This window comes from Mustela nivalis (genome assembly GCF_964662115.1).
Source record: "Mustela nivalis genome assembly, chromosome: 12".
NCBI lineage: Eukaryota > Metazoa > Chordata > Mammalia > Carnivora > Mustelidae > Mustela > Mustela nivalis.
Genome location: NC_139031.1, coordinates 85536323 through 85607733, shown reverse-complemented (window position 1 = coordinate 85607733; position 71411 = coordinate 85536323). Strand labels below are relative to the sequence as shown.

Sequence of the window (71411 nt, the reverse complement as noted above, 5' to 3'; positions counted from 1 at the left end):
ACAGACCATCCCCAGCCATTGGTAAGAAGCCACGTTGCTGGGGGACGGGGTGCTCCCTGGCAAGGCCTTCCTCTTGTGATAAGTTTCCTTCAAAGTTTGGAGTCGTACTTTCCAGGAGACTGGATTCTCTGCCCTCCCTCCTGTGGCTCCCCACTGCTCTCAGGAACTCAAGTGATTCAATTAAGAATGATTTTGAAAGATGTCTGGCTGGCTCAGTGGGTGGAGCATGTGACTCTTGATCTCAAGGGTGTGAGTTTGAGCCCCACATTTTTTGTGGAGATTACTTAATCAAACTTAAAAAAAAAAAATAGATTTTGAGTATCAACTATGTCCCAGGCATTCATTGTATGATTGTGCTAACACTGGACGTCCTCGGTCCCCAGGGAGCCTTCGGACAAGTATTTCAGCCAAAGCTTACCTGAACGAGAATGAAGATGTTCAAGCACCTTTATCCAGAAAGAGGTGCATGGTTTTCATTTTTACAGACTTATTGACCAGGATCATTTCAGAAGCTGAGGTCTTTGACTTAATAATACAGGAGCACAGGGGCACCTGGGTGGTTCACTCAGTTGAGCATCTGACTCTTGATTTCATTCTGGTCATGATCTCAGGATTGTGAGATCAAGCCCTGTGTCGAGGTCTGCACTGGGCATGGAGTCTGCTTAAGATCTCTCTCTCCCATCTCCCTTTGCCCCTCCCCCCTCCTCTCTCTAAAAATAATAATAATAATACAGGAATATCATCATTATACCTTCCAAACACGGAGTCTAACAAAGAAATTTCTCTGATAGGATCATTCATTTGTGTAAAAGTCTTTCAAAGATCTCACCATTAAATCTAATTACATGTGATAAATGAAAAGTATAAACTTGGAGCGAACAATTGAGCACCTCAGAAAATCCAGCCAGTACCGTCATTTGGATATACATAACTGGCTGCCCACCCTGGGGATGTGTGGACCCTCACCCCTCCCACCCCCGCAGAGTATTGAAATGTTCCACAAAGCAGCAAGCGAAGTATTTGCTCTAGACCCCAAATACTCTCTTCCCACCACAGGCCTGGACGTTCCCACGGCGGCGGCAGGTGCCCGCGAGGACCGCTAGGTGTCGCTGTGAGCCCGCGAGAGCCGGGCCTCACGCGGCGGGCGCACTTGAGCCCGGTCTGTTTTCAATCAACACGTTGTCAGTTTTCCTCCCCGAGGCCCCAGGGGTGTGCTAGGAATTTTTATTTCTTGAGAAATCCTGTGATTCAGCTGCCCTTTGTTGGCCCTGCTTGAGAAAATGGAGCCTGTGCTTGCTCTCCCAGCCCCCCAGACAGGGGCTCCCTGGCAAGGGTCTTTGGACCACCAGCTACAGGGCCACTCCTTCCCGGTTCATAGCCTTGGCCCTTGCTCTCCCCCTCCCTTTCAGCCTCTACCCTTTTTATCTTTCTCTCCTGGTGCCCCGTGACACTAATGAGCCCTCAGGGGTTCTCTGCCATACTAGAAGCCTTGGCCTGGTGAATTTCAAGACACCCCAACCAGCTCCCACACCAACCAGCTTGCAGATTCCGTCCTCACCTTCCACCTTCCCCTTCTGATTCTACCCCTGACCTTGTGCCCTTTCTCCAGCGCAGCCACAAAACTAAGGCCATGTTGGGGTGGGAACAGCACGAGGCTGAGCTATCTTACCCTAGTCCTGGCACAAAGGGGTTAGGAGCAGCGGCGACTTTCAGACCCCCACCTCCCTCTGCCACTCACTAAACTGTGAGACCTCTGGCCTTACTTAGCTGTGAAAGCTTTCTGAGTTTCGATTCTTCAGAGGTAAATTAAATAGTACCTCCAGATGCATCCATTAAGTAAAATTATTAAGCACAAAGGACCCCATGGGATCTTACACACTGCAAGCATTCTATAAGTGCAAAGTGATTTTAATTGTTATTACATGGACATTTAGGCAGGCACGTTAGCACACATTCAGCCAAAGGTACAGACCTTAGGCCCTCATTTCTCCTGAAGCCCATAGTAAGACGGTGTGTTAAGGAAACAGAGTCTGGGGGCACTCGGTCAGACGTGCCAAGCAGCACCGCTGATGCTAACCCTCTCTACTCATGTCAACAGTGATGAAGCCGTCCTGAGCCCAGCTGGGCGCTGTCTTGGTCAATAGCAGTAGCTTGCTTGGCAAATGGACCTGCGAGCTGTCCTGGGGCCTTCTGGGAAAAGGCCACTTGTGGGCGGAGCCGACCCGCACTCCTTCCTCCCGAAGGTTCAGCACACCGCTCCCTGGTTTCCAGCTACCACACAGCTACTGTGGGTTTTTGTGGGTGACCACGCGGCAGAATCCTGACTGTGGGTGCCCTGCGGCTGCCCTGCAGGCCTCGAGGCCTCACACCCTGGAGAGCTTGGGGAAAGGTGGAAAGCAGGCAGAGTCCTCTGTCTTTTACCGAGGCGGTTCTGGACTACTCGGTAGAAGCAGCTAAGTGGTAACTAGAGCCCCTGCTGGTCGGGACTAGTAACTGCAGCCACGTCCATCTGCCTCTAGAAGAGGGGACTGATTCCCAGTGACCCAGATCTTAATTTACCGTCTTTGGAGGCACTTGGATACTCATGGCCAAGACTAGCCTGCTTTTTTTGAGCAGCAGACAGGTAGGGGGTGTGTACAGAACGGGGGAAAGAATAGACTGCTTTTTATGCCGCCCAAAGCCCAGCGCTTTGAGCTTGGCAGGACTCTGGGAGATCATTTCAGATCCCAATCCAAGCCAGACGGGAAAGGACAGACACTCTCGGGGCGTATCTGGTGGTCCAGAAGCTGGTATTGATGCTGTTCCTGTGAAAGCTTGATTTCTGCAGCCGACAGAAGCCTTGGACGTTGAGGGAGGAGAGTGATTCTATCAGAGGCCACTTGAGTGTTCAGTAGTCCGACACCTGTCCCCACCAGAATGCAGATCAAGGGCCATTGCAGAGCCCTTCCTGCTGAGGCTCAGAGTAGGCACCCCTAGGTTCCTGTCCTGGCCCTGTGACCTTTGGGTAGGTCCCCTTATCTCTCCAGCCCTCAGCTTTCTCAACCATGAAATGCAGGTGACGGGACCATCGCACAGGAGTGCTGAGAGGATGAGGTCACACAAGACAGTGTGCCCAGCACATCCCAGACACACAGTCACCATCCTGAGGTTGGTAGAGACCTAGCCATGGAGAAACTCGGGGAGGTCCACCTGCACTCCAGACCAACCCTGGACTCCTCCTGCCACAGTGGCCAGGATCTGGGAAGGGCTGAACTCCCCACACCACAACCTAGACTGGGGGTGCCTCCCTTTCTTTTAAAAATTTGGGAAACCCTCATGCCTTGCTGGTGAGAAGGCAAAATGGTACAGCCACTTTGGAAAAATCTGGCAGTTTCTCAGAATGATCTAGAATTACCACATGACCCAGCAATTCCCCTCTTAGAGACGGTCCAAGAGGAATTAGAACATAGGTCTGCAAAGAATGTGTACGTGAGTGTTCATTGCAACATCATTCCTAATAGCCAAGAGGTGCAAACAACCCAAATATTGAGCAACTGATGAATGGATAAACATAATACGGTGTGCTCGTCCAGGAGACCATCGCTCAGCCAGAGAAGGGAAGGAAGTACTAGTATCTGCTGCACCAGAAATAGATCTTGATAACATTATGCTAAATGAAATAAGCCAAGTCACAAAAGGACACATACTCTATGATTCTATTTCTGTGAAATGTCCAGAATAGGCAAATCCATAGAGACAGATGGTGCCAGGGCCTGGGGATGGGGAATGACCATTTATGGGATCTGGGTTTATTTGGAGGGAGATGAAAATATTTCAGAATTAGGTAATGGTGGTGGCCATACTACTTTGCACATATCCTAAAAACCCACTGAATTTTATGGTATGTGAATTAAATCACATTATGAATAATAAAATTGTTACCAAAAAAAAAAAAAAAGAAAAAAAAAAAGGCGGTTTTGCCTACCAGCTGGAGAATGCTCTTACCGGGGATGGAGAAAGGAGAGGGGCAGTGTGGGGAGGGGCGGGGAGCCTTGCCTATACATCAGATTAACCAGCTTCCCTCCCTCCATGGTTCCTGGCTCGGAAGAGGCTGGGGCTTCCTCCCCATTTTCTCAAAGCCAAAGCTGCAGAAATCAAAGAGCCGCGGGGATGCTGAGGCTCAGCGTGTGGGCAGCAGGATGCGGGCCTCCAGGCACTGCGCCAGCCCCACCCAGCGGGAAACACAGAGGAAGAAAGCAGGGCTCCTGAGTGTGCTTTGCCTTGGTCCTAAGATTTACAAGGACCGTGTTTTCCAAGCCCCAGATCAGGACTGATAATTACGGTTTGTGCTCACGGGGACAGTGGGACATACCATTTTAAGTTGCGACTGTCTCTCCAAATCTGATCATAAGGGTTCCGTTTTCTTGGACACCTCCCTCTAAAAGCTTGGACTTTTGGGAGAGTCCCAGGAAACAATTTTTTTCCTACAACTCAGGCCTCCTGGTGAAAGGTATTTAATCAGAGCTGGACAGTGGTCAACCCTGATCTGTGATTTCGCTTTCAAAGATTTTCATTAAGTGCGGTCGACTGACCATGTTCTAGAAGCAATGATCCTCCTTCTGGCATGGGGTCAGAGGTCGATGGTACCTCCGTGTCACCAAGCTCAAGCTGTTCATCTCCTCATCTCCCATCATCACAAGAAGAGTGAGTACAGGACAATATGAAATTTTAAGAGATAGAGACCACATTCCCATAATTTTTAGTGAGGTGTATATTGATAAAATTGTCCCATTTTATTATGAGTTATTGTTAGTAATCTCTGACAATGCCTACTTTATAAACGAAGATTTATCATAAACTTTAGGTACATATAGGAAAAAATAATAGTACATATAACGTTTGGTACTATCTGCCATTTTCAGGGATTTCAGGTTTCGGGGGTCTTAGAATGTACCCCCCTCCCCATGGATGAGGGGGAACTACTGTACTTTTTAGACTGAGAGCAAATCTAATGCAGTTCTTGGGTCAAATGAAGTGCCTATAACCTTTCCCAGGGCTGGGCACAGACTCCAGACCTAGACAATCGATGCATGTTTCCTCTGTTTCCTCAAAGCCTGTTTGAGACATTGACAGGAAGTTCAATGCAGCAGAAACGCCGAGGGGTTATCTTTACTTCCCCAACACACACGTGACCACCAGCCCCCGAGAGCAACAGATGTCACAGACCAGGCATGGGAGCAGTTGCATTTGGGAGGAACTGTCCCATGTTCTCTGAAACAGCCGGTAGCTTCCACTGACCGAGTGCCCAACACTGCTGGCGCGTCTTTTTTTTTTTTCCATCTCTCTCTCTTTTTTAAAGATTTTATTTATTTATTTATTTGACAGAGAGATCGCACGTAGGTAGAGAGGCAGGCAGAGAGAAAGAGGGGGAAGCAGACTCCCCACTGAGCAGAGAGCCCGATGTGGGGCTTGATCCCAGGACCCTGAGAACATGACCTGAGCAGAAGGCAGAGGTTTAACCCACTGAGCCACCCAGGTGCCCCAGGGGGCACCTTTTTCTAATATGGAATAGGGCTTGAGAGAATTCCAGACTTCCTTCTTCTCTGAAATACTCAAAAAGTCTCCTTATACCCACCATCCCCCACCTCTGCCACCTTGGACCAAGCCACTAACATTCATATCTGGATTCATCTGGGAGCTGCTTTATTGGGCTCTACTTCCAGCCCTGTTCCCTGCCCCCCAGTCTATTCTCGAGTCAGCAGAGAGATGCTTTTTTTTTTTTTTTTTTTTTTTTAAGCAGGGTGGAGGGGAGAGGGACAAGCAGATCCCACCCAGATCCACTGCGGAGTTCAGTCCCATGACCCAGAGATCACCACCTGAGCCAAAACCAAGAGTCGGCTGCTTAACCAACCATGCCCCCCAGGCGCCCCCAGAAAGATGTTTATTAAAATATAAATGATATCACCCATCAAAACACTGCAATGGCTCCCATCATACTTGGAGTAAAAGCCAAAGTCCTTATCAGGATCCCAAAAGCCCTACATGATGATCACATTATCTCCTGACTCCTCATCATACATGCCCCACAGACACACATTCGCAGCCTGTCCCCACAGAGACGTGCTCCCTCCCCCACAAAACCCGTCTGCCATCACCTCCAGTCCTTATGCTCCTCACCCTGCTCTCCCCACTGAGCCTCGCAGCCCCTGCCTTTGTATTCCCAGCCCGGAGGCTCTTCCCACTTCCAGCAATTGCTTCTCAGCTCACCATGGGGCCATTCCCTGAGCACCCTCATTAACGTGGGCGTCCCCACCCTCCACAACCCTGACCCCATTCACTTTTCTCAGTGGCATTTACCACCCTTAACCTGTCACGCATCTGTGGGTGGATTAAATATATATACAGATACAGATGTAATATGTATAATCCATTTGTCTGTCATTCCTGTGGCGATAAGCCAAGACCAACCATATGAGAAAAGCAAAGGATACTACTTAGACGGCGAGAGAGGGAACATAACAATCACGGGCAGGGGGAGAGGGAGACGCAGGGTCCCTATTGATCAGGGAGCCTGATGCAGGACTTGATCCCAGGACCCTGGGATCATGACCTGAGCTGAAGGCAGATGCTTAACTGTTGAGCACCTCCCACATACACACCACTTGAATTCTTGCAGACACTCAAAGGGAAGCTGAGGAGCAGGAACAAAGGGAAGGCTTCAGGCATGGTCTGCCTAGGGGCTGTGGGCTTGGGGAGGCTGGAGGTGGGCTCACTGGTGTAGCTTCTGTGACTGGTGAGGAGTGGATATGTGGCTCTCTGTGGTTGGTGCTCAGCTGAAAGTGGACATAAAGTTAGCTGTCAGTAACTGTCAAGCCCCGGACCTTCTGGGCGGATTGTTAGAGAAGTTACTGCTTGCCTTCCTGGAGTGTTTCTGGAGGTAGCAATCTGGCTTTCCTGGAGCCTGACTTACAGAAGGCTGGCGTCCCGTCCGCTCGGTGTAGATCGGGGCATGGTTTCCTGGGGGCTGTGGGTCAGAGTGCTGTTTTTATCTATGGTCCGACCACCGTTGTTCCTCGGTCTACTCAGTCTCTCGTCCTTCCCTAGGATATAAATGGTAAGAATGTTGTTTTATTTACTGCTCAGACCCCAGAGCCTAAAATAGCGTCTGGAGCCTCATAGGCACACGGTGACTGTTTGCCACCGATTATCATAATGTTTGTCCAGATCTAGTGAGACGTGCCGTGGTTCTGCTGCAGGACCCGGGCGCAAACCCACCGCAAGCTCGTAGGATGCAGTCCGAGTCTCCCGATGTTTGTTGAATGCTCTCTGCATATCCAGGAGGCTCTGTCTGGGGCTGTGTTCCTCAGTCAGGTGACGCAGGACAAGCATCGGCTGAAAATGGGTCCAAGGCTGGGATTCTGCGTGCTTTCACCTTTGCTCAAAATTTCTCTTCTCTTGCAGTTTGAACTCATCTCCACCTTTAAGGACTCGAAGGTTCCGAATCCCGCATTAGACTCAGAGACTGCTGGGGCCCACACCTGCTTTCTCCAGCACCCACTACCTGTGAAGCTCGTTTATCCCCCACAAAGGGCCTGTGTGGGAGCTGATCACCTTTTTAATGAGCTGGCTATCTTCTCAGTTGGATTATTCCCTTTTAGAGCAGGAGCTGCCTCTTACCCCCAAAACAGGTGGTCTGAGCTTCTCTCCATCCTCCCTCCCCTGCTATGTTTGACCTTTTCCCTGATCACACATCTCCCGATCACATGTCTCACGGGCCCCGGGGTCCTGCTCAGCACTGCTGTTTGGAGACGGATGCCGGCCTGACAGCCCAAGCCCAGGACCCCCTCTTCGGGCATCTTAATTATTTTCTGAGACGGGCTTCCCATGAAGTCTTCTACAAAAATATTTGAGTAATTCTGAGTTATCTGTTCTTCCAGAAAGATTTGGGTTAATTTATCTTTCAGACAGAACATTCCAGGGAGGGGGCGCCTGGGTGGCTCAGTAGATTAAGCGTCCTGACTCTTGGCTTCAGCTCAGGTCATGATCTTAGGGTTGTGAGATCGTGCCCCAAGTCAGGATCAGCACTCAGTGGAGAGTCTGCTTTGGAATTCTCTCTCTCCCTCTGCCCCCCACTCTCTCAAATAAATAAATAAATCTTAAACACACACACACACACACAATTAGCTCTCTCAAGGAACCAATAAATGAATAGGCCAGGATGGTACAGAGAGTAGAATCTTCGGGGAGGGCTTATCAGCAGGCTAAGGTCAACTGTAACAGACGGAACAGAAGCTCCTCAAGGGCAGGGACTTGGAGGCAGCTGTGTCTACTCAGGAATCAATACGTGGCACACAGTAGATGCACACAGTAGATCCAGAAATACTTATTGAGTGAATGGGAGTTATAAACACGCACATTAAGTTTGCAACGTGAAACAGCAAGTTTGAGTAGCTATTGTTTTCAGTAGTCACTAGATTCGTCGCCTTGACTGCCTCAGCCATCACACAGCACATTTCATTAAAAAAAAAAAAAAAAAAAAAAGAACAAAAAGGCAAAAATAGAAGCATAGATGCGGAAGAGGGCGCTCCGAGGCGTGAAAGCGTCCATGTGCGGTTTCTGTTCCGGAACCACACGTGCTCGAAACGCCCTGCTTCCCACAGAGCGCGAAGGAAAGCTTGAACTCCAGGATTCAGCACGTGGTTTCAGATCCCTCAGCGAGGACGGGTCCCCCTGTGGTCTCATCCCTGAACACCTTTGCCCCAGTTTCATGACTCAGAAGCAGGTGACCGGACGTCAGTTACAGAAGTCTGTATGTGTTTAAGGCCTTGAAAGGGAAATATGAGAAATTTTTTCACAAGATCCATAGCACTCCCTGGCTTGATTTTACTCAGATAACGCCGCCTCCTGCCCCCAGGCCCCAAACCTGGTGAATGTTAGAAAACAAATGACCTCTGCCTTGGACCTCAGACTTCTGATTTCCCCTCACCAAGGAGCCAAAAGTACAAAGGAAAAAGCAGATTTTCTCTTAGCCAAAGAAAGCCTCTCCTGGTGCTGCTCTTAACCCCGTACCTTGGCTTCCTCCAGGCTCTCCTCTTGGGGCTTAGAGGGTAAGTGGCTCTTCCTACCCGACACCAGGGAAGACTCCGAGCTCTTCCAGCAGACCCCAGCCCTCAGGAAGTCCCTCCCTGTGCCTGACTTAAATCTTTCTTGGCCGAGAAGCCCAGCTCCCGCTTGCCCTGTCATCTCTGGAGAAGGGGGCAACAGCTGCTCACTGCTCTCCTTTTAATCATCCTTAATGGGCTCGTAAACAGTTACGAGATCCCCCTTCAGCCTTCTCTGAGCCTCATTTTACTTGCATTGAGGCTGAGAGCTTCTGAGGAAGGCATTCTGCTCAGAGCTCCCCAGACTTGTGGAGTCTTAAATGGGTAATCAGCCTCTTCACCCACTTTAACCTCCGCAAATGAACAGCTCTGCCTCCTTTTGCGAAATTTAAATCTATTCAGGGGAGTTCCCTGGCAACCAACCCTTATTAATAAATCACGCCTGCTCTAGGCCAGGACAGGGCATTTTTAAAAATGTTTCTCTCTCTTGGGAAGTCACACTGATGCGCAAGCACACAGTAGATGTACAGCTGCTCCCTCGAGGTTCTGCATTTGCGGGATTGTGGGCCTGGGGAGGTCGCATCTGGCTCCCCAGCTGAGAAGGGTGTGTGTTGCTCTAGTAGACTCTCGCCTGGGCCTTTCTTGTGGTTATTGGACTAGGAGCATAGCAGCGGGGGGGGGCAGCAGGACATAGAGTTATGTCAAGACCTGCTCAGCCTCCACTAGGCACATCCTGGAAAGTTCCACTTTCTGTTCCATCCTGCTATGGTTCATGCCCACTGGGGAAAGTCCCAGTTGTATGGTTGGTTTGAGCTTCCCATTGTGTCTCCACTTTGGGTCCTGTGGTTCCCTCCAATGGCAGGAGGTAGGGGAGGAACAGGGCAGGGAGGTGGGACGGTGAGCATTGCTTCAGCTTTGAGAAAGAGTGATTTCATTTCAAGAGAACTTTTAACCAGGATGGCTAAGATGAAAAGGACTGATAACACCAAGTGTGGGCAAGGGAAGTACAGCCATCAGAACTCTCAGTCATTGCTGAGGGAAGCGTACATCAGAGCCACCCACTTTGGGATTCTGGGCCAGTTCCAGCAACAGCTCTGACAATTCCACTTCTAGGAATATGCTCAGAAGGAACAGGGGTTTATGAGCTGTGAAAAATGTGCACAAGAAAGTTCATAACGATGGGATTTATAAGAGTAAAATAGCAGAAGCTGCCACCCAAGTGCAGAATGGATAAATAAACCAAGGCATGGTCCTGCCATGAAAGAGGACACACGGTGGAGAGAACTGAATGACTAATCTACAGTGTCATGTGGGTGATTCTCACAGACATGATGCCCAGCAAAAGCAGCAGACATAGGAGGACCTCAGTGGCTCAGTCGGGTAAGCTTCAACTCTTGGTTTTGGCCCGGTCATGATCTCAGGGTTGTGTTATCGAGCCCTGAGTCCGGCTCTGAGCTCAATGGGGCATCTGCTTGAGATTCTCTGTCTCCCTCTGCTCCTCCCCCGACCAAGAGAAATAATTAAATCTTAAAAAAAAAAAAAAAAAAAAGCTACACACAAAAGAGCATGTTCTGTGTGATTGCATTTATAGAAACTCAGAAAAGGCAAAAACTAATCTATGATGATAAAGATAGGAATAGCGGCTGCCTCAGAGGGGAGCCTATTATGAGGGGAATGGCTTAGATCTGTGCACTTGACTGACTATAAGTCATACCTCCATAAAAAAAGAATACAAGAAGGTGTTCATTGTGTTTTCATCTTCCCAGATGAATATCTCATTATTTATGCGTCTGTTTTTCTTTCACTGCTTTGCTTCTTTTGAAACAGATTTGAGGTGACTTAAGAAGATGTGTGGCTTTGGGTGTGTTCATCAGGGAAGCCATCGGAGCGGTGTTACACTAAGGGCAGGGGATTGTGGTGAAACCCACTGGAAGGGGAGCCCTCTGTGTTTTCATCAGGAAGTCCCTGAGTGCTTCCTACAGAGCTTCCCAGCAGTCAACACGAAGAAGAAACACGATTCCACATCCAAAAGTTAACAGTTTATCTGATCAGAGGACAGAGACCCAAAAGAAATTTCTCCCATGCTCTCTCAGAAAAAAGCAACTACATGTGTTTTAAACATCCCATTTGGGGCCCTGGTTCTCCGAGTCCTTCAGCCCATGTTTTCACCCCTGGTGCTCCCACCCCTGCCCACGTGGGAATTAGGGAGAGGCAGTCTCCCAGGGACACTCAACTCCCCTCCCCCATGCTGCGATGTGGGACCTGCACCCAGATACCCCTTACTTTCTTGGGTGCAGTTTGGGGGAAGTCCTGACCGTGAGGGCTGGGTTTCTGCTCTTTGGGGTGCCGGGCTTGGCATCCTGGTTTCTGGAACTGGGTTGTCCTCAGCCGGGGCTTTGCTGCTCAGCCCGTGTCGCTCACTGGTGCTCCTCAGTGGCCTGGCCCCTTCCCCAGCAACAACTCTATTGGGAGCAGCTCCCTGGGGGCCAGGCTCTTTCCATCTTGGCATTTGGGTTGAGGGATCTTTCCACTTTCTGGCTCCCGTGTTTGAGTTGAATTCATATACTGCCCCAGTAACTAGGAGAAAAAAAATATATAACCACCCCATAAACGAGGGCATTCAAATGCTGTCCTCCCCCACGTCCACCCCACTCCCTTCTAACCCCAGGGGAAGGGGAAAGGCATGAGGAGGGGCGAGTTGTGGAGAGAGGAAGCAGGCCCGTGAATGGCACGATCTTCACCAGCCTGCCCTTTCTATGAGCTTCAGGACTCTGACCACATGGATAGCAAATATCACACCTCCCTGGGTAGATGGGCTTAGGACAGGCTCCTGGTTGCAGGGTTAGAAAGCCACATAAATCTTGAATTCCACGTCCATATTGGATAAATTCAGTTCAGTTTTCTAATGGGGTTCCTAATTATGTTTTGATTTTTTAAAAAAGATTTTATTTTTTTTTTTGGAGAGAGAGAGAGAGAGAGAGAGCAAGAGAGCCTGAGCTGGGGGGGGGGGGCACAGAAGGAGAAGCAGGCTCCCCGGTTAGCAGCGAGCCAGAAGCGGGGCTCGATCCCAGGACCCCAGGATCATGACCTGAGCCGAAGGCAGATGCTTCACCGTCGGAGCCACCCAGGCACCCTGATGGGTTTGTTTTAAAGCCCCGTGAATCCCAGGTATAAGAAGGAAGTCCCCAGGGTAAGGAGAACGAGACTCTGATTTTGATGTCTGTTGGGTTAGCGGGCATCTGGAGGCACAGCCACGGAGCTGGTGCAGAGAAGCCATCTTGGCGGAGTCAGAGCGGCAGACACTAATTGGTGTGCCTGTTCGCATAGTGCACTTGGCGCCTCTCTTTCTTGTCCCCTTCTCTCAAGCACACACATGTAGATAACAGCCGTGGGCTCCCGGGCTTTGGCCCCAGGAGACGGAGTCTCAGGCCACCCTCCGCTCTTGTCATTTCCGTGCGGCATGAGTGGCCTCTCGGCAGAGGATCCCACCAGCACTTATGCTAATGTGGGCACATTATGGTAACAAGTACCTAATAATAGAGGGAAATTTAATTCCAGCAGCAGCAGCAGCCTCTCCTGGAGAGGAGCCATCCTTCCGAGAAGGACCGAGCGGCTTGTGTGTGAGGATGGCAACGTGCCAACACCCTTGCCTCCCGAGTTTGGTTTCCTTCCCTTTATTCACATCTATAATTGAGCCTTTGTGAGTGGAGGGATGTGTGTAAAGGAGCTAAATTTGGAGCTGATTTCATGGGGGTGAGGGGAGTGCTAGGGGCCAGCTTTACCTTATGTTCATCTTGCAGACCGAGAAGAAATTCTTGGCCCTGATCTAGGAGGAGAGGGAGCCAAGCGTGCCATTGCTCCATCTCGCTCGCCGCCCATGGGACGGGGTTAGGAGCATGCAGAAAGGACTGGGGGAGGAGGTCGCGCCAAAGGGCAGGCAGAAGGCACCAGTCCCCTGAGCAGGTTTGCCATTTAGGACGGGAGGACAGCCGGGGCGGGGTGCTTTCCGTGGAGATCCCGTGGTTGGGCATCTGCCAGCTCCGAGGCCATCTCCCCCCAGGGTGACCGCCAGAAGGGTCAGGCAACTTCATCCAAAGGAGGGATAAACAGAGTCAAAGGCAGGACCTTGGATAGGGTCCCTCCATGACTTTACCCACCGGCATTATAGAGAACACCTTTTGGAGGGACAGCATTGCCACTTCATTACCTGGGTCGATGGCTTCTCCATCAAAGACAGAGTTCATCTGGATTGTTTCCTAAGGAGGAGAAAGAGACAGCTTGAAGCCCAACTCTACACACACCCCGCCAGGCCAGGCCACTCATCATCACAGCTGGCTGCTTTCTGTACCCAGGGCCTTCTTGACCCTTGTCTACTCGCTAGGCACGTGCTCGATGCTGGGGACCCAACAGTGAACATGACAGGCGTGGGGGCTGTGTGCACAAAGCTTGCAATCAGGGGAGCGCCTGCCAACAGGTGCATAGCATAGGGTAATAAAGTGGACCGTAGGACTCTGCCGTGCTGGGGAGGGGGGAGCAGGAGGACATCTAATCCAGCTTGGGAGGCAGGAAAGCATCCCAAGTAAATATTACCTAAGCTGCACAGAAAGAAGAGCAGAAATGCCACACAACCTTGGCTGAGACCCCTTTTGCCTCAGTGGGATCTGTCAGACAAGCAGGCAAGGCAGGCAGAATGGAAAACTCACGTGCTCCCACCTGTGGGCTCTGACTGTGTCCCCTTGCCTAGGCCAACACAGTGTTGCATCTGGGCCGGGCCTGCCTTCCCTACGCCCTGGGCTCCAGCTCCCTGCCTTCCCCCCTTCTCTGTGCCACCCTCCCGGGACTCGACCTCTGTCCCCATGGAAACATTCCCTTCCCTCACAATGTACCCTCCGGAGCTGCCCCTCTTTAGCATGCTAATGAGGACGGTATTTGGTGTCTAGGGGGCCTTTCCACCCCAGCTCTCATCCCACCAGCCATCATCTACGGACTGGTCCACAGCTCCCCAACTCCAACGACAGAGGAAATGGAGACCATATGGGTTTTATTCATGCAAAGAGTTCAACACTTTTTATGGCCATGGAGATTTGCTTATTTAATTGATTAATTTAGTAGTACATATTTCTAAGGTGCTCTCTGAGTGGCATCACCAAGGGATTTAAGAGATCCCCTTTCTCCCGAGTGTAGACAGGCTCATCTGGATACGCACTTAGGTGCCTGACCTGAAGCAGAAATGCTGAAGCACAGAATAGCATTCATCATTGTACATCTCATTCCCCCCATTTATGGGTCTCGGATCATAACAGAATCTTATTATCAGGGGGTGAGGGAGACTGGGGGGGTCACTTCAAGTTCTGTCACTTCCCAGTGGGCAGATCAGGTTCAGTAAAGGAAGGCCAGGAGGTTAGCGTTGGGGGGTGCGGAGGAGACTCTCCAGCTATCTTGTAAACCTTGGCATTTGTGTGATTCTCAGCAGCTTGCAAGGTAGTTCTTCACCTGCGACCCCAGGGCGGGTGTTCTCACGCCCATCTTACAGGTGAGGAGTCCAAGGCTTAAACAGGTCGAGGGAGATTGCAAGGTCATATGGCCAAGCCAGCCGAGCGGACCTGTGGCCCAAGCACCGCCCCATCTCCCTTGCTTTTCCACGAGGTTGTGGAACAGCAAAGAAAAAAAAATCAATCCCACCGAAGGTTGAGGCTCCCGTTCTGGTCTTTAAGCTCTTCTCCCCCCAACTCACTCTCCTGGGGAGCTGGTGTAGATAATAAACACCACTATTCAATATTTATGAAATCCACTTCTTCTGCAAATATATCAGCAGACATGTTCAGTGGAGGGAACAAATTCTATCAGGGGCCCGTCACACAGCAATCTGTTCCAGTGGCCAAATGTAGGCGTCTTCCTGAATGATAAACACGTCCGTGAGGCTGCGGCAAACTCTGCCCGAGAGGGGACGGGAGGGGCCCACCACATGTTACCCAAGCCAGGGGTCCCGCAGCCACCCGCACTTACCACCAAAACCTCGGGCCTCGTATCCTTCATTTCTGCAGGGAGTAGAACAGATAGAAGTGAAGCTCCTTGGACACTAAATTGACCTTAAAACTCTACCTCTACAATGGGATTTCTCTTCAACAGGCTTTGAACCTAGTATTGCAGACCCAACAAGCAATTCTCTGTCTGTAGAAATGTGGTTTTGTTTTTTTTTTTTTAAGATTTTATTTATTTATTTGACAGAGAGAGAGAGAAATCACAGAGCAGCAGGCAGAGAAAGAGGGGAAAGCAGGCTCCCCGCCAAGCAGAGAGCCCGATGTGGGGTCAATCCCAGGACCCTGAGATCATGACCTGAGCCAAAGGCAGAGGCTTAACACACTGAGCCACCCAGGTGCCCTGTCTGTAGAAATGTTTATTGACAGTTTTCTACTTTCTCAGAAAAATATGCACACACATGCACACTCATATAATAATGTACAGAATTTTTGGGGGGAATGTTACTCTTTTCCCAATTTACTCCTATTACTGGACCTGGGTAATAAGCTTTTCACGGAAAGATAAGAAAGAAAGATCCAGTTGATACATTTGTTCATATTGTGAGGATTCCTTGCCTCTGTTCCCCGTGCCCTTTTTAGAAAGTAACTAGGGTGGGCAACAGTCTGCGAAGACCTCATTAAAATCTTTTCATTTGATGTGATCAACACCATTATAGTCAAATTTCTAACCCCACTGAGTGCCTTGTGCACATCAGCCAGGCATGCCTATGGATTGAGTGATGAACACAATCTTTTTGGGGATGCCTGGGTGGCTCAGTCACTTAAACAACTGCCTTTAGCTCAGGTCGTGATCCTGGAGTCCCAGGATCAGGTCCCACACCAGGCTTCCTGCTCAGTGGGGAGTCTGCTTTGTCTTCTGACCCTACTCCTCTCTCATTCTCTCTCAAATAAGTAAATACAATCTTAAAAAAAAAAAAAAAGCTTTTTTTTTTTTTTTTTTAAACACACTTCCCAATTCTCTGTCCTGTCTTTCTCCATAGCCTGGGTTACCCTCAAGGCAGCAACTTTCGGGGCTGGATCTATCATCCCCCTAGGCTTGGTGTCCTTATTCAGGGGGGAACTTGCTCAACTCACCAGCGGCTCAGCTCTCGCTGCCCATCTAGCTGTACCCCGCCCCCCTTCCCACTCGCCTGACCCAAATAACTTGTGAAAATGATCAAATCTGTTACAATCTGGGAATAAAGTGTTATTTGTTCTTGCAAAAGAGGCATCTGTCCCATGCAGAGCATTCGCTGTCCTCCGGCGCCGTCTCACCCCTCCAAGTGCAACAGCCAGTAGATACTGTCTGTGTCTCACTCATGCAGAATTCTTCACTCCTGGCCCGCTTGGCAGGGAACAGACCTCACGTGCCTCCGTTCCGCTGGAAGAAGGCAATCCCGGGTAGGGACCAGGCAGGACTCAGAGGAGAGATCCGAGTGCGCACATGGCACCGTGTGCCCTGCCCTGCCCTTTCTCTGGCGACATCTGACCTCTGCGTCATTTCAGCCGCAGAAGACATGATTGAAAACGCCCTGAGACAGAACTACACCCCGATTCTCTGCTGAGTTGGAATTCTTCTGATTAGTACAAGAGAATAGGCAAAACCCCAACAACAGCAGCCGCCACAGTCAGAGGGAATCGGCGTGGTCCTTACCTCCTCTCTTCACCCTATGGGGAAAAATGAGAGATGGACAAGAATGAGCCCGAGAGTGTTCTGCTCTCGTTCACGTGTAATAACTTGGGGCCTTTGGGGCAACTGTGTTCCTTGGGATTCAGGGACTGATTAAAAGAGGGGCCAGGCCTGGGGACTAAAGTGAAGGCTGGGCTCCCACCCGTGCTCCAAACAGAGCAGTTCCATCACTATTGGTGTGGGAACTAAAGAGGTTCTGGGAGTTGGCTAAGTTTGAAAACTACTGCCTTATCGAACTTGAGGGAAAGTATTTCCTCTGACAGCACAGGTGAGGAGGGCATGGCCAGCGCGCCCAGCAAATCTGCCTGCCTCCTTTTCCTCCCCAGTAGCCAGCTTGAGCAGAAGGCTTGGCCCACAGCAGAACCTTCCAAGCTGGCATAAACCCTGTTTTCCTATAACACGAAGACCTGGGCTAGGATACTAAACCCCTTCTTGGGATAACCCTGGGTTCCATAATTTTGCAATTCTCTTATCTTCTTTGCTGTTGGACAAACGTTGGCTGCCATATAGTTCACCTAATTTCCAGAGAGGCCAGGCCTGAGTCTGTATTACTAGCCAGTTTTTCTTCTTTAAGTCAACCATGGCGGAAACAATTAATATTTAGAATGTAAATCAAGGCAACCAGGGTCAAGGTACACCTAACCACAAATTACGTGAGAGTTATGGTGTCTAGTGGATGACTTCCTTTAAGAACTTCTGTCCAAACCTCGTTGTGGAACACCAACCATCCTCACAAGCGTGTGTGTCACTCTTTTGGAGCCAATGTCTTCTTCCAAATCAATTTGTGAGTAGAGCCCAAACAAAAATGTCTCTTTTAATTTCAGCAGATGCTCACGGATTTCTTACCTTGAAGTCAAGGTTGCCAATAGCAACGAACTTCCCCAATAAATATGGCAAAATGCAATGCACATCTTTATGCTAATGCCTTATACTTTTGAACAGGCTTTTCGTCTATAGATTTTAAATTATTCGACAGTACTCAGTAATCGGCAAAATAACCTTAAAAGGTATAGGAAGTCCCATCTCTCCCTCGTTGTGCCAAAACTTGGGTTCCAACTGCCCGAGATACCTGGGCATAGAGCTAAACTTGGAATCTAGAATCCTGAGCTCACTGGGACTCAGACACAAAAAATAATGCAACAAGACCCAACAAACACTATATTAAGCATTTACTCAACATCGGGAACAGTGCTAAGTGTTTCCTTTGCCTTTGCTCATTTGATTGTTTACTTTTCAAATAAGGAACTGAGATTCACAGAGGTCGCCACTGATCTGAGGCCATATAGAAAATGGTGAGCCCAGATCCAAACGGGTCCTTGTCCCTCTCCAAAGCCCAGGCTCAGAACCATCATGCTGTCATGGTGGGAGCTTCTGAGACTCAAGAAACTGGGTCTTGGGGAAGCCCGGAACAATGACGTGCTCTCTCTCCATTTCACTCTGGTGGCTCACTTCAGCCAGGAAAAGGCACTCCGCGGAGTACCTGGTAAGAGGCACGTGAGTGAGCAGGAGGAAACAAGAGGGAGGGGAAACGGCCGCTGCTTCCGGCCCTGGAGAGTGAGAGATTGGGGTCACATGCAAATGAACAAGGATGATTTAGTCACAAAGCCCAATGAGTCACTGGAGCCAAAAGCTTAAATCCCTTATCAGTTTTCTGTGCTTCCTCTAATTCCCTCCCATCCTTTAGATATTCTGCAAATACCAGCATAGCATATCCTATCACTACTCACAACCAGGCTTTTTTTTCCCCTGAAGCTTTTATCCAGGGCAAGGCCACTGGAGGGTGAAGCCCTGGTTTCATTGGGAATGTATCAAGGACGGAGCCGGAGCCGGTGGCAGGGAAAACCAAAGGAGCCATTTCCTGGCCCAGCAGGTGATGAAGAGGGAACCAGGACTGAAGGGAGCTGGGGTTCCTTCCCCCCACCCACTCCTTCCTTCACTCTAGGCTCCCTCCCTACCCTGGAGAGAAATCCCAATTCCTTCCCTTCCTCTCCTGACACCGCTGGAAACGGTGTCCTAAAGGAAGTGGTGGAAAGGGCCCAGCCCACCAACAACTTACGGAAGTTTCCTGTGCTTCCTAGTCTTGCGGAGACAGTGTCTGTGGATGGCTTTGGCCAACAGGATGAACAGGGTCCCCAGGAGTCCCAAAAGCAATATGGAGCCCAAAGTGATGACAAAAGGCACGTACCACGCTGATGGAGAATAGACGTTTTTTCTCAGGACCTGGTAGATGACCCTGGGCTTGAATGACAGGGGTGGGGAGCGTGCACGGAGGGTGGTTTTAGAGCCATCTCTGACATCAGCCCTCTCTCACGTCAAGTGTCTAGGGCATCTGTGTGCTCCCAGTTCTTGCTGCTTCAACCCGTCCCCTTATTTATAGTCTTTCCCAGCACCCAGGAGATCAAAACCCAGAAAATTTAGGGAACTGAAAAGCAACTCCAGGCCTATTTTTATTCTCTTTCTTCCCCTTCCCAAACACTAAAAATCCCATTGGCTTTTTTCCCTGCCAAATCATGGCATAACCCTGGGACGAATATAGCCATTGTCTCTCACTGGGAAGGCATGCGCCACAAAAGTTGTTCTCTTTAACACTTTGTAGGCTTTGCCATGTTCCCTTGTTGCAAGCTGCACTGCCAGATAACATGGGGCTAATGGCACAGGGAAGCCTCAAGCGTGGCATCTGCTTTCTAGAGAGGGAGACAGGACCCAAACAAGGTATGGAGATCTGTGGGCTGGAGAGATGTCACCATTGGGTCGTGCAAGCCCCAGAAGGGTGGCAGCTCCTTACGCACGGGAGATGAACATGGACCAGCTCATGGTAGGACTCTGACAAGCAGAAATTGACGACTGGTCACAGGTAGCTAGATTCTGATGACTTCTCCTCTAGCACACTGCAGGTGTGGGGCTGCCTGCTAAGGACTCATCTTTTCTAGGAACAGGAGCTAGAGTCCCTCCAAGGACAGGGAGGAGGTAATCTTATTGTCAGACTCCAAGCCTCTCCCTTCCTTCATCACACTGGTTTTACTAGGGCACCTGCTTGCTTGCTTCCTACTATCTACTATGATCTGTAGTGAATGAATGAATTTGGATACCTGTCTGTCATCTGTCTCCCTCTCTAGATCACAGCTCTCAAACTGTAGAGCATGTTGGAATCCCCTTGGAGCCTTATTAAAGTCCCAGACTGCTAGGCCCCCACTCCCGGAATTTCTGATCCAGTGGTTCTGGGGACGTGACTGAGGACTCCAGGTTCCAGTATCTTACCCTAGAGGTCATGGTGATCATCGCAAGGGCAGTATTCTGGGGGTGGGCCTAAGAATTTGCATTCCTAACAGGTTTCCAAGTGATGCTGTTGCTGATGGTCTAGGCACCACTGGTCTATTGGGAGCTCGTGACAGCCGAGATCATTTTTGGCTGTTCACCAAAGAGCTTGGTGTATTATAGGTGTTGAATTGATATTTGTAGATTGAACCAGTGAATTTTTTTGGCGTGGGGGTGGGCAGTAGGGTACAGGTTGGTGCATAGGGACTCTTCAAAAGAAGTGGAGAAGAGCTGCGTTTATGGACGTTGACTCACAGTGACTCTTTAGAGCAAGCCCAGAAGCGACTGAGACAGTAGCTGCTGGTCACATGTCTATGAAAACTGACTCCTGTGCCAGCCATACACGGTCAATACCTGATCTGTCGCAAGTCGGTGTGGAAGTGCACATTCTTCTTTAACAACACAGGGAATGCTAATGGTTCTGTGAATCCAAGGTCTCACTCCGAACTTTGTCTACCACCCAGTGACTGCTCCAGTCCAGCCTATAGTTGGCGCTCCTTGCAACATCCTAGCACCTCAACTCTTTTCAGCCCATCCTATCTTTCTCCTGGGACAAGGGGCTCCATCCCTGTGCATCGCAAGGACCCAGAGCCCTTACCCTGGGGGTTGTGGTGACAGCTGTGGTGGGGTGAGGAATGACGCTAATACTCAGCGTCACCGTCCCTGTTTCAACGTGAGCCTGAGCTTTCTTCCTGCCAGACAGCAAGTTGTCGTCGGTTACATAGACAAGTAGTTTGTAGTCCCAGATCTTGTCAAGCCCACTGGCATAGTCAAAGCGTGTCGCAAGGAGCAGGCTTGTAATGTTGGACCCGGCATTGGGAGAGAAGATGAAATGACTGTTGATGTTGCCTAAAGGCGGTGTGAATCAAGGATTTGGGGAAAAGAAAGAAAAGAGAGTGAGAAAAGGGTTTAGATGAAAACGGCATTCCATCGTTTCCTCAAACATCCACGCCTCAGTCGTTGGCTGTGTTTCTGACACACCAGAACCAGGTCAGTGATGTGACGGGGGCCGTAATGACACCAGAGACCTCATGGGAACAGAAGAGCTCCTGTGGGGCATCTGGGTGGCTCAGCTCAGGTCATAATCCTGGGGTCCTGGGATGGAGCCCCTCGTCGGACTCTCTGCTTCTCCCTCCCCCTCTGCCTCTCTCCCTGCTCATGCTTGCTCTCTCTCTCTCTGTCTCTCACATGCTCTCTCTCAAATAAAATCTTAAAAAAAAAAAAAAACAAAACCAAAAACTCTTGCTCACAGTGAGGCTGCAGCAAGAATGAGGTAGAAAAGAATAGCAGCATGCCTGTCCCAGGAGGATAGCTGCCATCTTTCTGGGCATCAAGTGGAGATGTAATAGTCCTGGGGCAGCCTCTCTAGCCAATCTTCATTGCCAGTGTTTGTTTGCTAATAGTGTGTAATTCACACTCAGACCTGCGGGGTGGGGGGCGGCAGGGAGAAGATAGAGGAGGCTGCGTCTCCAGCCTTGGGTCAAATTCACTCCAGGTCCTCCTGCATCCACCCTGGACCCACCTTCCCCACAGTGCGGCTTGGGCTCAAGCCTCCCAGCTCAGAGAGCCCCCGGGGTAGAAAGGCTCCCACCCAAGCAGCCCCTGCTCAGTCCTCTGGTGGCTCCAAACTCATTACCAACGGCAAACCCGTAAATGGAGCAGGAGGTGATGTAATTTTTACTCCCTTAGCAGCGAGGAGTTCCATAAAGGCCCGAGGGTTCTCAGTACGGATTATTTCCATCTTCAGCGACTGCCGTCCGAGGCGCTCTCTGCCCCTGGGTTTTGCGACACAGCCTGCTCACAAGGCTCCCTACCCTCGGAGTTACTGCTCTGCTGGGGCAGCCGGGATAGATTTGTACTCTTTTCCATGGAATTGCTCTGCTTATTTGGGTTTCAATCTCTGGCCCCAGCCCTTCATTAGATGAGCTATTTTGTTCCCATTTCCATTGAGGGGTGCTCTTTTTTTTTTTTTCTCCCCACGGTGGTATATTTTTAAAGAGAGAAAGTGAATGGAGCAAAAGAGAATTCCTGAGGACACGTTTCAGAATGCATTTGATCTATTTAATCTATTATTATCCAGAGAGAGGACTGGGATTCCCTGCCCCCACGGCAGGCTGGCAGGAAAAGAGGTGGTGGAGGAGGGGGACCCCCCAAATTTAAACCATACTAATACGACTCATGCACTATGGTGGGTGGGAATTGCGAAGGGTGGGGGGTGCCATCCGTGGGGTTCACTCTTTCTGGGGCCTTTGCACAACCACAGATGGGAGTCTGGGAAGACTTAGGTGAGATGGAGAAGCAGGAGGACTTAGAGGTCCGGGACCATTATGTTCCTCAACCTTGCTTCCCTCATTCAAAATACTGCCCCCCCAAACACACACACACACACACACACACACACACACACTGCTCCATTCAGTGTGTGAGCACAGCCCCTTCTCCCTAAACAGCTGCTGAGGCCTCTAACACCAAGAACCCCTGGAAACTGTGTACCTGGGCCCATGGAGTAACGAAACGACCTGGGGCTGGAGTCCAGGTCGGTACACGTCAGCTTGAAATTCTGAATGTTCGTGCCCACTTTCAGATCCACTGGGATGGCCAAGAAATAAGAGTCTGGCATACAAACTGGCTTTTCATCATTTTCTTCAAGGATGTTCACAGTTACCTAGAACAGCAAGAAGGCAGCCATGATTACCAGCCAACACTCACGGAGAACTTATGGTACTTGTGGTGCCCTCCCCTGGCTCTCACGGATCCTCCCCCGAGCTGGACGATGTGGTTATTCCCATTCTCCGGATGCGGAAGCTGAGGCTTTGGGAGATTAGGTAGTGGACCCCAGGGCGTCCCATTTGGTGAGAGGCACATTTCAAGGAATTTGATCTCGGGTCAGTCCTATTCCAAGTCCTGGGCTATTAACCTCTGTTCTGCGAGTGTGTGTGCTCTCATGTACATAATAAATACGCACACTCACTTACCACCCCAATCCACAGGCATCTAAGAAACATGGGCTCATCCCTCCAGGATGCAGAGCTGTTTTTCCAGTAATGATGACGAATTCGCAGTGACCACCTGTCGTCCCTTGTGCATTGCCCTTTCGAACTGGAAGTTCTGTCTTTAACTTCGGCATATAGAACACTGGTTCTCCTGCTTTCGCAGGCTTGCTCCAGACCAGGTGAACTGGACTCCCAGGAGGGTAGGCCCAGGCACATTTGTAAATGTTCTCCAGCTGATTCTAATATGCAGCCAGGGTTGAGAAGCGCCGGGATAGAAGGAGTCGACCCGGCTAAGCCGGGATCTCATCTGTGACCTGGGCTATGAGCACGGCACGAAGCCGGTGGCCTAACCTGCCACGAACAGGAGTGAGCCTCTTCTGTTTCCTCGTTGTCTTTTATGCCTGCTGAATTGGAATATGGACTGGGACGCCTGCCAGCGCGGAATCCTAGAACGTCAGCCCTGAAAGGGACTTATGTGATCATCACCCTTTTTAAAGGCTTATGAATTTTGAGTCGTATTCATTCTACCTTTGAAATTTGGGGATTTCAGCTATTTCTGAGCCCAGGAATAAATTGAAATGTTCACTCCAGTTAGCTCCCAAAGTGGACTCCATTCATTTTTTCAAAAACCCAGCCGAACAAACATGACAATTATCTGCGACTTAGCACGCCGTTTGCTCAGCAACGCCGGGCCTCGCACATCATTAAAAACATATCCCATTAATTCAAAGCCAGTCATCAGAGGAACTGGACTGTTCAGGTGATGGGTTATCAGGTGACTCTCCATTTAAGAGAGAGAGAAAGTGGGACACAAAGATAAGCCTTGCTCAGACCCCCTTGGAAAATTGGGATCAAAATTGAGAAATGAACTCCATCTCCTGACGGAACAGTCGTTCTCTGGATCACACGCGGCTGCCTGCTGCTAGCCAAGAGTTCATTTTGCCTCGTGTCCCTTCACTTTACTAATGGGAAAGACCAAGAAACAGTTTTGTCCTTGCAACCGTCATATCACCTCCAGGTAATTTTAACCAGCACAGACTATTAAGCCCTTGTTACTCAAAGAGTGGCCCCGGACCAGCTGCATCCGTAGAAGTGTGGAAATGTGTTAGAAATGCAGATTCCGAGGCCCACTGAGACAGGCTGACTCAGCATCTATATTTAAGCAGATACACAACACCACGGTTGAGAAGCAGCCCCGCCCTGGGTCAAGCCACATCCTGTGAAGGTCTACTCCATCTGACGTGATGTGGGGAGGGGTGGGAACACAGCAGAACTATTAACAATAGAACCACACCACCCTTCTGGAAGCATGCATCTCACCACCAGCCCACTGCCAGAGCGAAGAGAGATCTAAAGGGTAATGGGAGGAAGCCGGTCTCGCAGTGGTCGGTCATCAATCTTGGCGTGCCTCCCAGCCACCCATAAACTTGGACCTATGGATGCATTCTTTATTTCCTAGCCCTGCTAGTTGTGTCCAAGTGTGGCATCCTGGACACCACGAGTCACTCCCCCTTACATCTGTGGGATGTGCCCTGTCAAGATTCTTTATCACTACAGCTGCACGTGGAAGGTGCCAGAAGGATCCTAAGTCAACGGGTTGGGCTGGTGTGAACACACCCATGGCCCCACTCACAGTGACTGAGCTGCTGTCCTCGCCATTGGTGGCCTGGATTCTGAGAATATAGCTGGGGGTTGTTTCGTAGTCTGCTCTCGTCACCAGCTGGAGTTCTCCTGTATGGGGGTCGATCCAAAATATGTTTGGGTACTGGAGGCCGGCTCCTCCCGTGGAGATGGAATACACGACTCTGCTCTGGGGGAAGTCTTGATCGGTGGCGTGCACTAGTCCAACCCGGGTTCGAGCTGGAAGAATAAAGAACCTGAGATTAGTCCCGCTTAGGCGAGGGGGAGGAGAAACAACAGGAACCCACACTCCCACTGCCACGGGCAGACAGAGTGTTGGAGGTCTCTCTCCTGTTCAAATTCTGTATATGTCTTCAATTCTATTAAAATCAAATTATGCTAATGAATACACACCAGGTATTGGCTCTATGAGCCAAGCCTTTCTACAGACTCCAAGCAAGCCAGTTATCACGTGATCATAAGCAACACCGCAGAGAACATCTCACACCTGCTCTGGTCAAAGCAGTGTCGTCTAATGCCGCGCTGTCTCTTTCAAATGATCTGTAGTGAGTGTGAATTACTCTCATGAACAAGATGATAAAGAAAGTTTTTAAAAGGGTTTGGCAGCTATGACTATAGACTTTTAGAGGCTGTTCCATTTTGCTTATTTGATAATGTCTGTTGGTGGGGCTGCTGGAGTTCTAGCTGGCCCCTTCTAGATCTTTCTCACAGATCTTTCTCGTACATTGCACTCCTCAAGGGCAGAAACCTCTTATTTAACTGTATAGCCCCAGGGTTAAGTGCTCGACCCCAAATCCCAATATGATCTGTGAAGCATGAGAAGCCAATGACTACTGCGTCTGGTAGCCACTGGATAAGGTATAAGGAATTAAAAGCATTCTCATCAGAGACTTTCTGCACTTTGTTTAAAACTTAACCAGGAAATGGAGACCATCCTCAAGACAAGTAATAATATGGAGAAGAGATCACTGTCGAGGGAGTGTTTGGGTTGGTTGGCTGAACAGAGAAGAAGAGGAAGTATCCAAGTATCCATGGGTAAAGGATCAAAAGCAGGACTGAAGTGGGATTATACTGGAGGTAACGGTCTCCCTTTGAAGTCAGGGGAGATGGGAACTCACGGAAGCTGGAAGAGAGGAAGGACCTTCAGAAACTGAGATGTCGACAGAGGGCACAATAGAGGCCTCCAGGGATTCCCGCTATGGGCGAGAATCTTTATGTTGTTTTAAATGAAGGAAATCTACAAATGGGAAATCTGTTCTCTATTTTTACATTTCAATTCTCTGCTCGAGCAGGATAAAAATCACAGTGGAGACCGAGGGAGAACTTAGGCCACATAAAGGGAAGATGAGAGGAATCAGGCACGCAGTCAAGGAAGCAATCAGGGATTCAGAGAAACACGGCTTAAACAATAGTTTTCAAAATCTAGGTTTCATCTGAAGAGCTCCTCAGCGGTTAGGACAATTTAAAAAGAAACAAGAGATGCAATAAACACGAATGAGCTGTGAGTTGCCGTGTGCAAGCGCTCTCAGGGCCCCTGAGCTGAAGGCAGTTTCCGCTCCGGGGAAGGCGTGTGTGGATGACAGCCCGTGGACAGCGCTGCCCTCGGTGTCCTGTCGCCTCCTTACCTGGCCTTAATTCTGACACCTCAAATACGTAGGACGGTCTGTCAAAGGCAAGAGGAAACTCGTCTTCGGGCTTTGTGAAGATATAAATGTAGATGTTGTCTGAAAGCAGACACAGGGAAAAAATTAAATTGCAACACACATTTATTTATTCACCATTTTGAAAGAGCCTTCTGTGTCCCAGGCTCCGTGCAAAACGGAGGGGATACAAGGTGAAGAAGACCCACGGGTCCTGCCTTCACGATGCTTAGAGTAGTTAGCACCTTTGGCTGAACACGGGTGCAGGTCACCGCGGACACCGGAGGAAGGGCAAGAAGCTGGCTCATAGGGATGTTTAGGGTTACACACGTGGGCCAGCGTGGAGCCGGGGTACAGGGGCGCGGGGTGGTTCTGGGCATGCGCAAGGATACCGAGGTCGAGAACTGCAGGACTGTCTCCGGGAGATTGCGGTTTGGGAAAAGGGGAGCTCAGAGATGGGCAACCAGAGCTGAAGCCAGAGAGTTAGGCAGGGGCCAGAGATGAGAGCCCTTGTGTGCCAAGCCAGAGTTTGGACTTGAACTTGATAGCTGCGGGGAGACCCTCAGAGGGCTTGCAGAGAGGAAGTAATATAATGCTATTTGCATTTCCCGAAAATCACTGTCGGAACGTGGAGGGTGCCCTGGAAAGGGGCAAGACAAAAGCCGGACGGAAAGATCCTTAAAAGGCTCTTAGTGTTGAAACTGAGCCAAGAAAGGGAGGTTCTGCGTTCGAGCACTACTAGGGGAGGGGGCCGGAGGGGCAGCAGATCCTTGCGATTTTAGGTGACACCGAAGAAAGGACCCAGAGACAGATCAAAAGTGTCTGGCAAAGGACAGGATTCCCAAGTGTTCGGGTTTTTGAAGTCTGCTTTTGAACACAAATGCCTAGCCCAATACTGACTGCTGCCTGACACAGCTTAGCTGTTGCTACTCAAAGATGCTTCATGAAATAAATCAAAATGATACTTGCTTTTATAGTAAGGAAGGGCAACGTCCTGCACCTGGATTATCATGGTGTATTTATTGCCAGCTGCTAGATTACTTAAATTTTCATAATCTAGGTCACCAATCAACTAGAGTAAAACAGAGATATCATATTACACAGAATAAACAATCCTTTTACTTAACTGACAGAGACACTTACATGGACTGTTAGTGGATATGTAAATTGCAAAACCTTTCCGATGATGCATTTTGCATGTAAGAGGAGTTTTAACAAGTTACATCCATACCTTTCCCCACTGTTAGAGAATTTATTCAAAAGAATTTACCAGGAGAAAGAATCTATGTTTCAAGATGTTCATCAGGCACTATTGCCTAACAGCATAGGCTCAAGACTTCAGGTTAGTTGAAGAGAAGCATGATATAGAATCCTATAGGTAGGGATATTGTCCTTTAAAATATTTATGCATATGTGTATGTAATATACATAAAAATCTATGCATAGGGAAGAAGACAAGAGGGTAACATATCAAAATGTTAATAATGGTTAACATTGAATGGTAATGTTGTTCTGTGTTTTCTACATTCTGCAGTGAAGATGTATTAATTTCCTAAACAGAATAAATAGAAATTATTTTTTAGTTGACATGTGTGCATAAAATTGTTAAGTCTTTCTTGGGGGTGGAAGAAGGGCTTGAGATGGGGGGTGTGGAGAGAATGCCTAGTGGGTTGCTTGTTCTCTCTGAGGCTCTCTATCCCTGATGCAAAGACCTCCCCCCACCTCCCAGACCGCTCTGCCCTTCCACTTCCCTCTCCTCCTTTCCCAACAGCCTCCAGCAGGAGCCCTATAGGTAATGGTCTTGCACAGCTCCCTGGGACCTGCCCTTCATGCCCCTCCGACTTCCAATTCTGTTCTTGTGCCCCTGTGGAGATGCTGCAGAGGGGGACATCTCCACACCCCTACTCCCTCAGGTCCCACAGTCAAGGCGCTGGACGTTCTCTCCCCTCACACCCCTCTGGGCCAGAGACGAGCACTCAAGTAAACCAAAGGGCTGGAGCCCAGAGTGCTAGCGTGACCGTGACCGTGAGGGGCACACGGAACAGGCACGCCAGCTGCAAGCTTTGCAGGAAAGCATCCAGTCCTTAGCACCCCAGGCACAACTCTGCATAACAAATGATTCCTGGAACTTGGGTAAAATAAAGAGCGAATGGGGAAAACGGAGTCACTATTAAGTTTGTCAATTACAGTCGCTTTGAGAGGGAGTTACCTTGGATATTTCCCTCTACGGGGCAGCAAAAGCGCTATGCGTGTTACACCAGCCTCCCCGATGCCCTTTCAATGATGCAATGACCATTCACTGACCACGATTTTCCCAGAGCCAGCTGGATCCTGTGAAAATCTGCCGCTGCTCCCCACTCCAGATGGCGTGGTGAAGTTGAATTGGTTGTTTGGTGCTTTGCTGTCATCATCAAAGCAGAACTTGTTCAGGTCCAGAAGCAACGTCCCCTTGGCTGCTCTTTCAGGCACCATAATGCTGGTGAAAAGACACGATTCAATATTTTCCCCAACAAATGGTGATTGAGTGTTCTTCCTGACATAGGCCCTAGGCTAGACACCTCTGCTTTTAATTTCAGTTCAAAGCTAGTTCAAGGTGACGGCAGTCATCACCTAATGGGTTCCCTGCTTTGCCCTTGCTTCCTTTCAGACTCTTCTTAACACAGCAGCCAAAGGGATCCCGTTAAAATGTTGTCAGGTCACGCCACTCCTCTGCTCCTAATCCTAAATGGCTGCTACTTCACTCCAAGTCCTCGCTTTGATCTAGAGGCTCTTCAAGATGTGCACGCCCTGCCTCGCCTCGCCTGTCTGTACTCTTCGCTCGCTACAATGCTCCCTATTGGCTCCCGCCACCGGACTTGCGAGTGCTTCTAGAATTCTTCCCCGGTGCTCCCGGAAGTCTGGGCTCAGGCCATCCCACTAGCTGTGCAAGGCTCTCCCCGCAAACGCCCACCCGGCTTGCTCAACCACTTTCTGGAGTCTCAATCAATGTTGCCTTCTCAGGCAGCCAGGCTGGGGCCCTTCTCTCAAATATCAGCTGCTCCTGCCCCTTGCTCCCTCCCCACCCCCCCACCGTTTATTTTAAATTCCTAGCACGTATCCTTTTCCCATCTACTACACAGTTACTCATTTATCCCATTTGTCTCCTGCTTCCCCCCCCGGAAAGTAAGCTCTAGGAGGACAGAAATCTGTCTGCTCTGTTCTTGGCAGGCTCGCTAATGTCCGTCGATTGAGTGAATGGTGACTTAGGAGACTAGCACAGCCGTGAAGAAGGATAAATGAGAAACAGAAAACCTGCCCTGCCTACCAGGGGTTTAGGACCTGGTTAGGGAAAATTGCCAGGTGCCTACCCACCTCACCTCACATGCTTTGCAACTCAGGATTTCTGTCCCTTGTGTTTTAATGGCTTTGACATCCCAAAAGGGCCCCCAAGAGAGCTTCATTAAGGGTGGAATTCGGGGGTCCCAACCTCAGCTGACTCCAGTAACACAAATGAGGAAATTTGCCCGCACCCCGGAGCCATCTGGTCCAGCCACGCTGGACGCGGGCGAAGGCGGGGGGTGGGGCAGGTGCGGGGAAGGTGGTGGGGCAAGGAAGTGTGACTAATCCCTTCAGGCTTCCGTTCATTCAGGGACTTGACTGTGCCCCCACGTTTCGGGTTTCCCATCTTTAAACTAGACATAAATCATGTCACCTTTGCTTCATAACAAACCAGCCTAAAACGTAGTGGCTTAAAACAGAGCACTTGTTATTTCTTGCAGTACTAAGGGCTATCCATGAGTTCTTTGGGTTCTAGTCTCACTTGCTTCTAGTCTCTGTTGTCTGGCCATTCGGCTGGGTCTGGCTGGTCTAGGATGGCTTTGGTCACATGTCTGGTGGCGGGTCGGCAGGAGGCCTCTGCTTCCTGCTGCCGATAACCCTCCATGAGATGGGTCCAGGCTCTTTGCATGGACGTCTCAGGTTCCCAAAAGTAGCAAAAGAAGGAGTCCCATGTACACGCATCATTCGAGCCTGGGCTGCATCCAATCTGTGAATGTTCCAGCGGCCAAAGCAACTGACACAATCAGGTTCAGATCCAAGGAGTAGAAAGAAAAACCCATCCCTTGATGGGAGAAACAGTGTGGCTGAGGAATTTGTGGCTGGTGTGTGGTTTGGTTTTTGCTGTCTACCTCAATCAGTTATCTCTTATGAAAATGCATCGTGGCTGCCACGAGAATGTGTCCAGAAGACCCTCAAACAAGGAACATAGCTGACCACAGACCTTAGGCTGCTGTGCTCTGAAATTCACAGCTTCATAGGCAGTGAGGCCATGTGCCTGCGACCAGGAGTCACAGATGCTAAGGCAGGCTCATTCCTGTCTGAGGACAGCTGACTCTGGCACTAGGACCCCTTGATGCCTCGCCGAACCTTCCAGAGCCGACACAGCACGCTAGAACATTTCTGCCCACCCTCCTTCCCACTTCCCTTCGCTGAGGCCAGTCTTGGGTTGTGGTCTCATGACTCTCCCAGCCTTGTCTAACTCTCCCCCATTTTCTTCCCAAGAAGTGCCCCCCCTAATAAAACCAGTATTATTTATTATATCAGATGGTTTGGGGGATCCAGACCCTGGTTCGGACTCTGGGAGCCACAGTGCTCCATCTTCCCACGAATCCCACATCCTGCAGCCAGACGTTTCAGGCACTGCGCCTCTCAGGGCTGCCTAGCACGTTCTTCTCATTTTTTCCTCCCTGGTGCTTGGTATTTTCCCCCCAAACTGCATAACTTGGAAAACCCCTCCCCCTCATTCATCAAGGCCTGCCTCAAAGGCCGGCTGCCCTTGCTCCCGGCCATCTGACCACGTTCCCTCCCTGCGCACAGGTGACTGGCCCAGCCGCAGTCTGAGCCCGCTGACCTTCTCTGCCTCTGGCTCACAAACAGCTTGCCAAGCGCTTTCAGCCAAGCACAGGGCAATTTACAACCAGAGCAGGGGCTGTCTCGGTGCCTTTGATGCCTCCATCAGGCCCTGGGCTCATTCATCACCAGCCTGGGAAAGCTGCAGGGTCCTCTGTGCTAGGGGCTGACTCCATCTCCAGGCTGGCCTGAGCGTCTGCAGGACCCGTGTGATCCATGGGGGCAGGTGGGGGCTGGGCACGCAGCCACCTGCCTCCAACCCACTGGGTGCGGGCACCCTCCCCCTTTCTTCCACCTGCTCTCCCAAACTCCCCAGCAGGGACCATGCCGAAAGCCCTGGAGAAGGAATAAATATTCAGGGATGTGTTGTCAGAGCTGCTGTCAGTCCTCTTCTGTTTGGTTTGGACCCACCTGTGTGCTCCGGCATGGTGGGAATGGGGAAGGTGGTAAGAATCGGGGGTGGGTGATGCTGGGTCAGGGGTGGGTGATGCTGGGTCAGGTTTTCCAGCCAGTGGAGTTTGCAAATGAGCCTGGGTTTCTGGAATAAAGATTTCCACCTCCCGAGGCTGCAGAGGAAGGAGCCCCTGCAGAGGATCTGCCCCTCCTCAGATCCTGGTTTTCACAGGATGCAAGTTGGAAAAGCGCAGAAGCAGGTCTTGAACGCTGTTCAACACCTTCACTGATCCGTGCAATTAGTCTAGTTTCTGCCTGGCATTGACCTTCAGGGCTAATTTGGAGAGATTATCAAGAGCCGGACTCTGCAAGGGGTGGCCTGGACAGCCTCGGATCATCAGACTGTGGTTTTCCCAACCAATATGGAATGCGGGTCTACAAGCCACACATCAGGGGAGCTGGGACGATGCCGGAAGTGCACCGGGCGGGGAGGAAATGGACAAGGAAGCTTGGAGACAGCACGGTCCTCACAGTCATTGCTTCCCAGAGTTCTTACCCCTCAGCCCATGCCCTCCATCTCTCAGGGTAGGGGAACGAGGAAGAGCAGAAGGGCCTAGAAAGGCAGCGCAGGAGGACAGGAAATGCCCCCAGGCCCTAGAACCACCCAAGAATGCTAGGTTTAGATTTTCAAAAGAAAGTAGAAGTGGGACTCTGCATAGCATCTCGATGCCATCCCCAGAGCCCAGGCTAGGTTAACAGAGGTGGGTTCCATCTATGGGGGAATAGTGTAGAAGTCACCGTCTGAACTACCCCACGGCGACGAGCCCTACCTACCAAACAGACTTTGAGATTAGGGTTGGGATAGAAACCTATCGCATGGTCAAGGCCCTTCCTGACTTGATCAGGGACACAGCGGGAAGCAGATGACAATTTCGGATGATTCTTGGAGAGGCTTTGGTAAAGGGCTATTACAAAGGTGGACACGGGGTATTTATGGAAATCCCCAGGGATGGTGCAGTATCTCAGAGCTCCTGAGGGCCGAGTTCCCTTACCTCCTCCTGGCCCAGAGGAGCCCCAGGAGGGAGCAGTTCCTGAAGCCAGAAGAGAGACTGCTGTGTGCAATCTGGGAACTTCAAGAGGTGGAGGGACTTCTCCAGCTGACAGGCAGGGAGCTAGGGGGGTAAATACCCTGACTTTACGCTCCCCTTTGCTCTAGGGCATCCCAATGGACAAGCAGAAGCTACAGGGGAAGGGAACCAATCATATCCGTGTAGGTCATTTCCATACTCCCGGGGCACAGAGCAGGGTGGGGAAGTCTGGAAGCTGCATCTGAAGGGGGCAAATAGGGTTTGTCTAAACCTGGATTTAACTGTTTCGCTGCCAGACTCCAGGCCACACTGATTTTTAGCATCGTGCTGGGCTCGCCCTTTGAGAAAACAGGGAGACGATCATAAGCATAATAAAGGAATTCATAGTTCTATTGCCAAACCTCAACAATCTTTGTCCTTTGCCCTACGGTCCTTTGCATGGCCACACTGTGGATTAGATCTGTGTCCAGAGTCTCCTGGAGCTTAAAAATTGACCTTGCAGGACCTATCAAATGTCACACCTCAGAGGAAGACTCTCCATGGGGCATCTTAAAGGGGGGCATGCTCTGGTCTTGAGCCTTCTTTCAGACGCAGGGAACGCTCCAGCCAGCATCACGGTGGGGTGCCCCCCTCACGAGGAGCCCCCTTCGTGGTCCCGAGAAGCTGGAGACTAGCAAGTAGGAAGCCACAGAGACGAAGCCAACCCCGGGAGCGACTCGGGTGGCATTTAGACAAAAGAGCTAGTAGAGAGACAGTGCTGTTCACCAAAAGGCATATTAACTCAGAATCACGAGGGACTTTATTTTTAAATAACACCCAAGAGGTGTGACATGAAGCATAGGTCAAAATGTACAAAAGAACTTGTTTCTGTATTTTTCCCCCTTTCCATTGCCTTTGGTTTACCAGCATTTAAGTTGTGTAAGGTGAATTCGAGGCTCTGTTTTGTTTTAAGTAAACACATGGTGTGATTTATTCCTATTACTGCGATGTGTTTCTCAAGAAGCTCCTAGCTACTAATCCTAAGTCTCAGGTCTCTGTTATAACCGCTAACGAACAACACCGTCTGGACACAGGCGGCAATAAAAAAAGAAAAGGCACAGCCCAGGGAGTCTCTGTGGTACATTTCACCAACAAAGATGAACATGCTGTAGGAGGGAGCAAAAAAAATTTTTTAAAATATATATATATTTTGCCAGAGTCCGAAGGTGCAGAAGGGAAACAAGGAAAAAGAAAGAAAATGAAGAGAGGGAAGAGAAAAGAATCAAGACAGGAAAACCTGTCTCCGAAATTGGACACCTCAAGTGGGCTTCTGTTATTGAGACATGTCCCAGATGCCCCTGATTCTTCGGTTCCTGCCAGAGAAGCCGAGGAGTTGGGGCCCCACAGAGCGCCGGGGCAGGGGAGGGGCGGTGCCCAGCCCGTGAGTATACCTGAAGGAGGTCTTGGAGCATGTGGCCGGGTTGTCATTAATGTCCTCCACGATGAAGGTTATCTGCATGCGATTCTCTTGACCTCCCGAGGGTCTGTCCTTCACCAGAACTTCCAGAGAAATGGAGGGATTTTGTCTTAATTCACCTGCGTCTCGGTCTAGCCTGTGGGCCACGTGGATCGTACCTGTCACTGAGAAGGCAAAGGTGAGAACACGACTCTTTAGAGACTTGGAGACAATTGGAAAGATCGTTCCGGTGTGAGGACTGGCTTGCAGGGAAAACACCCTCTCTGCAGACACATTTTTAAAAACTCAGGTAACTTCCTGTATTGGACATCAATTGGGATGCCCGGCCTGACCCTTCTAGAACCGGTTGCCTCAAACTTCAGGGTTGGCCTTGCCCGCTATAGGACTGGCAGACAGACGACTCCAGCTCGACCCACTGCGCTCTCTCACTGGAGAACAGGTCACCGAGACTCACCAGGCAGGTTAACAGTGGAGCTACGGATCGGGGGCCAGAACTCTTGCCACTGTGGTGGGCGGGGCAGCACCAGTCCCCACCCTTGCAGTGACCCACCTACTTGTTCTCACGGGATCGCCAGGATCCTGTTGGTAGTTCTCCCCTATCTGTTTTTTCTCCTCTCATGCCTGGTTTGGCTTGCCTCCATTTTTGTTACTTGCAACCAGAGTCTTAATAAAGATGCCCCCCCAAACCACTGCATTTCTTAAAAGTTGCATTTGCAGTACTAGTGTGAACAGAATTCTAAAGCATGGTTGTCCATGCTTACACCATTAGCTGAGTGAGGTCTTTGATGACAGGACTAGACAGTGCTCAGAGATTGGGCACGATTATTGCCTAAGCCTGCCTCTCCTGGGACCAGGCATCCTTCACCATAAAGCCGATGGGGCAAATAACACATCGTCTTTCTGGGACTGTCCAATGTTTGCCTCCACAAAGTCATTATGTAAAGTGAAGTATTTTGGAAGAATGTGATAGGAACTTATGAGGTGGTATTGCCTAGGAGTGGTCTCTTGGGTCACAATCTTTGGTCTGAATCCGCTTCGTACCCTGAAGACAAGTCATTGTCTTGGACAAGTCATTTACCCTGCCCAAGTCTCTCTCTTAGCCTTAGTTCCCTCATCTATAAAGTGTGGGTTACAATATTTCATTGGGCTGCTGTGCTGAGTTGAATACTTACAATGGAATATATATGGGTCACTTAAGATAGTACCTAGCATATGGGAAGACCCCAATAGAAGATGGCTGTCCTAGGAGGGAGAGCTCTCCTCTGCACTGGACATACTTAGTTGGGAAGATAACTCCCAGGAGCCCGGCAGATTGCTCTAGAATGATGTGGTCCAGTCTGGTAACCACTAGCCCCACGTTTCAGCGCTTGAGATGTAGCTAGTCCAAACGGAGATGCGTGCTCACTATAAAATACACAGCGAACTTACAGACTTGATACAGTAAATGATAATGTCAAATACGTCATTAATAAATTTAAGATATTTGTTACACTTCATGACAATATTTTGGATATGTTGGGGTAACTAAGCTGCCTTATTGAAGATAATTTCACCTGTTTCTTGTTACTTTTTAAAAATGCAGCTACTGGACTTTAAACTTACACACATGGCTTCTGTCCTGTTTATTTGTAGACAGTGTCGGTCAGGAGACTCCCAGGTACCCTTAGGGTAGTGAACTCACCCATTCCTACACCTGCTTCGAAGGTGAAGGAGGGACATAGCTGGTCACCTTGGGACCCTGTTCAGTTTCCCCGATCTTTATCCCAGCTGCTTTTAATGCATCCGTTACCCTGATGTGTTACGATATTCTCTACAGAAGGGCATGCCCCAGAACAGAAGACAGATGAAATATTTGTGAAAGAATCCAAATGGCTGAATGAAAGGATGCACAGGAGGGTGAGTGTGTATGTGTGTGTGTGTGTAACTTACACTGGTTGATCACAAAATAGCGGTTAGCAGTCGTGATGCTGTAGAGCAGGAAGCCGGTGAAACCCTTGTCGTCGGGGTCCTCCGCGGTGACATTGGCCACAATGGTGCCTGAAGCCAGCTCCTCGGCGATCGTGTACACTCGCGCCAGGCTGAGCAGAAATACAGCAGACACAGCTCATTTTCAGGGGCACGGGAGGGTGGAGTCTGCGGGGTGGGTATTTTGGTTTGCGCTAAATATAGCCCCGAGCTTCTGAAGCTGCATCCGCAGGCTCTGAGAAAGCAGTCACCGCTGAAAGGAGGGGGGACAGGCTTTTGCGTTTCCAAAGATCACGTCCCCGCGGCTGCTGCTACCATGGACAGTGGCCTCGACCTCCGACGCCACACAGGCCTGATGCCGATTCACAACGGCCTGGGCGTTAACGTCTTTTCTAATCGGGATGCTTGGCCGATCCGGCCCCCTTCTCTCCCTCTCCGATTCTTGTGCAAAAGCTCCCTGAGTGATTTTAAAAATCCATCTGGACCCAGGTCCCTGGCCCATCCCCTGGCTGCCACCAGAAGCGATGGTCAATAAACGATAAGTACTTTTATTTCTTCTCTGTCTTCTTCGTTTTGTTCTGTCTTGCCTGCAGAAGCAGAGTTGACGCACAGAACCTGCACACCTCCCTGAGTTGCATTTCTCGTAAGGTCAGCTCTCTGAACAGAGACGCCAAGGTCACTGCCCTCCGACGGTGACTTCTTAGGAGATAACCCCAAATCGCCAACGTACCCATCTTCCTCAGACCTCCCCTGCTCTGGGGACGGGATGATAGTGAGGCAGATAGGTTCCAAGTTTTAACCACACGACTTGGGTAAATTGAGTAATTTTGAAGGCACCAAGGGAGGCTTATTGTTTAGAATAATCCTGCAGGAAATCCTTCTGCTGAGGGAAAGTCATTTCAGTGGGATAAATCATCACCCCCCGATTTACCAGTTTCCAAGGTTTGGATTTTCCCTTCCTTAAAAAGGAAACGTTATATCTCATTCGTTTGGTGAGGTCAGGATTTTTCTGCAGTTCTGTCTCATGCTTCTCGCAGGGTAGATGGGACCAAAGGGAAGAGAAAGGAGAGGGAGAGGGAATGTCCAGCTAATGTCAGACCGAGGCAGGCCGAGGGAGGCTGCGACCAGGCCCTCCCTCACCGGGGTTCCTGCCTGGGTTCTGGGTCTTGAGGTGACCCATTCTTGAGGTGACCTCCTATCGGTGCACTCCACTGTGGGGGTCAGTAATCCTGTTCAGGCCAAGAGGCCACCCAGTGCCCCCCTGACGCTGCCCATTGATCCACTTACTTGCCTGACTCCTTTCTCGGTGAATCTGGTCTGTGGCCCATTGTGCGGGAGGAGTAGACAAAGGGGAGTGGGACCAAGGAGGCAGGGGTGGCAGGAGCCAAACCCAGAGCAGGAGGAGAGAGGGAGGTAGTCTCAGCTCCCAGAGCTGTACTAAGCCCTTGTGTTCCTGATGTGAGAGCCTCTGTTTCTAACATGTTCTATCTTTTCTTTGGTTACTTTGAGTGGCTTCCATTGACTTCGAACACAGAGACTGCTACGGCTCCTGTGCCACCTTCACCCCTTGGCCCCACTGCTCCCAGTGTGGTCCCTGCATGTCTCACAGGTCCCCTTGGAGATTCTGGATCTGAACGCAGAACTCAGGCCAGCTCTGGACTGCAGAATCAAGAGCCGCGTTTTCCCAAGAAGACCGAGGGACTTTGCACTTCAAAGTTTGAGAAGAGTTCTTACAAGGCATCACCAGAGGTGACAACCCCAGATACCCAGGCTGTCTTAGGACAGAGGACCCTTTGGGAGGGGACTTCTTGCAAGACAGTGGTTCTCACTTGGGAGCGACTGTGCTGTCTGTCACAAGCAGAGGCAGGGGCTGCTACTGGCCTCCAGTGGGAGAGCCCAGGGGTGCAGCTACGCCCCATACAGTGCGCGGGTCAGCGCCCACCACCCACCGCAGGGAATGTCCACAGAGCAGCTGCTTAGGGCACGGTGTTCTGCAGGTTCCTCTGCCCCGAACCTGGCACTCTGGGAAATCAGGTCCTGTGGAGGGGACTAGTCAGACTATCTCTTAGGTACACCATTCTCTCCTTGGCTCACCTGATAGTGAGCCTGGCAGAAGGCAAAATGTCTTTGGTTTATTTGGTCTGGGGACCCAAGACCCAAGTTTGTATAGAATTACATTTAACATAAAGGGGGGACCCTCAGCCCACAGTTAAGACCTATACAGCCAGGGTCCCTGTGGTCAGCCGACGGGGTCAAGCTCTGATACCATTACATCCCCATCCCCCCACCTTCTTCCTACTGCCCATCCCCCTATAACACCGGGCTACGAGGGCCCAGGGGAGGGGGAGACAAGGACCAGGGGCCACATTCACGCGGAAGGGCATGAATCCCAGAGGATGGCTTCAGTGTTAGGAATGCATATGCAGTAGGTGCATAAAAGTGTGCGTGCACTGCGAGGCACCAGGTTGAAAATGATGGCGGGGAGATACCGAAGAAACAGGCAGTGGGAGAGAGACTGCTGGAGTCTAAGGTAAAGTGCTCTGCCAAAGTAGCAAGCACAGTACTTGCTCCATAGAGGGCAAATAGAAGTCAAGTACTTTTACAAAAAGGTGCTGGACTGTAATAATAGCAGGATCCGTGAGTACACAGCGGGAGGCCACAGAGCACTGGGGGTTTGCCCCCACTCAGGAGTAAGAGGGTGAGCTCTGCCACAGAAAGGGCGTTCTCTTTGGCTGTATTCAGTGCGGGGCTTTACTAGCTAGTAAAGATAGGAGGGTTGTTTCCATATTCCGCAGCTGAATCAGTCTGAGGGTTTAATTGTGTTCATTCTGAATTAAAGAACTCATGGCTCGTCCTGGCACTGGTTTGGAAGGGAAAGAAGGATCATGGCTCCAGGGAACCAGGAAAGCCCTCCACGTCAGTACCTACTTTGAAACCGAGCAGACTCTTGCAAACCACGGACGGCTGAAGGACAAGGTCGATTCCGATGAGCCCGTGGGTGAAGTCAGGGCAGCCCCCCTGCCCCAGGGCTTCCAGCGATAGGCTCTTTCAGACCTATCCCTGCCAACACCCATGGGTCGTTGTTTGACTTAAAGCCCGATGACTTTTTACGAAACGGTTAAACGGTCACACAGATCTTTTGTCTGGCATGGAGCCTAACAGGATCATTTCTCAAACCAAAAAAGAGAACCCGAGTCCCAGACCCATCTCTGGGGGCCCCAGCAACCAGCCAAGGCCACATTCTCTTTCTTTTGGAAGATGTCGTCCAAACCAGGCAGTCTACCCCTTGGGAGAACTTACTTCTCCCTTTGCAGCCCTGTTAGCCTGCCTCCCCGTGTCACAGATTGGAATGGGGTCGGGGGGGGGGGGGGCGGCGACACAGCAGACCGCATGGCCGTCGCCTGCCCCTGGGGGTTACCCATGAGTCGGCATTGCTGTGCCGGTGAGTACTGGAGTCTGCATCCAGGCGGGGATGTCACAGCTCGTTATGAACCGCCAGTGCTGGGCTCCCAGGGGAACCCGTCCGCAGAAACGGATCGTGTCAGCCTTCCGAGCTTAGTGGGGCCATGGGCGTCGCTGGGAAGCCTGATGCGGGCATGTCTGCTGCTCTTCCCTCCACGTGGACCCCCGGCCCCTGGGCTGCAGACTCCTCACATCCAGAAGGCTCACAACTGTGCTGTGTTTTGCCAAACAGGACCGGCTTAGCCGGTGCATAGGGCGGCCTTATACCTGCCGGTCGCAGAAGACTTTTGCAAACGTTCTACATAGTTCTGGGGCCCTGGGCCTTTCTGTTGGTGGAGTCTCCCCAACTTCCCATATTTTACTCACAGCCACGAGAGCGGTTACTCTCACTCTCCAGGCTGGTGATTTCACCGTTCCCTCGGGCTGGTTCCCGAGCCCAGCTCAGCAACGGGGATGGGGCCTGTCTGGCAAGCAGTAGGCCGGGTGGTTTGCAAGTCGTTTTCCAGCTCAGAATCCCAGATTCCCTCTGAGATCCCAATCTATAACAGGCTTGACTGTCCCCTTTGGGCCTGAGCTGGGGGCCAGACCCGTTCCCCCAGGCTGCCCGCACCAGACTCGCTTCCCTACCTCGCCTCGACTGCCAGACACCGCCAGATCTCTTTTCTAGACCCACCACAGCAGGAATAAATCTAGAACACCCCACCGTGGGCAGGCCTCTTAGGCAACCTTGTCAGAGACCTCTCCTCAGTCAGAGAGGACACTGTTCTGAGAGTGGGCTTTATAAACCCTTGACTGATGGTGCGTGCCCTTGAACTTGACTATTATTCATGCTGGACACTCTAGTAAATGGTACCTGCCTTGGGGTTCCTGGGCTCAGTGGGTTAAAGCCTCTGCCTTTGGCTCAGGTCACGATCCCAGGGTCCTGGGATTGAGCCCTGCATCGGGCTCTGTGCTCAGCAGGGAGTCTGCTTCCTCCTCTCTCTGCCTGCCTCTCTGCCTACTTGCAATCTCTCTGTCAAATAAATAAATAACATCTTTAAAAAAAAAAAAATAGTACCTGCCTTGTCGTTACCTCCTACACAGGTCCAGCAGCCAGCCCCGCAGCAGGGGCATCATGTCCAGCCCCTCTCCCCACTCCCCACCATACCCACAACCCCATGGTGCAGAGGAAAGGCGAGCAAAGCTGGCAGGGGGATGTCCAGAGGTCAGAGAAAAGACACTGAAGATCTCAGGCCTCTTGTCTCTCCTCCGGGCCAGGGCAAAGGGCATCCCTCTGGCGTATATTAAATGTGTCTGAGAAAGCCGGGCCGCCCAGAAGGAATGGCAGCTGTGGCCCATGGAGCCCCACACACCCTCAGGCCTACCTGGTGAAGCGTGGGATTTCATCGTTGACATTCACAATGTTCACCTGGAGCGTTGTGGAGGCTTCGAGCCCTTGGCTATCTCTCACTCCCGCAAGCAGAAGGAAACTGTCAGGGAAACCCCCCGGAGTGAGGGACTCAGGCTTTGCCGACACTACCTCGAAGTGGAGTGGGGGGGAGATGGGGCGGGATGAGGGGGGAAGGTTGGTCTGCCCCATTCTGCCCACTGTCCTCCAGATGCACATACAGAGTCAGAACAGCTAGGTCAACACTTCCCCTTCCTTGTCTCTACAAACCCACCCCGCCCTTCTTATTATGTGGAGATGAAGATTTGCGATGGGGAAGGAGGCCTTACTTCCTCTTCCTTTTGGGGGTCTCCCTACCCTCTGAACTCAGCAGGAAGGCAGCAGAATCTGCTCGGGGCTTCCCTCGCTTCCCCACGCCTGCTCCTCAACCCTCAGACTTCAACCAAGGTCATTGACAAAGGCTACCTTTTGTGTCCTGCTTCATAGTCAAATTCTATTGTGGAGAAAAGGGTCCCATTAGCAGACATCGTGAAGTTCACTGAGGAGACGATCAGGAAATACTAAAAAACAAAGAGAAGAAAGAATGTAACTGAATGTACCTCTTCTTCTTTTTCTGGGGGGACTATTTTGTTCTATTCCTGTTTTATATTCTTGGCCCATGGAACATCCTTGATGCTTCAGGATGAGGCCCAATGCACAGTTCTCAGACTCAGTGATCCTTGAAGCAAGAAAGTTCTGCATCTGCTGGCCTAAGCCTCTGACCTGAGAAGCCACACTCTGAGGAGATGGTCCCTGGGTCCTGCTTCAGTGACAGAGCGAGCGAGAAGGCTCCCAGTCTAGGTACTCTGCTTCCAACTCCAGTCTCCTTTTCCCTGTCACCGTCTCTCACTTGTGCTTCTCAGGATAATGTCTGGGATTGAGTCCAGGTCTTGGCTTTGACCAGCACTATTTAAACATGGCTACCATGTGTTAAGCAATAAGTCGTAAGAAAGACCTGGTCTCTACCCTTGGAAGAACTTATGATACAGGAGGGTGCAAAAATGTTCACAAGCATCATTCCCTGGCATGATGGCAGGGAAAAGTGAAGGGACAGGAGTGAGAGAGGAGAAAACTTAGCAGGACCTCAAGTCCAAGTTGGAAGCTGGTTTGTAGCTACGAAGGCTGTTTCAGAGTCTGATCTCAGGTTTATGGCCATGGGTGAATTCTCTCTGCCTCTTGGAGGTGTCTAGAGTATAGTCCTTTATGGCTCCCAGTGCCCAGCCTAGCTCCCATGATGACTGCTGACTAGCCACACTTGCTCTGACAAAAATACAAGCTTATTTGCACAGACCCCTAAGGGCAGCCAGTGGGAAGAGCACCCTCGTGCTATCCATGCGTGTTCATCAAGATTGCTTCCTCGCTGAGGTGATGATGTCAACGAGGCAGGTGAAGGACCTGGATCGGAAGAGCTGAGTCCGAGTTCTGGTCCCCACCACGGGATCTGGGACAAGTCCCTTCCTTGCCTGTCCTACAGGGACTGTACCACCAACCGCTCCTCTATGTTATCATGAGGGTTCCATCAGAAGCCACACTGGAAAATGCAAACCACCACTTCCGTGTTTATGGCCATTTATCCCAAAGGGCTTTAAGGTTTGAAGGTTTGATTATTTCCTACCAGGATGAGAGAGGACCTATCCTCCAGGCCTTATATCTCTGGATCAGATAATCAGTGGAGTTTTTGCAATCAGAGCCACAGCCCCTGAAGTCTAGAATCAAAGGAAACACCAGCCAAGGCTTCCAACCCAGCGATTTGCTCTGTTGTGCATTTGCAGCTAAGCTCCCCATAGGAGAAGAGCGAACGCACAGAAAAGAGATTAACGATCCTGTTTGGGGCCATTAGGAGGTTTTAACCATTTTCCTAATTGTAATAAAACATGCTTTCTACACACAAAATAGGAAAGACAGAAAAATTTAAAAAAGAAACTCAAGAGTAGTCACCTGTAAAATCTAACGATTTTCATGGATAGCCCTCCGATCTTTTCTATGCAAACGTACACCCCACCAAAAGATTTTGAGATGATGCTCTATTCAAAATTACATTCTCTCGTTCTTTCCCTTTGCAGCTTGAGTCCTTCCCCATATTCTTAACTCTTCCGTTATAGCCCAGTTGGTTAATGATGGCACACATTCTACTGTAGGGCTTACTTTACTAAGTCTTTCTTGCTGGTCCTTTAAGTGGTTCTTACCCATTTTTAAGGGGGAATGGGCAACACCAAGGAACACCCTTCTTCCAGCCCCCCAAGTTGTATAAACAGCTTGGCAGCGCTCAAAGGTATGACGTTTAAATCCCAAGGACCGCCTCCCCCACCACTGTCTCTCCAGCTCACAGCCTGGGCAGCAGCTGCCTGTACACAGAGCCATTCTGTGCCTTTGAGCTGAGCCTTCCCTGCAGAGAATCCTCACATATCCACAGATCAGAGGCGCAAGCTGGATGTGATGGCAAGGTTTATAGACCCAGGGGAGCATTCACTCTATGCACCTGGACCGGGATGCCTTTCTGAGTGTTTAATGCTCAGGAGATAGGTCCCCTATCTATCTCTCCCCTATGTATCCCCTAAGAGATAGTCCTGCTCAGTCTCAAACAGGAGAAAAATCTCAGGATACAAAGGTGACAGACAAACCCTGCTCTCCAAAAACTGATGGGCAACCGATGGAACATACAGGGAAAATGTAGGAGACGTGCTCAGAGGGAGACAAACATAGGATATGATGGAAACAGAGAAGAGGAACTTAGCCCCGTCTAGAATTCACTGTCTAGAAGAGTCACGAATCGGGGAGGTTGAGTCAAGGGCAGGGTCTCTGGAGCCAGACTACTCAGTCTGAATCCTGGTTCTACTACTTTGCAGCTGTGAGAGCTTGTGCAACGAAGACTAATAATAGAGCATGTCGAAGGGGTTATCACATAAAGTTCTAGAACAGTGCCTAGCACATGATAATCCCTCAATTAACTAACTACTGTCAGTTAGAGTGTAAGATCCACGGGGAAAGGGCCTCATTTTATTCGTTACTACATCTCTAATGCCTAACATATAATAGATGCTCAATAAATATTTTCCTCAATCAATACCTATTTGTAAATGTTAAATACTGGGCTTTTCTTCTTGCCTATGTCCCACTGGAGACCAGCATTCCCACCCTAAAGAATCTTAAAAAAAAAAAAAAAAAAAGGCAACAACAACGAATATCTTGCTGAATTTAAAAAAAAAAAAATCTGTTTTACTTCAGTACAGCGAGGCTTGATTATGAAATCTCCCCCAGTTCTGCCTAGGTCTGAGCAAACAAGAAAAATGAACAACAGCAGGCAACTGTAGAATCAGGTGACTGTAGAATCAGGAACGTGGGGGATTTCTTTTTCTTTTTGATTAAGAGGCTGATTTCCTGGAATCCTGATTTTTTTTTTTTCTTTTAACACCAGGCTAATTTTCTTATCCCTGAACCTACGAGCCTGAGTTAATGGGAATAGCAGTTTTGTACTTAGAAAGGAGATAATATCCATAGACTAAAAATATTGTGTCCTGTGGCCATTTGCCAGCAACTTGGTAAAGCTTTCTGTAAAACCTGGCATTCACTCCCCTTTTTAAAGGCTTGTTTAATCAAAGCTGCTCCCTTGGTATTCATTCTTGGAAAACAGAAATTAAATAGAATGAGAAGCCACTGCAGCCCCTCTCTGCTGCACCACTGGCTAAGAAAAGTCCTGAGTAATCAGATCAATTCGGTTCACAGATGCTTGTCAGACAAGCGCCGGAGTGTCCCCACTGGGAATATTCCTTTACCAGGTCTCTCTCTTTGCAGCCCCTTGCCAGCTACAGTTGGCTCCGGGACACAATGTCTTCAGTGTGGAAGACAACAGAGCCCGAGCTTCCTGCCCCATTCCCCCTTCATCGTGTTGCTAGTGTCGCTAGTGTTGGGAGAAAGGAGGGTGAGAGGCAGCTGGCCCAGTTTCCTGAAATGTCAGGCTCCTGGGGGCTGGTGGGGGGCGGGTGGGGGGGCAGATCGCGCCATCTGGGCGGGGTTCACTCACTGCAGCCGGGACCACGGGCAAATTCTGATCCAACCTGTGCTCGTGGGCAGCCATCCGTGGCTTTCAGGCCCGCCGTGGAACCGAGCGACAAGAATTCAGCCTCTGGTCTCCCGAGAACAGAGCCATCCCCTTCCAGGGGCCATGTTTCCAGGAGGGAGAGGAAGGACCCTTCTGCCTCCCGAGGCCAGGAATGCCAATGGGTCAGCAAGCCCCCGAGATCATGCCCAGCCGCCCCACCCCCACCCCGCCGAGCACACAGCATCTTCTTCCAATGGGGCTGTAGGGGGCGATAAATATGAGGCCATGTTCCCACTGCATTTTTTCAGTGTAAGGTGGACATTTTATAAAAGCCTTGATTCCTCTTTCTTCCCTGGTTCCACCCCTATCCAAGCTCAGAGATAGGAGGTGGGGGACAGAAGTAGGAGGGAAGGGTGCCTGGGAGGGGGAAAAATTAAAAAAAAGCACCATAAAAAATCCTACTCTGAACCTTTAACTTGGCTTGGGCAGTATTATCATGAGGGTGAGTAAGCGGGTGAGAGGCAAGCCTTTGAATGTTTTTAAGAGCCACGTTTACAAATGAAAAATGCTATAGGTACGGAATCCTTTACTGGTAAGGCTGTCAAGGATTCGACCCTCTCGAATACTCTCATTCCTTTTCCAAAATCTGCCTCGGTCCTATTTGCTGATTCAGCCTTCACTGATCTTAAGGACAGCAGACCCCATCTATTTGAAGAAGTGTCTCTCCCAACATATGAAGAGTCATCAAGGGTGCTGTATGTGGAGAGGGAATTGTCCCAAACTACTTTTTCCTTTCTTGAGCATTTTAGCAAGAAGAACCTGGAGTAGAACACGTTTTGCAGACTCCTGAGTTAGCAGGCAGATGCCACAGGGCAATGAACAAGTGGTGTGCGTGGTGGGGAGGGGGAGACATGTGGGGTGCGGGAAGAGTGCTGTCACTTGGGAAATCAAGGGGACACCAAGAACAGAATTTGCTGGAACGAGCTAGAAGGGAAGGAGCAGGGGCTAGAGTTTCGGGGCCCAGGCAAAGGCCTCAGCTCCTTCCCTCATCCGGAAATAAAACGCTGCTCAGTGCATCTAAAAAGTCCCAGCCAGCCAGCACCCACAGCGGAAAGAACAACCTTATTCCCAGGAAGAGGGAAAGAACAGCTCGCTGCCGCTTCTCAGAGCCTGGTGCAAGCCGGAGCGGGCAGAGAATGACTTCCCCTGTTGCCCTCCCGGTAGCTCAGCTAGAAGCAAGGTCATTGCTCTTTTAATTTCATCCTTTGTCTGCCCCAGTGAAGACAAAGCACATTTCACTTTATGCAAAAGTCCTTCCCTAATGGAAAGGCCGAGAGAAAGCTCCTTAATGGAGGAATTGCTGCACTAGATCACTTTGCCTCCAGCTGCGAAACTGATTAACGTCCTGAGAGTCTCGGAGGAGGCTTCCCTGCCATCACGGTGGCCCTCGCTGAGCAGAGGGGGAGGTGGAGTGGGGGAGTTGGGTGGGAGGGGCTTGGATCTCTCTGAACCTCCTTCAAGAGGTAGGGAAAGCGCCCAGAGAAGGAATGCTGGATGGTATGATTATTCACAGACAAACCATTCTGAGCCCAGTATAAACACATGCCTCTGAGAATGTCCTCCTGGAACTCATAACGACACAGAAGGCGCCCAGGGAGGGGGAGCTGCTGCCAGATCCAAGCCTGCTCCCTATAGCAGGTGCGACCAGCCACCGGCACCTGTGATGACCGAGCATTTACAATGGGGCTGGTCTGAGAGAAGACGAGCTATAAATCAGCATAATGGAAAGGATGAGCCCGGAGACTTACTATTAAGAAAAAGGAGGTAAAACAGCTCATGAATCATTTGATGTTGGTCACATGTCGAAAGTATAGTAGTTTGGATAAGAGTATTTAAACATTGAAGAAGTGTATTAAAATTAATTTCACCTGTTCCATCTTATTTTTTTTAAAAGATTTTATTTATTTATTTATTTGACAGAGAGAAATCACAAGTACACTGAGAGGCAGGCAGAGAGAGAGAGAGAGAAGGAAGCAGGCTCCCTGCTGAGCAGAGAGCCCGATGCAGGACTCGATCCCAGGACCCTGAGATCATGACCTGAGCCGAAGGCAGCGGCTTAACCCACTGAGCCACCCAGGCGCCCCTCCATCTTATTTTTTAATGTGGCTCCTGGAACATTTAAAATGGCATACACGGGCGTCATTTCCTGCTTGCAGACCCGCTCTGTGGGCAATGCTGGCCCAAACAACGTACAACTACCGGCTTTTACAACTGCTTTGGAAAGGAGGGAGCAAATACTAGCGGTTTCTGCATCAGCCCCACCTTCATGTTATCTGCAGCGAAGTTTCAATTTATTAAGGTGGGTAGGGATTTAAACCATTTAAAGGGTTTCTGAAGATCTCCTAGAGCTATTTAATTCATCCTTCCTCCTTAGTGGTTCCCACTGGCAGGGCAGCTCCTTGGAACCCACAGGAAAGCTGATAGGCACAAACCAAGCCAAGGTTTCTTCACGCTCATGCTTTACTGGTTTGTTCTTGTTCCGGTTTTGTTTCGTTCTTCCTTATGGGAAGTCACGTAGTTTATTCATCAGTTTAGGGCCATCTGAAATGGGCACCTTCTCCCTCCACCTCCACCATGATCCCAAGATCATGTAAGAACTGGTGGTAAGTCTGAACGGGGATCCCATAATTATCTTGAGGGTCACACCTTTGCCAGGTAGAGGGTTGGCTGAGGTCATGGCGGCAGGGGAGCCAGGAGGCCCCGCCATCCCATTTTGGACTCCTCCCTCAGGACCACCCTTGCAGCCAGAGCCCAGCTTGCTGCAATGTGCTGTGACCCGACCCACCGCCAGATACATTGACTATCAACCCCAGATCCTTCAGACCATGGCAGTATTGACCCAGCATCCTTAGCACAGGCTCCCCTCTGATCATGGGGCACAATGCCATTTTTTTCAAACACCACTCTTCTGAAGACCTGTGTTGTAGAGGAGTCCCACACAGAGAGGACTCCCCTGCAGCAAGGTTGTCATGGGCACCGTTCCCATCTTTGTAAGTAAGGCTCAATATCCTCCTTCAGGCTCGCTTTCTCCCCAGGGTTCTCCGCACATATTCCGGACCATACTGTCCTCATTGCCATGGCCGACAAACCAGCTGGCCACAGAAATGACATGGTTTAGGTCATGGTACTCCCGGTAGATGCCCCCTGTGTTGACCCTATCTGCTGTGGGGCGGGTGGTGCTGTGGGCCCAGCAGGAGCTGCCGTCCTGGGGATGGGCTAGTTCTTGGGGGACAAATTGACCCCATTCACCTTGTACCTGTCGCAGCTCATGAGCAGAGGCCTGGGGTGTGTCCTGAGCCCCAGCTTCAGCAGCTGGTCCTCCTGCAGGGCCAGTGGTGGCTTAGGCCCTGCAGGAAGAGCCCCAACGGCAACAGCGGGATCCGTGCCGTGGCTCCTGGCCCTGCTCTGATGTTTCATTAAACCCTCCACTTGTTTCTTCAGTTCAGTGGTTCTCGAAGGGTACAGAGCATCAGAATCACCTGGGAAGTTTGTGTTCCAGGAATCTGTGCTTTTTTCATTTATTTTAATCAATTAATAAATTAATTTTTAAAGTAGGCTTCTGCACCTAGCAAGAAGCCCAGTGTGGGACCTGAACTCACGAACCTGAGATCAGGACCTGAGCTGAGATCAAGTGTTAGCCGCCTTAACTGTCAGAATCTGGTTTTGTTTTTGTTTTTAAAGTGGCCTACATATATTCTCAAGCAGAGACCTTAACACCTTCTGAGAAAGCCCTCCCAGCCATGCCGACCGAAAGACTTGTCCTGGGGGATTGGGCAAATACACAGACTCCCAGGCCCCTCCCAGACCTACAGGAAAAAGAAAGTTTAAGAGAGAGACTCGGGAAATTTGGGAAGCCATGTCTTAAACAGGTGGTTCTCAGTCCTCACTGTGCAAGAGATTAAGCTGGGGGCTCCAAAAAGCCTGAGGCCTGGGACACACCCCAGGACCATCACATCAGACTCCTTGGGGGCAGGACCCAGAAACCTGTCTTTTTTTAAAGTTTGTCTGCTGGTTTCAACGGACAGCCACGGGCTTCAGTGACAAGGACGGGTTTGGTCATAGTAAATCAACCCAGTTCCTTTCTCCTTATATAGGACAAAGTCTATCCTTTCATACCTTCCAAGCGTCCAGAATAAAATGTCTAAGCACAAAGGCCACACGATGTCACTTCCTAAACTGTTAGTACATTTTTCTCATCTGAGAAAGGTGCTTTCTGGATTGTCTGCCCCTCTAGGCTGACTGTCAAAGGTCTGGGCAGCTGTTCGTGCTAGTGCAGGTGTGATTAACACTTTCTGCTGCGTGGGGAGCCCCCTCCCCAGAGAACTCCTAAACCCATGGCAGAACCCACAGGTGTGGGGCCCCCTAGTTCCAGGTCCTCTGCAGCTGCTCTCAGACCTCTTTGGACCGCACTGTTTTCTCCTAAGGGAAAAACGATGCTGCGCCATTTGCTCCTCACATGGGGCTGCTTCCCTTCCTCAGAAACGGCAACAACCTGATCTACAAGGCATTTTTAAAGGGGTGCCATGACCTTATTCTTTCTAGATAATTTAAAGATGGAGATTTAAAAATAAACATTTTTTTGACACTTGAGATTCCTTCCACTTGGCCCCCACTGTGTCTTGTATGAACTTTAGAGTCGTTGCCTTACTGAATTCTAATAATCTGGTGTATGTGTGAATGTCTCCCATCCAGACCGTAAACTTCTGGAGGTACAAAGATGGGTCTTTCTCATCTTTGTGCCCCAAGTATCCAATAGAAAGCCTGGCACATCGTGGATTCTTGGTAAGTGTTGAAAAGAACTAAATGTATAGATGAGGTACTATATTCTGGCTGGTTGACCCATCCAAAATTCCTTTCCGTTTGGTCACCGTCAAAAAACAGTGGCCAACAGTTCTGGCTGGTGAGAAGTAGGGCCTCCAGGAAGATCTTTGAGATACAGACTGGGTTGGCCTCTCCCTTCACCTTGTACCCCTTCCTGCCTTTTTTTTCTTCTTCTTCTTCTTCTTCTTCTTCTTCTTCTTCTTCTTCTTCTTCTTCTTCTTCTTCCTGCCTGGATCGCAGCCATGTTGTGATCATGAGGTGAACAAAAAGAAGACAAAACCAGCCCGGGACTGCCTGCCCTCCTCTGCACTTCTTGTAATGGGAGGGGTAAAAAATCCCACCTCTGCCACTGTGGTTTTCTGTTATTTTCAGACAAGCATACTTATAACTGATATAATAAGGATGTTATTCGTAAGTTCGCATTTAAAGCACCTCGTATTGTTCTTAGCATACAGTAGGGACCAATTAAGTGTTTGCCTATTCCACTTACTCATGCAAATAGAACCTTGAATAAACCATTTTGGGGACAGAAGAGTCATCTTCTAATAAGAACAGACTATTCCCTAACTCAAAATGTGTCTGCTAATTTGAAAACAGCTCTGTTTCAGACCCTGTAGACCGTATTATACGGGTCCTGGAGGTTATTTCCAAGGCTCAAGTCCTCCTGTTAGAAAAAGTAGCCCCTTTGAAGCTGCAAATCAAGCCTCCAACAGCAGAAACAGCCTCCCGGCGTTACCCATTCCCTGAGTGTCTCAAATATGCCCTTCTCTGTAAGGCGGGCTTTGCAGGAGTGATGCCTGCTCCAAGGTTAGTTGCCTGGCTGGTGTGAGCTTTGCTTTTGCTTTTCTTTTTCTTTTTCTCCAGCCTGGACTCCCCAGCAGCAGGGTGCATGGACCGCTTGAGGGGACAGAGCTAGGAGCCAAGCATCCTGGCCCAGGGACAAGCTGACAGGCTCCTTCACCTGAGGGTTGGTGTTTACAAGAGCTCCACTGATAACTGCATGAAGGAAATGGATTTAGGAAGAAGAGTGATCAGCTGTCCCGAATGAAACGCGAGGGAAAGTTCCGGGACCCAGTTTCCAACTTCCCCTGTGGGGTTTCCTCCCTCTTATTCGGAATTTCTGGGATTCTCTTTCAACTTTTTTATTTTTTACTTTCTAACTCAGCTCCAAGCAGCTTGACATCACCTCTGGAAAAGGAAGTGTTAATGCCGGTCTTTGGGGTACGCATTTTTTGCTTACTTTTAAAAGAATACAGCTGGATTTTTAGCACCTTAGAAATAAAAATACTGAGCAATTTCAGTATGCCTAACCCTGTGCTAAGTGGCTTTACGTGCATTATCTCATACTTAAAATCCCCGGTCTGTAGGTCCTTTTATGCTTCCATTTTATAGATGAAGAAATGGGAAGTTCACGGAGTCTGATCTGGCATGTCTACAACCAGAGCTCCCTTACCCATTCCGACGTCCCCCGTGCTCTGCGCCGTGGTGGTAGACAGCCTATTCCTCCCCTCACCACTGCCCGAGCCCCGGCCGAGAATCCAGGCTCTCGTGTCAAAGGCAGCACAGAGAAGCCCGACTCATTTATCAAGGAGACTTACACTGAGGGGTATGTTTCGGCTTATGTCTTCCGGATCAAAGGCTTCAACCTGGTAAATGAATCCCGGGTTTGTTCCTTCCAGTATGTAGAGGTCTAGACCTAGATCAGCGCCCGAAGTGTAAGAAGAGGCATTTTAGTAGATAAAGCCAATGAGGAATTACAGAACCAGGACGGCCGTATGTAGCCAAGGAGAACCAAGCACGCTTGGTGGGCTGGGAGTGAGCCCGCCGGCTGGCCTGAGCAGACCGCTCATGGAAATTTATGAAGTACTCCGGGGGCAGGGGGACGAGGTGGGATCATGTTTCCTCCACTGAGAGGTGATCTAGGGGAGGAACCTCCTGGTACGGCTCCTCCGTGTTCCTGATCTATGCTCACGGGCAAATTCCTCCAAAACCATGTTGCCTGTTGAAGGGCACTTAGCACATCAGCTGAAAGGACTTGCAGCAGGAGTAAGGGAGAGGGCTGCGGAGGCCCAGGAACGGGACCAGAAATTGCTTCATCTCCTTCAGAGTTCTGGGCAGCCAGGGGGAACCCGGCACTGGGCCCCAGCAGCCTGGCCCGAAGGGTCCCCGCACCCCGCTCCGGCCTCTCTTTCCCAGCACCCGTCTGTCCTCGAGAGGGCTGAGAACGTGCACGCCAGCTCACTCTTTGGGGCCACTGTGCCGAGGGCTTATGTTTTCTCCTTTATCGTCATAACCCCCTGTACGTAGGTATTGCAATTCTCTCCACTTTACAGACAAGGAAACGGGCTTGCGGGGACTAGGAGGCTGACTCAGCGAGGAAGGAGGTGAGAGCATACAAATTCAAGCCCCGCCTGGCTTCGAGCTAAGCTCCAGCTCTCATTCGCCTGTATCACGGCTCACGCTTGCATTTAAAACGGTGTTTACGGAGTCCTCACTCCGTACCGGACACCGATCTGTCCAAGCGCTGGGGACATAGCGGTCCTCCCAACGCACAACCACGCTCTCACAGAGCTTGCATGACAGTGGGACGATACAGGCAATAAAATAAATGAGCAAAATATGTGAACGTTACTGAGCTGGGTGCTGGAGAAAATCAGGGAGTGGAGTGTTGTGTGAAATCATGGTTGGGGAAGGTTCGCAACGCTTGAGTCTAGATTCTTAAAGAGATGAGGATCGTAGAGATACAGGGGAAGCGGTAAAGAGCCACTGAGACGATGCGGGCGAGGGTGCTATTGGGGCCACAGTGGGGGGAGGGGGAGGGGGAATGTGTGGAAGAGGACACGGTGGGGGTGGAAGGGGGCAGATTGGATGAGGCCTTGAGATTCTGGCTCTGATCCCGAGAGAGATGGGAAGTTCTTGCGGGGCTTGAAGCAGAGGCGTGCCTTGATTTGATTGACATTCAACAGGATTCTTCTGGCTAGTCTGCGGAAAATAGACTGACAGGGGACAAGGGCAGAGCAGTCAGGCCAGTTAGCTCGCCATTGCCATCGCGGTAAGGCGGGTGACCCATGACTAGTGACATGCTCATGTTGGTGGCAATGGAGATGCCGGGGGCAGTCAGACTGCATAGACTTGGAAGTGGCAAGATTTCCTCATGGACTTGATGTTGGGTGTGAAAGACAGAGGAGTCAAGGCTGACTTTGAAGTCTGGCCTGAGCCACTGGAAGGTTATTGGTGCTATTAGCTAAAATGGGAAAGACAGGAGAAGCGGGGTTTTGGGAGTGGGAAGGAGGGGTGGAGTGGAAGTCAAGAGTTTGATTTGGGGGCAATGTCGTGTTCTGGCACCAGTTCTAATGTGTAGGGGATACTCCTACAGCATCAAGCAATCCGCTGACACCAGCTGGGGGTTCTACAATTCAACTCCATTCTGATACTATCTACTCAGAGCTAGTCTTCAGATTCTACAGACCAAGAACTCACCCCCATGAGACACCCCCATCCCACTTCAGACGCCAATTCCAAGTTCAGGTTATTGTCTGTGCTCCTGACCCACGGGCTATAAATCTGAGTTCGTCTTTGGGTTCGATGCATTTGCTAGAGGGGATCCCAAAACTCAGGGAAATATTTTACTTGCTTACTAGATGACTGGTTTTATTATGACCAGGTCTAACTCAGGAACAGACAGAAGTAAGAGATGCAGAGACCATGACAGGAAAGGAGCACAGAGCCTTCATGCTCTCTGGGCACACCACTCTCCGGGAAGGGCGAGGTGGCTCACCAGTCTGGAAGTTCTCCAAACCCCACCCTTCGGTGCTTTTCTGGAGACGTGATTACACAGGTGTGGCTGATGACATCATTGGCCATGGGCAGGTGAGTTCCCTCTCTGCCCTCCTCCCCTTCCCATAGGCGGGGGTGAGGCAGAGTGCAGGACTGAAAGTTTCGACCTTCTAATCACATGGTTGGCTCCGCTGGCAACCAGTTCTCACACTTAGGTGACCTGGGGGCATTCCAAAAGTCCCCTCACAACATCCCAGATGCCTATTAGACAGGGTAGACAGAGCTGTGATTTAAGATGGCCAGATATTGGAGTCAGGAGTTCAGAGGAGAAGCTGGGTGAAATTGACAGAGCTGGAGGTTGTGAGTATGGATGGCAGTCAAAGTCATGAGCCTGGGAGAGCTCATGCAGGAAGTCACCCTGTGCTCCAGTCCTGTATGTTGGTCCCCATGCTGCAGCATACCCCAGTCCATGGGGAGAATAAACAGGTCAGTCAATGGCCACAGCACACAATGACCACACATGAGCCTCTGATGCCTGGGCCCTGCTTCCTCCAGAATGACCCAATCGAGGGCCCTGAGCCTTAATATCCCTCCACCCCCACCAAGGACTGAAAGAGGCGCAAGAGAAACCAGAGGTGAGGGGTTTTGTACATTGTTGGGCATCATTTTGGGGAGTCCTGTCCTGGAGGACATTTCATTTATTCCCTGCTCATTAAGCAGCTGCCTGTTCCAGGCAAACAGCTGCTTGTTTACTTACTTTTCTGTTTTGCTCTGTCCCCCAGGGTCCCCCCGCGATGCCACCGTCTGGGCTGCACGGCACAGCCCAGTGAATCTTACCTTGAGCCAAGTTGCCTTGAAACTGAGGCGGCTCGTTCACATCTGTTACCTGGACGGTCAGGATCTGAAGGTCAGTGACACCAACATCATCCTTAACATAAATCTGCAAATCAAATATGTTTGGTCCTGTTTCAAAGTCTAGTTGTTCCTTCCCCGTGGTGACAACCTAAAAGCAAAGGCAGAATTCTTCGTAACCAGGTGAAAGGAGATCTATTTCGTATGCATGCATTTTGCAAAGGGTTGTTACTAGGAGGGAAGCAAACAGCATTCTGGAAAACATCTCTCCCCCACCAACAGAGGAACCGGTTGTTTTGCCTTCGTCCTTCCAACCTAAGCCCCTGAGATTTCTACCAAAGGGACTCCTGCAACGTGAAGCTGCTTTTCAGAGGAAAGAAAAATATTTAGGCGGCATCCTGGTTCCATTGACTGGCGATGGAAAGCCAGGAGTTAAAACCCAGTCACTACGTGGGGTAGGCATCTAGACGAGTCCCTTAGCCACCCTGAAGATGGTTGGACTTTCTGGTCTTTAAGAATAAGCCACTGCGCTTTCCTGGGATTGTTGTGAAGTCACATCTTGACTCGGCACCCCATACTAATTTTCCCAAGGCCATGTCCATGAATAAACAAGGGAAGGATGCATCTGCTGAAATAAGGAACAATATACACTTACATCAACAGCCGGTTCAGGGTCTTAGTGCGTTTCCACACATTCTCCCACTGGTGGAAACGTGTTCCCTGCACTCTAAGTGTTTTTGGAGCTGTGGGAGGGACCCCAAGAACGAGGGCCAGAGAAATATCACTGGAATCATCAGCAGGAACCCAGCTGGTCCACAATGTAAGGGTCCTCCTGAGGCCAGCTGGAGGCCAACCTGTGACCTCTCAGACCTACAAGCATGCTCCTGCCACCAGCTTAGACCACGGAGAGCCCCTGGCCTTTTGGGACCTCAAGGACTAAATTTCATAAATGTCTTAATTGTGCTTATGGAGATTTTTGTTTACTAAAATGCCTGGGGCCAGGCAGGTGTTCATTCTCCTGTCGTTAGGCGAGCACTTAGCTCCCATGTCACTGTCGTGACTGACAGTGTGACCTGATGGGTATGACCTTGAGAAAGTCCTTTACCTTTCCCTGATTTTGTTTCCATGTGATTATAATTAGGCAAATACTCCTTGCCCCAGTAAAACAGCTGAAGCGTAACACAGGGGATTATAACAAAACGCTAGATCAGGATACAGGTGCAAAGTTCATTGTGAGCTCTGTGTAGTCAAAGAAGACTTCATGGAAGAGGCTGTGCATGATCTCCATTGGTTGAGAGAAGACAACCACAGATGGAATGAGTGCATGCGGCGGAGGGAGAAAGTGTAGAGGAGGGTTGAGAGAGGAAATTATGTAGTCTCATCTCTACCTGTGAGCAGGGTCAGCCTGGGACCCACATACCTAGAGATGACCTGTCTCCATGCTTGACGTGTGACAGGCGAGACCTCTCCGTGTCTCAGTTACCCCCCCCCCCATGTGTACATAATAGTAGTACACTGTGTTGTGGGGCTATTATGGGGATTAAATAAATGAATTCCCAAAATGTTTAGGGGGGATTCCTTGTATATGGTCAAAGCACCATAAATAAGAGTTGTTATCATTAGCTTCATTATTATTAACCTTCCTTACCTTCCATGCACCCCCAGACGTCCCAGCAGCTGTTTAAAAGCAGAGAGGACTGGCTCTTGGCATGAGTCAGAGGTCACCCTCAGAAAGCCTAGTCCCAAGGCCAACAGTGACCAGACCTCTGGGCCAGAGACCCAAAAACCTTGTCGCTAGCCTTCTCCTACAGAATGTCAAGTTGGCCCATGGGAGAGTCAAGTTCTACCACGGGGATGGCACTGACCCATTCTGTAGGCCACAGAAGCAACTCTTGTGAGCATTTTGGGTTGGAGAATAGGATCTTTCTTGTGGGGGCGGGGATAGTTGATGCTGTTGGGTGATTTCTGGGGAGAAGCAGTCATTGCTTTGGGACCCAGTAACATGTGGCCCTTCCTAGGTACTGACATAGCACCCAGGAGGGCACCAGGCCTAGGACAATACACTGGACACTAGAGCCAACATCAGTTGAGGTGCTAAGAAAGTCACCATTTCTAGAGGTCAGACACAGGATGGAATTCTTCCTTGATTGTCAGCCCTTTTGGAATCATATCAAACTTGGAAAGGATGGGTCCTTTTACCTGACAGGGGGAGCTCACCAACCAGCAACAGAAGCGCAGGGCAACATGGAAGAAAGAACCTAGGATTGGCCATCAGAAGACCTGAGTTAGGTATTTCATCTGTTATGGTTACGTGATCTTGGACACACCAGCCAACCCTGCCATCTCTCTGTGATCTTAGTTTGAAAATAGAAATAAATCCTTTGCAACGGTGGTAACGTCAGTGTCAGTAGTGACAATCCAGAGGTCACTACTGGATTATGTTTCCATGTGATTATAATCAGGCAAATACTCCTTGCCCCAGTTAAACATAACTGGGGTCATAAACAGAGGTTGCATAATCCAGAGAACACGCGGTGGGACCGCCGCACAGTTGCCATCATCACCATCAAAGGCAATAGACTCCTAGAGCCCAAGGGTGAGGGTTCTCAAGGGAGAACCACCCCAATGCTGTGAAAAGATAATCAAACTGTGGTCTATCCTTACGGAGGAATATGACTCAGCCATGAAAAGGAAGGAAGAGCTGACCCAGGCTAAAAGGAAACTAGCCAGTCACTAACAACCACATACAATATGAATCCATTCATAGACGACATCCAAGATAGGCAAATCCATAAGGCAGAAAGGAGATCCGGGGGTGCAGGGACTGGGAGAAACAGGATAAGCATTCTAAAGCTAGATGGTGGTGATGGGTGCCTGGGTGGCTCAGTGGGTTAAGACTCTGCCTTCTGCTCAGGTCATGATCCCAGGGTCCTGGGATCCCGCTCTCTGCTCAGCAGGGAGCCTGCTTCCCCATCTCTCTTCCTACCTCTCTGCCTACTTGTGATCTTTCAGTCAAATTAATAAATAAAATCTTTAAAAAAAATAAAACTAGATGGTGGCGATGGTCTGTGAATGCAGTAAAAACCACCAAATTGTACATTTTCAATGGGCGAGTTGCATGCTGTACGAATTATATCATTTCCAAAAATAGGCAGAGGTCTGAAGTCAGACTGCCCGGGCTCCAGGTTCAGCTCCGCCCCCGAAGCGCTGTGCCCCCCGGGGCAGTTATTTAATGAATTTTGCTTCAGTTTCCTCCACGTGTGAAAAGGAAATAGGAACAGCAATAAAGTTATCAGCTTGTTTGGATATTACAAGAGGAAACACACGTGAAGCGTGCGCCACGGTGTCCAGCATATACGCCATGCCACACACGAGCAAGCCATGGGCGGGGCTTCTAGGACCAGGTGTGCAGCAGCTGTGGAAGATGAGCCAGATGTCCAGGGCCAGGGAGAGAGGGGAGATGAGTCACAGAATGAGCCTCTGGGGCCGGGGCCTCTACACCGGATGCTGAATGTGCACTCCTTATGCACCGAAGAACCTGCCCGCCCCTCCCCGGGGTGCTGAGAGTACTGTCTTCCTGAGCTCTGTCTGCAGTTTCTCCAGGTCTGCTCTGGGGTCCAGACATGCACACTTTTTAAGAGCTCCCCTCGGGACTCTCATGATCAGCTGTGTTTAGGAACACCTAACCTCAAGGAGGCAACCAAGACTCGACCAAGCAGGCTGAGCCCACAGGGTCCCACCAGTTCCCCAGGGTAATGGCAGGGAGGACTCATGTCAGGGCTCATGATAACCGCCAGTGGTCTCTAAGCGGATGGAGGGAAGGGCAGGGGTTGGGGGCGAGGGGTTCAGACATCAGGATCCTAAAGGCGTCCCTGGAAAGGCCTCCGAAAGTACCAAGAGAAAACACGCAGATAGATTTGTCCTACCTAAGGAGGAGCGCCGACTTTGGAAAAGACTTAAATGACAAACTAGGAAAGAGAGCAGAGTGTAACAGCTCCTGAATGTGAATGACGGGGTCTGAAATATCCAAGAGGAAACATTCACACAGCACAGCTGGGCTTTCAGGCTTGTATTTTTATGAAGGGTGTGTTCTTCCATATTAAATAAGTCTCCTCATAGATTTCCTTCTGGACACATCACAGAATACGAGAAGAGCAGAATCAACAGACATAAGTTCATTAGGGCCTGGCTTTGGAGGAGATGAATCCCCACGCTATGCCCCCCAAAGGATTTAGATAGTCTGCACACGCCTAACAGATGACGTCTCGTGAGGGCAGATGGCCATGAGAAACAGGACTTTTATTTGTAACAATTTGTAATAATTTGAGTATATTGCCTATCACACTGGATTAAGTGCAGAAAGAAGGTCCAAAGTATTTAGGGGCCTCTCTCAAAGAGAAATCTTGGATGCCCCAGACGGGCCTTCTGGGTCCTAGTAGAGGAGGGAGTGAGCCCGGGAAAGAGAAGGAACAAGTCCACCATCTAGAATCCATCCATCCTCATCTTCAGGACCCATCTCTGTGGACAACTCCCCCAGGGCCATGTGCTTGCCTCAAAGTCGGTGCCTGACAGCCAGTTCACTTTGAAGGCCTCAGTGAGGGGGCTCGTGTTGATGATCAGGGGCCACCCTGGGATCACAGGAGACAGCGAGGCTGATAAGTTCACAGAAAACTTGTGCACTGGCGTCTCAGGTGGAGAATTTTCAGCCACGGTGCTTGTAGCTGGCAAGTGGACGAGATGTAGCGCTTCTCTCCCTGTGGGTTTAAAAAGGATGCAAAATGGCATGAATGCAAAGCCTTGTGCTGGGAACAAGGACTGAACAGCTTGGTCTGTGGCTTCAACCCGTAGCCCGGGGCATTGATGGAACCTGGTCACTCCCCAAGAGCAGACACTCTTGCCAAGGACTGGAAATGGAAATACAAGATCTTTTAGGAAGCAAGAAAATGACCACCACCAAACAACCATGAAATCTGCTTCTGTCATTCTGTAAAGAAAGCTGCTGCTTTCCTCGTCTGCCTGCGCCCCTTCTCTTTTCTCACAGCCTTTGTGAAGAGCTTGGGAAAGAGGAACGTGATGCCTCAGGGGGCAGACCTGCCCCTCGACGACCAAGGCCAGCCATGACACACCGTCTTACAAGGGCCGGGGAGTTTATGGGAGTTTCTTTTCCTTGTCTGTGTCAGCGTCTGATTCAGAGGTCATCAAAACTGAATGTGCATGACCGCCAAGCTCCCAAATCATGGTAGACCTCCCCGCATCCATAACTAATCTCAAGGACAATTGTTTGTCATTCTAGGTTTGAGGGGTGGTTGTCATGATGCTGAAGACCCATCAGTACATCTTGATTGACAGATTAACTCCCATTTCACAGGGAAGGAAATGAGAGAGACTCGGGGAAGGCATGCATGTTGCCTTGGGCTGTGTCTCAGCCAGAGTTTCACAATCTAAGAGAAAGGATGTTTCTTCCAGGAAAGCCTTGGGATGTTCTTCAGTCTCCTTGATTCTCTGCAAGATTTTGCAGGTATGGAAGAGAGTGCCAGGTCCTGTTCTTTCATGTTTCCATAGTGATGGTTACTCTCAGGAGGGGGTATGTGTGTGTGAAAAGTGTCCCCCCTCCAAAAATAAGATCCATGTTCACTCAGAATCTCCGAATCTTCCTTATTGGGAAATAGAGTCTTTGCAAACGAATTGGTTAAGAGGCAGCCATTCTGGATCGGGGTGGGCCCTAACCCACCAAATGGCATCCTTCTAAGAGGAGGACAGGGCACCAAGACACACACAGGAGGCAGAAAGCCATGTTATGAGAGAGACAGAAGATGGACTGATGCAGCTAGAAAACAAGGACCAGCAAGCAACCACCGAAAGCTAGGAAGTCCATGGAGAACAGATCTCCCTCAGAGTTTCTAGAAGGAACCAATCCTGCGAGCACCTTGACGTCAGACCTCGGATCTCCTGAACTATGAGAGAACACGTTTCTGTTGCTCACAGCCAGCCAGTGTGTGGTTTATTATGGCCACTCTAGAAAGTCAAAGTCAAAAAACCATTTATCGGGACACCTGGGTGGCTCAGTTCGTTAAGCAGCTGCCTTAGGCTCAGGTCATGATCCCAACATCCTAGGATCAAGTCCCACATAGGACTCCTTGTTCCGTAGGGAGCCCGCTTCTCCCTCTGCCACTCTGTCTGCCTGTGCTCACTCTCTCTCTCTCTCTCTCTCTAAAAAAAAACAAAAACAAAACCAAAACAAACAACAACAACAAAACCCACATTTATCCATTGTTCCAAGTAAGCACACAATGTAAAATTCTTTCTCTCACTTACTCCCCAAAACAATCCTCTCAGAGATGAGTATTAGTGGCACCATTTTGCAGATAAGAAAACAGAGCTGAATAATAATAAGTAAAAAACCAAAATTTATACTGAAGCCCTACTTTAAGAGTAAAGCCAGCTTTCTGATCTTGGCCCCCATTAGCCCTTGGGGACAAGCCACTTGGAATGAGAGGAAGGTTCTGGGGACAGGAAAAGGATCTGTCCTACCAAAAAGCATAGAACTTCTGGGAACAAATGAGCCATGAGGAAGTGCTAGCTTTTGTCAGAGAATGTTTTTATTCAGACTTGGGGGAAAGGATGCAGAGAAGTAGATGGCCATGTAGGAAAAGTTGAAATACAAACACATTGGTACAAGCTTTCAAAAAATCTAAAATCATTTTAGTTTAGAGACTAAAGTTCATTATGCATAAGTTATTTTTGCTCCCTGAATGTTCCAGTTTTGTGGACACAGAGCAAGGGCTCAGAAATAACAAAGCAACTGAGTTTTAGGGTGACATTGATGGGAATAGATTTTTTTTTTAAATCTATTAAAATTGACTTTAATATTATAGCATTCTCGTGGTAAAAATTGGGAGCTAAATAATAAGCTATTTCTAGGCAAAAAAAGAAAGAAAGAAAGAAAGAAGTTCCCCCAAATAGTTTTTTTTTTTTTTAAGATTTTATTTATTCATTTGATAGAGATCACAAGTAGGTAGAGAGGCAGGCAGGGAGAGAGGGGGAAGCAGGCCCCCTGCTGAGCAGAGAGCCCGATGTGGGGCTCAATCCCAGGACCCTGGAATCATGACCCGAGCCGAAGGCAGAGGCTTTAACCCACTGAGCCACCCAGGTGCCCCACCCCCAAAATAGTTTCCTTAAATGAGCAAATTAATCAGTTGCTTTTGGTGCTTGGGTTTTTTTTAGACATCATTCCCTCAACGCCCTCTCATCCGGCGGCCGGAAGTCACCAGGCACCCTGAACTGTTCACCATGCTGTTTCCTCTCTGTTCAGCAAGACAGGGATGGTCACAAGCAAAGTGGAAGGTTGGTAATTTCAAGGAAACCCCCACCTTCTCTTGTCCCCTCCCACTCACCCCAGTGACTCGGGCCCCTCCCGTCAAGGAGGAAGGAAGACTCTGCTCATATTTAAACAAAGATAGAGCTCACAGGGTTTTTCTCAAGAATCGCCTGCGGTTAGGTATGTGCCCAGCCCAGATGAACGGACCCAAACAAGTAACCACTTGCCTTTACTGAGCACCTATTTGCCAGGCTTTGTGCAGCTCTGCTGCCTAATCTCAGCTGTTCTCAACACAAGCCCGTGGTGCAAGTGTCACTGTCACCCTTCCATGTGCCTGAGGTGGCACAGCGAGGGGCCATGGGAGGCCTGGCTCGCAGCATCCGGGGCTTCCTGCTAACAGGTGGCACATACCTACTACAGACAGTCTGTCGCATGCCTGTCAGGTGACCACACACACATTATGCTTCATGGTTATTCTACGACCCGGTGACATGGTAGCCAGATGGTGCCGGGGTCTGGTACGACATTGGCCCCTCCACCCAGATGTTTGGTCATGCTGATGCAATCTGGGGGAGGCTGTCTGGGGGAACAAGATAAGGGATCGTTCTGCAGTATCAGCTTGACATGGGCTTGGTGGGGGGAGGGGGCTTGGTGAGAGGCTTTCCGCAGCCTTGCCCTGAGCCATGGCCACCAGCCTGGCTGCATCTCCTTCAATGAACTGAGAAGGCTAGATACACTGTGCTCTTCAAATATCCCGTGCCAATCGCTTCTAGTTTGCTCTGCTCAGAGTGTGTTTATCAATCTTGTTGTGTTCATTTTAACTTCGATAAGCCCTGGTTTCTGGAAACTAATTCCGTGAAAGAAGCAACCTTCCCATCCAAGGCATCTGACTCCAAGGACGGGCTCTTTGCATGGCTCCATACATTATGGACCTTGCCATAGTCCTTCATCAATGGCCATTTTTTTTTTTTTTTTTTTTTGCGTGGCAGAATGAGAGAGATATGTTGAGGGCAGGAGTGGGTCTATTTGTGCCCTTCAAGCACTTTGTATTGGGGACTGCCTGTTTCATGTAATGATTAAAGCCCGGCTGTATCCTTGGATATGTCCTTTCTTTTGGCATTCTTTTCTCTCTCGCTCTTTTTTTCTGTTTTGTTTTTTAAGTAGGCTTGGGGGCTTGAACTTACAACACTGAGATCAAGGCCTGAGCTGAGATCAAGAGTTGGACGCTTAGCCGACTGAGCCACCCGTGCAGCCCTCGGCTCACATTCTTGCTGGAGATATTCTGTGCTTCAGCTTGTGGCGTCCATTCCCAAGGCAAGGCCACATGTGCCAGGGCATGCCACCAAATCCTGAAGACTTCGTGGCAGATCCTCCAAAGACACTGGTAAGAAAGGTGGTCAAGCGGAGATCTCCTGATTCTTAGGTCAACAACAAGCTCCTCCAGCCCTTTGCTTATTACAAAAAGTAGTAGGAGCAGCATTAATAGCCATAGTAATAATAACAACTGGTGCCTAGGGTCCATGCCCCCAAAATAGAGCATTTAATAAGACACAAAACTCACCAAATGCTCAAACCATTCATTATATAATCGGTTTAAGGAATGTGCCCAAAGGTACTCAGCTGATCAGGGGCAGACGGAAGGTTAGAAGCCAGGGAATGGCTCTGAGACACTACACACACTTGCCTTCCAAGGCTGGTCTTCCGAAATTTCTCCGGTGGTCTGAGGGCTGGAGACCAAGAAGGAGGCTTTAATGGAATTTGACTTACACATGCATCTTAATTAAGGATCAAATTAGAATTGCTTGAAGCGTACACTTTGAAAAAGAGCACACAGAAGATTTATTATCAGTCACTGAGCCCACTGAAATGTCTTCCTTGCTGTAGAGATCTGGGGACGTGACGTGTTCACTTGTTTCCAAATGAGCAAAATCATCACCTTGCCAGAAATGGACGCACAAGGCCTCCACAGCCTCAGTTGTGGGAGCAGAAGCCAGCCAGCCGGGACCTCTGACACCAAAGCGGTGGTGGGGTTTAGGAAACATGGGTGCTGTTGTCCTCTCCCCCACCCAGGGCCGCAGCGGCTCTTACAGTGTGACTTCAATACACAGAGCAGTCCTTGCCCAACACTGTCACTCCATAAAGTCCTTTTCATTCTCTCCAGGAACTACTGAAAATGGTAGTGAGAGAGATCGGGGAGTGTTGGGAAAAGAGCACAGGACTGGCAACTAGAGCTCTTGCTTTAAGGTGGACTCTGCCACCGCTTGACTGTGTGACCTTCGGCTGGTCCTTTAACTTCTCTGGGGCCCTCTGTCAGCTCTGTCCCTCAGGGCTGTGGTGCCACACCACCAGTGCCCATGAAACAGAGCTTAACTGCTCAAGAAGGCACCTAGGACCCGAAGGGAAAGCATACACGTCTACAGTTTATTACAGAGAAAGGAGGCGGGTTCGTATGCCCCACAGCTGAGGGCTCCCTCCTAGGACCTTGGGACTGAATCAGCCACCAGCCTCCATCATCGTCTTTTCTTTTGGGGCCATAACAGAACGCGCTCGCTCAGATCAGAAACCATCGATGTAGCCTCGAAACCAGGGAGCCCAAAATAGAGTCTCGGCTGGACATTTTTATATTCTGCTGGTCATGTAAGCACCATCTCGTTACGTAACCGGCCTCAGCAGCAGAGCCTTCCAAGCCAGGTGCAAATCATCAATCTCACCGTTATCCACGAACAAGCTTACAAGCCCCTATAAACCGTGGCAAAACTCCCTGGACCCAGGGCTCCAAAGCAGCACTGTTCATCAGCGTGCTTCTGGCCTTGACCCTAAGTCCGTTCTGGTCAGGAACTTTATTTTAGCAAAGCAACTCAGGCTAGTTCGGGGCCGCTAGAATTCACTCTCCCAGCACAGATACCATACCCTGAACACGCATATACTCGATAAACCATAAAACATTATAGAATGTGGTTTCATTACTTGCAGTGCCTTCTCCTACTTTTAGTTTACATGATACCTACATCCCCGGATGGGACGCTCACCTGCGTCCTTTGGGAGGACCGATCCATGCCAGGCAAGGCTAATGGCGGGGAGCTCATAGGAGGACGCAGAAGGGAAGGCAGTGACTCTACTTGCGATTCTGTATGTTACCCTGGGTCACAAGTAGCAGGAGAAAGATGTGTTTGTCTTGGAGCAGTAGTCTGCCTTGGAGCTGGAGAGGGGAAGACAGCCAGATTGCCTCAGAAAGGGCGTGGGAGGAAAGCCGAGAAGAGGGACACCTTTTGTCCTTCTGATGTCAACTCTGAACAGGAAAAGTGACATCATAGGAAAAGTAGAAACCTTTTGCAATGTTCACTGGACCCCCACCCTCACCTCCAGTACAGTGTTAATCAGCCAACAAGATTTTCTGGAGATGGACTCCATCTTCCTGACTTTTCAAATGAGGGGAATCTGGATAAGGAAGGGTTGCTCCTAGCTCCTCAAAGAGCCTGAGACACTGAGTCTTGGGCCTCTTTTTGATTTCCCGACATTGCCTCGCAGGCGGCCAGGCGCGATGGCAGGCTTGGGGAAGGAGTTCTTCCTACAGAGACACGAGTTAGCCTCCTACCCGGTGCTCGGCTAGGAAAACTCAAACCAATGAGGTGTGTCCTTTCTGGGGCTCACATGGATGTTCTAGGTACTGGGGAACCCTTCTCTCATTAAACATCCTGGCATTTTTTTATTTCCAACAGAGTGATACAAAAGTTAGTTCCCTGGAGGAACTTTCCCAACAATGTAGACAACTTCAGGATGTGGTGGATTTAAACACAGCGAGGGGTCCTCACTAAGTCCTCCAGTTAAACACAGCGAGGGGTCCTCACTAAGTCCTCCAGCTTCGCAAATGATGCTTGCTCCTTCAGAACCGATGGAACCAGAAGACTGTTTTAACCCAACTCTCCTACCACTGTGCTTGGGGGGGTTTGTCTAGTTTATGTTCTCCTGGGGCCTTCCCGTGTAAGCCATGGGGGGAATGGGACACTGCGGCATCCGCAAAGTCCTGAAGAGAAATGGTTTCATTTCTCTCATCTTCGTAAGAGGTAGGAAGGACAGAAGCTAATTTAAATGCCGACATGAGATGTAAATTTCTACATTTGGAGGGATCTCAATAAATATGAAAAAAAAAAAAGACCCCAAAAGGGACGATGATCAATGAAACCAGCAAATATTTATTGGGTCCCATATATATGTGTGGAATGAGGGGACCACAGAGCAACACGAGAAGCAAAACCTGTGACTGTGGGGCCCACATTCTCCTCGTGGAAACGTGACAGATGAATTCTATAAACCATGCTGCCTGTTCTTGAGCACTTATTCTGTGTTGGGCGCTGTAACCAAACCTTGGCATACATTCCACGTATAGGCAAGAGGAGCGCCAAGGGTGTGGTGGGAAGACTACCCACCGGGAGTTGGGGCAATCCGGGAAGGCTCCATGGAGGAGGTGGGGCTTGACTTGGTTGTTGAGGGGTGTAGAGGACTTAGAGCAAATGAGAGGAAAGAGGACACTGGAGCATGTTAGTTTGTTTGAGATTATTATGGTGATGCCTGCTTCCAACAGCCTTAAGGCAGCTACCAGTGTGGCTGCCTGCCCCTCCCCTTCATGCCATGGGACTCTGGTGTTGGAGAGCCAGGATGAGAATCATGTTCCCAGACTCACAAAAAAAAGGTGAGAGGGAAACAATCTGCATCACAGCAGACCTTCAACAAACCAGGATTTGCCCCCATGGAAGCAAAAGCAGGGTACAGTGCATGGTCTTTTGGAGACGGAGGGATGTGAGTGTGGTTTTGACAAGGAATTTCAGATATGCTTGCAAACCTTTGTGATCTGTCCCTTTCACACACACGTCTGATGATTAAGTTCCAAATGATAATGTTCAGCGTGAGACACTGGGTTCTTCCTAACCTCACTCTTCCCCCAGTGGCGACAAATGTCACCTCTTAACTCAAATGATCATGGTCCAAAAAGCCTATAATTCCGGGAAAGTCTCAAGTATTTGCTTCAAGGGAGAGTCTGAGCTACTTGAGACGCGGCATCACATCCCCAGCTCCTCTTGCCCTCTGCCGGGAAGAGAAGCCCAAGATTAAAGAGGGTTCAGTATTAAGAGACCCAGTCATTTACTTATGTTATAAACAGATCAAAGGGGAAAATTCAGTGGTTATTTCCATAAATCTGGAAAAAACATTTGATTTAAAAATCCACTGTGATTCAAAAATAAATACCTGAAAAAAAAAAAAGTATCTCCTTAACATATAAACCATTTCTGTTTCACACCAAAGGTTGACATCATGCTTAATGGAGAATAAGACAAAAGTGTACATTCTTATCGTTATTCAACAACAGCCTGAAAGTATGGGCCTGGTAGTTCGATAAGAGAAAGAAATACAAGACAGAAAAATAGGCAAGGAGAAGTATAAATGTTGATTATTTTTCAAACGTGGGAAATGCATGAAAGTCACCTGGAAAACCATGACAAATAATAAGAAAAGGCATTAGGAGGCATTCATCCATTGTATGATAATCAATGAAAACAGATAAGGGAAGAAAAGATGTTATTCACAAATATGGAAAAAGAAAAAAATCAAAGAAAGAACTAGAAATAAATGTAATCAGAATGTGCAAGATCTCTGTGAAGGAAATCTTAAACTACTCCAGAGGAAAACAAAGACTTGAACAAGTATCTAGAACCGTCAAACAGGAAGGCTCAACATCCTACGTAATAATCACTAACATTTACTAAGCATTTACCATGTACCTCTTCCAAGTGTGTTACTATATAACTCATCAAATATGTAAATTACCCCAAACTAATCTGAAAATTTAGCATGATTGAATTCCATACATTATGCATATACTACCTATTCAAAAATAAGATTGAATTTAAAAAGCTCAATTTCCATAATCCAACCTGACGACATTAAAAGGATCACCCCAGATTCTCCAAACTCTTGAATAAGGAAGTGGGAGTACAAGACGCTCTAGCGTGAATCCAGTTCTTCAATCAGAAGATGTTTTCTTTGCTCAAGACTGAGACAAGAGCCCCTTGATACCTCGGTTTTTCCATAAGATACTTGCCAACTTCCGGTCGCCTCCAGAAGGCTCCAGAGAAAAGCCAGAGTCTCCACAAAGACTGGCTTGACATACACACAAAGCTCTGCTGTGAAACTCATTTTCCCAACCTTACATCTTGGAAGGACGGCTGGCACAGGCCAGCAGGCAAGGAGAAAAAGCGAAGTCTGCGAGACCAGAGTCTAGACTGTGGCTTCGTTCGGCGCGCCTCTTCCCCAGGGCAGCCCCACCCCAGCCTCTGAGAGCTCCCTGTTGCCACACATCATCTCATTCACCAGTGCCGATGAGCCCACTGTTGAAGAAGACCGCCCAGAGGCCATTTCCTCTTTGGGGACGTTATCACTCAGTGACAGTAACTAGACCGAGGGAGGTGGCAACATGGCGTCCCTACCTGACATGGCCCCCAGGAGACCCAGGAGAAAAACTGCTCCCTGCATCTTGGAGAGTTCACGTCTGTAGGCCCTTCCAGTATATTATCCAGCAGCAGAGTCCCGCCCAACACCCAGACTTTATTCTGGATGCCACTCATCTGCAGCTCCTGGCTTTGTTGCCATGTGAGAAATCAAACAGAGGCTTTGCTGGTAACTCAGGGAGACTCCAAACACCTTGGGACTGTTTGTTTTTTGATTACCTGCTTCTGTGACCTCATGGTACCCAAAAGGCCAACCAGCCAATCCTGGTGAGTTCACAGAGCCATTCTTAAAAGTCCGCAAGAGCAAAGAAAGCAGAGGCCCAGAAATGGTGGTAAAAGACGTAAGCATCTATGTCCGCGATGGTCCCCACCGCCCTGGAGCCAGGCGTCTTGTCATTCCCAGAGGCCAGGGCTGTGTGGGAATTTTTCTGCTGCCCTGATTTAAGGAGCAGGGCTCAGAGTTGGGACCAGACCCCTCCTCAAGGCAGACTAGCTGTGATAGACCCCTGCTCATCATCACCACCGGCCTTCTAGCCTTCAGTGAAGTCTGTGGCTTTAAGATGACTGAGGTAGTGAGGCTTCCGCCCAGTGGGGAGTGATGTGGCCCCAGGCCAGGCCCCTAGGCCTGGTGAGTGAGACACAGCTGGGCTGGGGTCCAGCCTCTGCTCAGAGCAGGAGCAATGGCGGCACAGAGGGAGGTGGGGAGTGGATAGTAGCTGACATAGCAGAAGGAAGTCAGACTTGGACCCTCCCTCCTGCTCCTCACACTCGAGAACTGCCTGCTGCATGAGGGGTGCCCAGGAGCCCAAGGCTGGTGGCAGGAGTGGGGGCACCCCACCAGTGAACTAGTACTTGGCACTCAGAGATCACCACGGGCCAGTTAGTCGGTCTGAGCCAGAGGAAGGTCCATCGAGAGAGACAGCCATGAGCGCCCACTAGGGGAACACACCAGTCGCTTCCCCTCTGCCTCCTCCCTGTCCTTCTGCTCCGTGACAGAGGGGAGGCCTGACCACACCCCACGTCCAGGCCCCAGGCTCTCCGAGTCCCAGCTCCCGCTGCACGAGCCTTGAAATGAGACTTTGGTTCAGCATGAGATGGAAGCAAAAGTAAAACTGGCCTCCTCCTCGCCACGGCATCCAAACCTTCTTCAAGACCCTTCCAGCCTCCACTGTAGCACCTGAGGCCCCCTTTCCCCATTTTGACATGTGACCTTGGGCAAATTACCTAACCTTCCAGAATCTCAGTTCTGCTTCTATAAATCCAGGAAGATAACGCCAGTCATGCCGTATTCTTGCAAGCAGCAATAAGATAACGAAGAGAAAGAAACCAGCCCTTGGATATGCTCTGGCGATACTATTTTTTCCTAGTAGGACATCTCTAGGGCCACGGCAAAGGCGAAAAGCTAGGAGGTCCTCCCTAAACGCGGGCTGGAAACATAAGAATAAATAGTTGCCAAGTTACCAATTCTCACCTCTCAGTTTTTCCTGTCATATTAGTTACTGTAAATAATCCATTTCATTATGCCTAATTAAAGTTGAAGTGATGGCTCAGATTAAGTTATGGAAAACGTCAGAATAATTAAGGCTTTGAATTAAAGAAACTCACATCTGTTTAATTTTCAGCCTGACTGCACAGAGTTCCTCATGCTGCCATTTTCACCAGGATACAGAGAACCTCCACTTAACTTCTCCCTTTCCGGCCTGGGGATCGTAAGGGTCACGTTTTGGAATTTGTTGTGGGTTTGTTCTCCTGTAATTACAGCTTCTGTTCTTAGCACTGAGGTAGTTTCTGCCATTATGATGTTCTGTGGTCCCTGCGTCAGCTCCCCTCATCTTCTCGAAGCACGTGGTCCTGGCACAAGGGACCCAGCTGGACCAGTCATGTGAGGTGGGACGTTGAGGTCCCCTGGATCTCCTGTTCTTGACTGTGGGTATGCTGAGTCCTCCCGGTCCCACTGGGGTCACAGCCAGGTGAGATGAAAAAGAGTGACTTGAAGAAAGCTGGGACCTTTGGGACAGGCACCCCTCCAGCTGCCCATGAAAGACCTGGGGAGCCTTCTCCCACATTGTGTCTGGCCACGAGTGGCTCAGGTCCTTCGAGTATTCAAAGCAACTTTTCTGGGACCCAACTACTGCAAGTGTCTAATTTGCCAGCAAAGATGTTGTGCTCTGAAGATTTGTTGACTTAGAATTTGGAACACGCTTTCTTACAGATGAGTTGTTCACAGCCCAGAAACCCTTGCGTAAGCTGGGATGCGCTGGAAATGTTATAGACTTGAGATGCAGCAGAGATTTTTAAACGTTGAGCTCCCTCAGCAGTTCTACCAACACTGGGGGGCCGGCCAGCGACCCCGGTCACCTTTATATCATTGGGCAAGTTCTGTCTATGATTCTCATTCATCCAGTCCTGGAACTATGGCCTTCCAGAATCCAAGCTCGGATACATGGCACCCAGGCTGCACAGTCCCAGCACCTCTGCATGGCGGGTCTCCCTTAGGAAGAGAGTCCTCAAGGCCAGTACCACACTCCCAGCGATGGTGGCCATGCTGATGGCCTGCAGCTCCTTGTAGGAGTGGACACCTGCCTTCCCGTGTCTTCCATGTGGTTCAGCATACCCGCAGGCACACCCTCTTTCAAACCACACTCTCTCAATTCTCTCATTGTCAGTGTCCAGCCAGTCTCAACAAGATTTTCCAAGCCAGAGAAGCTCTTCTCTTTCATTGCTTCCCAGTTGCATTGCATGTCACCTCGTGCCAGATGCATAACCAGAGAAGTTGTGAATTCCTGAAATGGCTTTATACTCCCTTGTCCTGTGCTATCCTCTCCCCTGCCCCAAACACCCATCCTGGGAGAGCCCCTCGGCTTTTTGGGAAGGGAAGAAAGTGCCACAGCCTTCCTCATTTCCGGAACACCAGCAGCTCTCACTCCTGGCCCTGAAGAGCGTGGGAGGGATTCCTCTGAGGCAGAAGCCCTGTGGAAGGGGAAG

General features: G+C 49.8%; 1 protein-coding gene across 1 annotated transcript; it reads right to left on the bottom strand.

The window, feature by feature from the left end:
* Positions 1 to 11097: 11097 nt before the first annotated feature.
* Positions 11098 to 68545, bottom strand: CDHR3 (cadherin related family member 3). The gene is given in 20 exon segments (XM_082692191.1): positions 11098 to 11460; positions 11463 to 11657; positions 13288 to 13336; positions 15087 to 15118; positions 16755 to 16768; positions 18847 to 19028; positions 20704 to 20954; positions 22599 to 22770; positions 24732 to 24958; positions 26365 to 26463; positions 27349 to 27451; positions 28684 to 28855; positions 34178 to 34367; positions 36133 to 36281; positions 40995 to 41099; positions 41483 to 41577; positions 51575 to 51672; positions 54591 to 54756; positions 59157 to 59359; positions 68406 to 68545. Coding segments are annotated over 20 exon segments (2649 nt in total). The 5' UTR covers positions 68452 to 68545; the 3' UTR covers positions 11098 to 11359.
* Between the last annotated feature and the right edge of the window lie 2866 nt (positions 68546 to 71411).